General features: G+C 40.8%; 1 long non-coding RNA gene across 1 annotated transcript; it reads right to left on the bottom strand.

Moving 5' to 3' along the window:
- Window positions 1-42,786: 42,786 nt before the first annotated feature.
- On the bottom strand, window positions 42,787-46,002 carry LOC117554198. Its single transcript, XR_004570240.1, has 3 exons — window positions 45,945-46,002; window positions 44,159-44,204; window positions 42,787-42,952 (listed from the first exon to the last, which is right to left on the bottom strand). It is a non-coding gene; the product is annotated as an uncharacterized LOC117554198 (long non-coding RNA).
- Window positions 46,003-72,089: the final 26,087 nt, after the last annotated feature.

Here is a 72,089-nt window from a genome sequence, read left to right as displayed (position 1 = left end):
CTTAACATCCAAATCTGATCTTTTATAACTTAGAAGTAGTTTATTTGCTTTAATATAACCACTAGTTTTGTTGAATTATGTTGTTTCAATGTACTATGCTAAGATTGTGGCTAAAACTGCAACAATTATCTGGTAGAAAATAAGCTTCTATGGAGCTATTTCAGAGTCATAAATTGTGATCATTCAAAAAATTACAATTTATTTGAAAGTTCAAGTTTTTATCCTGAACTTTGAAAAATACAATGATGTATTCAAAATAAAAATAAGTATTTTAAATAATTTTTCAGGTTGAATATTATTTTTTATTCAGTTCAGCAATTTTTTTTAATAAAATATTTATTTTCAGATTTCACTTTTATACATTTGAATCCGTATTTTTTTCAGTTGCAGATTTTTCGTTTTCAGATTCAAAACAATTATTTGTTCAGTTTCAAATCTTGTTTTTTCAGGTTTCACGTTGCTTTTCATCTTCAGATCGTTTTTCACTTTCAGATCGTTTTTCACTTTCAGATCGTTTTTTTTCGCTTTCAGACTTTTGGCCCTGGTGTTGCTTGGGGGGGCGGGGCTTAGCAACGAGTAGTGTGGACAGGCCGTCCGTGACAGGCCTCCCTCTTACCTCATTCACACCAACGCAACTCCGGTTTAAGCTCCGTGCAAGAGCTTTTCAGGTTCAGAACCGGTTCTTCGGTTTAGCTCCGGCTCTTTTTACACCGCCCAGAGTCCGACTGGTGCTGCGTCATCGTTTGCGTCATGACATAACCGTTTGCGTGCCTGCTTCATAAAGCCAAACCGCGCGGAAACCCCTCACAGCTCACACCAACAACAACAACAACAACAATGGCCGATTGTGCTACAGCTTCCTCTTTAACTCTTCGGAAGCCCAGATTCCCAGTAGGTAGCTGGTCTCTTCAGTGGACCACTGCTGCTTGTTAAGTTTCTCCATCGTTGTGTACAAACTGGATAAAATGCGGGCTTTTTGTTGTTGTTCAGGAGTGTATCTGTCTCTGCCCCCGCCTCGACGTATGCGGTGCTTTTGCTCCAGCTGGACAATTTGTTGGTGCTTGAAACGAACCGGATTCCGGAGCTAAGAGGCTGCTCCGCTGCGGTGTGAACAGGAAAACCCGGTGCTTTTCAAGCTCCAGCTCCGAACCGGCCCTGAAACACCATTGGTGTGAATGAGGTATTAGTCATGTTGCCTTCATGGATGTTAGGTAGCGCGAGAAATATAACTCAATACTTTCTATACACAATACTCCCGTGATTGGTGGTAAACAAAACTGATACCAGCGTCAAAGTTCCGTTAAGCGAGCTGTTGAGCATCGTAGTTGACAACAATCAAGGTATAGGAGCAATAAACTGTGCTAGAATGTGAAATTACGTATCCGCAACGAGCCAGCAGGTGGGTCATTCCTAGCATTCGGTGCCATTTCAGCTAGGTTAATACAAATAAAAAAATTAAAAAAATTCCATGTTTTTTTTTAATTTAATCTGAATGATGGCTTGTTAAAGTATAAGACACATGTTTTGGTTAAGCTCAGGATATTATGTTTAAATAATTGTGACCTAATAATCGGATGCAAACGAGGCAAAACGTCCACCCTGTTACAGACATTCTCATGTCTATTAAAAAGTGTTTTGACTACACAATCATTATAAATGTTAATTATCTAACAGATGAAATGTTCCTTACTTAACCTCTCAAAAATTATTGAACAAAACATTTAAAAAAAGCATTATTTAGAAAAATACTTGTTCTATTTTGAGGCACAATGTAAGTTTAACCCATTTTTTTTAGAATAAAAAAGAATTTAAATGGAATGTGGTCACATGTTTTAGTAAATTCATTTTGTCAAATCATTCCCTGCAAAGGACTACAAAGACATGGGTAATATTTGTTCATTTCATTTAATTATTATAAAAAGACACACAGGTAACAGGGTGGACACAAGAGAAACAGGACGTAACAGGGGGGACTTCACATCAGTGAATACAATAACATATTTAATTAAGAACATAAATCCTTAAACATTACATTTCATTAATGGTGTTAAAATGTTATATTATGTTATTTAATTACATTTCATTTTACCAAGATTACTAACAAGAATTATTATAATGAACAATAACAGCCCACCCGCCCCGCATCCCCCAGGCCCTGACAAATACACACATACTCCAAACATAAAAGTCCACCCAATACAATATTCATGAACATATTCAACAGTTAATACATTATATAGTACCAACATTCTGTCAGCAGATCTTTTAAGGGTACCCCCAACACCATCTGGAGCACCCTTTCCATGGCTGGCCTCAAAAAAGTTCCAGCTGACGTCTTGAAAGCCTTTTTTGAACGGCTCTTGAGATAGTAGGTAAAAGTTACCCTTCTGTTTGTACTGAGTTGCTGGGCCGTCACTGAAAACATGCAGGCGATTGATATCAGGGTGTCTCTCCCTCACCATGTCAAAAACAGGGTCAAGATGGGCCCAGATGGCTGGGGGATCGTGGCGTCTGGAAGGTGAAATGGTGGTGAAAGTCACTGGAGACAGTTCAGCTGCTGTGTAAAGCACTCCAGTGTGCAGGGTTGCTTGCTGGTGTGAACCTCCAAAATGGACAGATTTAATTTCCTTAGAGTACTTACAGGAGTAATTTTCACTGAAATCTACATGAATTAGACATTCATTGCTCCTCAAGTTTTCCCCAAGTTGTCTATAGGCTCCATACTGCCACAGAATGTTAAATATGTGCCTTCTAAATCTGAACAGTCGGTCATGAAAGTCACATGCAAGGCAAGGCAAGGCAAGGCAAGTTTATTTATATAGCACTTTTCAACACAAGGCAATTCAAAGTGCTTTACAAAAAATGAAAGAGATTAAGAAAATGGCATTTAAAATCAGTCATTAAAAAGAAAAGCTAATAAAATAAACATTAAAAGAAAAAATACATGGATACAAGTTACAGTATTGTCAATTAAACATTAAAAGAAAAAAGTACATGGATAAAAGTTACAGTGCAGTCTAAGATATGAATAGTTCAATTAAAAGCAGCGACAAAAAGAAAAGTCTTCAGCCTGGATTTAAAAGTAGTCAGAGCAAGTCCATCCTCTGTTGTCATCACCTTTTTCTTAACAGTGATTGTTGACCTTTTCCCTGGCTCCTCTCCATTATTGATGTTGGCTTCCAAAGACCACTGGGTAATACCTACCTCTATGTTTTCAGGAGCTCTCAGCATTTTATGTGTTGTGTAAACACAGTCGTTACACTCGCCGTATGCACAGAGTTTGGATTGCACATGGTTGCATCTACCATATCCTCAATATTTTTTGTAGCTGACATGCCTTGGCTGTTTAGAGTGTTGGCCATGAACTGTAAGTTCTCATGAGTTTTACACTGACAGGTTTCTCGATCAGCTGCTGTTGGCACCACAACCCAAAATGGTCTCAAGGTGCAGAAACACGAGTAAGAGACCCGATGTTGATGTTCAGAAAGGAACTTCTGGTGCAGACTTCTCATCGTGTCAGTTAGCAAACGTTTTTGACTTTTCGTCTTCTTTTGAGTGACAGTTTGTTTTCGTCCCGTTGTCATCCGGCTGACGTCATCTCTCAAATAGAAAGCTTTTACTTTTGCTTTGCATTCAGCAGGTAATCTGTTGCTCACTTTTCTTTCAAATGTCAACAGCGCTCCATCTGGTCTTTGACCTCGCTTTTTTGAAAAGCCAAGAATTTTCTGTGCATCCCTCTGCAGTCTGTATTTCTTTATAATCTTTCCTATTGTTGATTTAGCAATTATTTGTTTCTCTCGTTCCTTTCGGGTGTTTTTGTATTTATTTCTGATGTCTTCAATTATGGCTTCCTGCAATAACTATCTTTTTCTAATTGTGTCCTTAACTATTTGATTGTGAAGCAGGTAATTCACCCTAGACCGAGGGGATTTTTTCTCCCCAGCCAAACGCTGGTCTCTCTTTTTGTATTTGTAATTCTTTCTAATTTCTCTCTTCAATGTGGCCTCTAGTTTTTCAATCTTGTTCTGGAGCCTCCTTCTCCCCCTTCTGACATTGCTCCGTCCAACAACGTATTGCCTATAACACAGGACGTTTTTAAAAAAAAGTTTATTGTCACAATTTACAATCACTGAAACACAAAATTGTTTCTGAATACAACATTAATGGACCATTACTCATATCAAAGGTAGTTTTGCTTTATCATGTAAAATCATTCAAATCCAGATACACACAATCTGCAAAGCATTTAACCCTCAACTTTATTCTAACCTTGAGGGCCCTTGTTGTGCTGCATTGTCTTGACTTCGAGGTGGAGTGGTCATTACGCTGGCTCTTGCTTTATCCCTAAGCTTTTTCTTCCTTCAACGATTTTTTAATGAAAAAAATAAGGATTAAAATATCAAAATATGTATAAAAGTGAAATATGAAAATAAATATTTTATTCAAAAAAATTGCTGAACTGAATCAAAATAATATGCAACCTGAAAAATGATTTCAAATACTTATTTTTATTTTATTTATTTTGTACGGAGCCCTGGAGGGTTCATAGAGAGAAAAATAAATAAAACGTGGCCACGTTTTACTTTCTCGTGCGCACGCTTTAGTAACTCGTGCGCACGAGTTACTAAAGCGTGCGCACGAGTTACTAAAGCGTGCGCACGAGTTACTAAAGCGTGCGCACGAGTTAATAAAGCGTGCGCACGAGTTACTAAAGCGTGCGCACGAGTTAATAAAGCATGGCCTCGTTTTGTGTGTGTGTGTGTGTGGGGGCATTTGTTTATGATAGTATCGTTCGTTCCGGTACACTCCGGCAGGACTATAGCACATCGAGATTAAGATTAAACACATTTCTTTCACTTGGGAATACACTTAACTATGGGGAACCAGATTTGTTTAAAGTACTGTTCGTGGTCATTTGAAAACAAATGCCGGTGGTGTCGGATACACACGAACACGCACACAGAGCGGAGCTGAGCACACACACACACATCATGCGCCCCGTTGACAGGACATCTCCTTCATAAAACAAGGGAGAATACTCTGGTAGTTCGATGTGTGTATAGGTGTGTGTGGTTAAACGTAGCAGCCTCGATCTCTATTCAGCGGTTCTAATGAAGGGAAACGCAGTGAAGTAAACAGTAAAAGGCACAGCTCTTTGTAGCTGGTGCTGCTCTTCTCAGATTCTGCTGAGTTACACGTTACTGCCTCCAGTGCCCTGTACGACGAAGCCAGTTCAACAGACCCTGGACCTGAATATGTTCGATTTACCCGGCTTAACTGACCCTAACAAACGCGATGTCGATAAGCGGTCCTACGAAGCTGGTTATCAACTCAGTAAATCAACCAGGGTTTCTCTGTCCGGCTGAGAGCGCGCTCAGGTGAAAGGGACGGGGTTAGCAACATTTGACCAATCACAAACATGGAGACGCGTGCTGACAGCGCAGCATCATACTTCATGAATGAATAGTGTAAATAGCCAATCCTGCTTCGTAGTACAGGCCACTGGTGCCGCTGAGATTTCATAAAGTGAAGGAGGTTTTCCTTCGATAAAACAGCTGTGGGCAGCAGATACTGTGAGTCAAGGACAGGAATCCCTCAATTTAAATAAAACGAGGCCACGCTTTACGAGTTACTAAAGCGTGCGCACGAGAAAGTAAAACGTGGCCACGTTTTATTTATTTTTCTCTCTATGAACCCTCCAGGGCTCCGTAATTTTGAATACATCATTGTATTTTTCAAAGTTCAGGATAAAAACTTGAACTTTCAAATAAATTGAGTTTAGTTTCCTGGAACAGTATATTTTTCTTGGAGATAGGGTTGGTGTGGCACAGCAAATCAAATATATTCCGTGTGGGCTTGTTTCTAGCTTCAAGCCTCTAGATGGCTAAACACATAATAAATAAAGATTTGTTGTGCTGCAGATGTGTTTTTTCACACATAAATAATAACTCATAAATGAATCGGATGGCAATTCAAGTTTCAGTTGAAATGAATTTATATCCACACCTGGTCTGTGTTGTTGCCGTAGCAACAGGTCATTCTGCCAGAAGGAAGGAGGCATGAAAAGGGGTTACACATCTGACAAACTTCACATTCTCATATTTCCCTTTTCTCATTGTGAACAACAGCCTCTCTCCTTTTTTATTCTGGAATAACACACACACACACACACACATCTGTGCAGATCTGTCTTCTGATGATTTCAAACCTCTCATTGTAAGCCCTTTCCGCCTTCAGATACAATTCTTTGTTGCTTTTAATTCGCTCTTTTCCCCGCTGACAGGATAATCAAAACTCTTTTGGTCTTTCCTGGCTTTAAAGGCCCTGTCACACTGTCCCGAAATTGACACCCGATGGACACACGAATATGGAATTGTGAATTTCGCACGAAGATGGCCCCGAACCACACACGAAGGCAACATTTACATTACATTTAAGACATACAACTGCAATGAAAGTACCAAAAACAATTATGTTACAGTACTATGATACTGTACTGATATCTTCAGACTTTGTTCTTTACTTTATCCGTCGTTATATGTAGAAAATATTACGTTTTCTCCGTAATGTTGTTTCCATAACAACAACAACTTCCTGTCAACTGTCCTTCAAAATAATATATTATATCCTTTTTAGTTTCACAGAACACAAATTGGGTTATTTACATAATATATTTACATGATTTTGTTGTGCAATAAAACAACCCGATGGACACACGATAAAGGAAATGTTCAAATTCGGCTGTGATCGTAGCAACATCGGGCCATTCGTGAGGGCATCTTAAGCCATCGTATGACCGCCGGTGGAGTTTCTCAGGCTCCGGCAGCAACTTCGTGAGCGGTGGCAAAATCTTTGGCATGCCAAAAAATTGCCGAAGGACCTTGCGAAGGTTCATTTTCGTGTTGAATTCGTGTGTAAATGTTGCCCTTCGTAAGGCCATCGTGAGGGCATCCTGTTATCATCGGTGCCATCGGGCATTCGCCACGATCAGAGTGAGGGTGAATGCACCGATGATAACACGAAGATGACACGATTTGACAAGATGCCCTCACGAGTGCCTTACGAAGTTGCCGCTCACGAAGTTGCTGCCGGAGCCTGATAAACTCCACCGGCGGTCATACGATGGCTTAAGATGCCGTCACGAATGGCCCGATGTTGCTACGATCACAGCCGAATTTGAACATTTCCTTTATCGTGTGTCCATCGGGTGTCAATTTCGGGACAGTGTGACAGGGCCTTTAGGGACAACCGTCAGAAGAAAATTTTGCTTTTCAACAACAGACATAGTAATGAGGACCTTGTTTTTTGTGTCCCCTTCTTTAAAGTAAAGCAGTCAAGGATCACCTCTTCTGACTATGTCTGTCCTTTTAATACTAGTTGAACATTACATTTTTACATTTGTATGTTTATTTTTTATATGTTTCTAGTTATTGTGCTTTTTATCATGTTTTTAATTATTGTTTTATTATTGTACTCCCATTGTGTTATTTAATATTGTAGTTATTGCCTGTACAGCACTTTGGTCAACTGAAGGTTGTTTTAAACGTGCTATACAAATAAATAAAGATTGATTGAGATTGAATGAGCAGAATGGACACCGACTCTCCTCTGCCGATTGCTATCAAATATTCCAACCAATTATTTATGTTGCTTTAACTTTTGAGGACCATGATATGGAGAAATACTATACATCAAATGTCTCCTTATTCTGCATGTTAGACGTGCTGTTACAGGTGCCTACTGTAAAGGTTGCCAGGCTCAGGCAAGCACATTTTATGTCAAAACAAAGACATTGCAGAGATTGATAAAGACAGTCCATGACACCAGTTTGTGTCCAACTGAGGGTTTCCTGGTGGATGAGTGTTGAGACAACAAATCACCCTTTCCCTTTGTCACCCGTTGTACTGTCAGATTATCAAAAAAGGACTAAAATAAAAAAATAAAAAGGACTGTCCCACCAGGGGACACAAAAATAGACAATAAGGCATGAATTGACTTGACTCAGAGAGGCCTGTGAATGTATGAATTGAATTGCACTGTACTCATTTAGAGTTAAATATACAATGACTTGTGGTATGCTAGTGCATAGCTACAATGTCATTGAAAGGTTGCTACCGCATTGTTGTCCAGTTTGGGTGTTGTCCATTTTCTCACCTTAGAACATAAACAATTGACCAGTGTGTTTTCAGTTAAGGAATGTTTTTTGGGTAACACTTTACGGTAAGGGTACACAATTCATGCATGACTTAATGCAGGAACAATACCTTAATTAATGCATCAACTAAGGTATCTCAATCATCATGACTTCTGAGTTATTAATGATGTTCATGTCTTCTTCATATAGATCTGCAATTAAAGTGTCAGGCCAAAAAACTGACCAGTCACAGCAATTCCAAGTGTTGTAATCATGATTAACTTAGCATGACTTTGTCATTACTTCATGTTTGTGCCCCTTCAAATAAAGTGGTGACCCGGTCGGTCGGTCATAGCAGTGCATGTATTCTGTTGAATTCAAAGTGTTGACCCCAACCCTGTTCAGTGTGTTGACCATTAATCATATGTTAGTTATCAGTGTAAACGATGGAACAGGTCACCACTGTATTTGAAGGGGCACAAACATGATGAAGTAATGACAAAGTCATGCTTAGTTCATCATGATTACAACACTTTGAATTCATGATGAAGTAATGACAAAGTCATGCTTAGTTCATCATGATTACAACACTTTGAATTCAACAGACTACATGCACTGCTATGACCGACCGACCGGGTCACCACTTTATTTGAAGGGGCACAAACATGATGAAGTAATGACAAAGTCATGCTTAGTAACTTAATCATGATTACAACACTTGGAATTGCTGTGACTGGTCAGTTTTTTGGCCTGACACTTTAATTGCAGATATATATGAAGAAGACATGAACATCATTAATAACTCAGAAGTCATGATGATTGAGATACCTTAGTTGATGCATTAATTAAATTATTGTTCCTGCATTAAGTCATGCATGAGATACCATTAATACCTGTACATTACTGATAGTTCATGAGTACTACATGAATGAATTCATGCTTTTTCATGCATTAAGTCATGCATGAATTCATGATGATTCATGTACCATTACCATAAAGTGTTACCCCCAAAGATGTAGGATAGTAGCGTACACACTAATGTTTGACGTCACAGAGATTAAGTCAATTTCTTGTATACGGCCTTGTTAGAGTCTTTGTGAAGACAGTAGAGGATTAAGAAGAATAAGACTTTACTGTGGGGAGTCATGGGATGTGTGACTCAGCTGGGAGGTTATGACCCTTTTCAAAAGTCAAGACATTGTTCTAGTCATCCGTCAGTGCCAGGATTTTCTTTTTTACAGTGGGGATCAAAATCAACTTCACCTCTTGTTTTTTGCAGATTGTATAAACATTACAAAGCCTATATTCCAAAAGGATTTACATTTTGAAAAAATACTCACTTTCACAACAACAGTCAGCACTGTGACAGTGCCAGAAGCTAACTGAATATGTTTACTGTGCTTGTGTACTGGCATGGAGGGAGGCTCAGAGTTTGTTTTTCCCCATCTAAATTGGTTTGTTTATCTGTATATAACCTAAAGTTTCACATCTAGACCAATACGAAGGCAGATTTTACCATCAGGAAACAAATATTCATTCAAAACCGTCTTACCTTGTGGTCCTTTTGTCATCTGTCTGTTTATATTCTAGGCTGTTTCCCGGCATCAAGTGTTTAACATTCACAGAGGAGGATTAAGAGCAAAGCTCACTATATTTTCATATTTCCTTACTATATTTGTCTGTGTTATTAAAGCTTTGCAAGCCTGATGTTTCAATAAACCTTCTCTAAAAGCTATGCAATAATGCAAAGAAAGAAATAAAAAATGAAAAGCATATCAAGTCAATTTTAGGAGAAGTATAGAATAGAAAAATATCAAAAGTTAAACAACATTTAAAGAAATGTAATAAGCAGGCTTTACAATGCAAATATAGATATTACTAAGCTATGTTCTCTTTGCAAAAATATATGTCTCTCCAAGGGGGTTTGAATGTGAATAAAGAGGGGAAAGTTTATTGAATATTTTATTGCTAATAATGGAAACATATTAATTTAATAAATTAAGAAAAATACAGAATTTGGCCACAGGGCTGTGCATTTTTGCTCAGTTCTGGATAATAAATGTTGCATGTTTCATTTACCAATAAAGAACACTGCAAACAAAGAAGTAGCTGCTGCAATGTGTCTGTGAAATCTGCACACATATAAAAAATGTCTACTTTGATCTTGGAATACTAAAGCTCCTTTGATTATGTGGTTTGTTTCTGAAAAATTGACACACTTGTTTTTTATCTCAGACCCAATATGTGGATCCTAAAAATTACGTTCATAAAAAAGTTTAAAGACGCAATTACTAACCCACTTCAAAGCGCTCAAGTCCACTGTCGACTGTCAAAATAAAAAGGCTAATGAAGCTGGAGGAAGCATAGTTTGGTTGAAGGCAAGGCAAGTTTATTTATATAGCACCTTTCAACATAAGGCAATTCAAAGTGCTTTCCAAAAAACGAAAGACATTAAGAGAATGGCATTTAAAATCAGTCATTAAAAAGAAAAGATAATAAAAGAAACATTAAAAGAAAAAATACATGGATAAAAGTTACAGTGCAGTTTAAGATGTAAATAGTTCAATTAAAAGCAGCGGCAAAAAAAAAAGTCTTTAGTCTGGATTTAAAAGTAATCAGAGTTGCAGCGGATCTGCAGTTTTCTGGGAGTTTGTTCCAGATATTTGGAGCATAATAACTGAACGCTGCTTTTCCATGTTTAGTTCTGACTCTGGGGACAGAAAGCTGACCAGTCCCTGAAGACCTGAGAGATCTGGATGGTTCATAATTTAGCAGGAGGTCAGAAATGTATTTTGGGCCTAAACCATTCAGTGCTTTATAAACCAGCAGCAGTATTTTGAAATATATTCGTTGACACAAAGGAAGCCAGTGTAAAGACTTCAGAACAGGAGTGATGTGATCCACTTTCTTAGTGTTAGTGAGGACTCGAGCAGCAGCGTTCTGAATTAGCTGCAGCTTTCTAATATATTTTTTAGTGAGACCTGTAAAGACACCATTACAGTAGTCCAGTCTACTGAAGATAAAAGCATGGACAAGTTTTTCCAAATCCTGCTGTGACATTAGTCTTTTAATCCTAGATATATTCTTTAGGTGATAGTAGCCTGATTTAGTAACTGTTTTAATGTGACTGTTGAAACTCAGGTCAGAGTCCATGACTACACCTAGATTTCTGGCTTTATCTGTTGTTTTGAACATTGCAGACTGAAGCTCAGTGCTAACTTTTATACGTTCTGCCTTGGCTCCAAAAACTATTACCTCAGTTTTATCTTTGTTTAATTGGAGAAAGTTCTGACACATCCAGTCATTGATTTGTTCAATGCACTTACTCAGTGTTTGAATTGGAGTATAGTCTCCTGGTGAAATTGTTATGTAAATTTGTGTGTCATCCACATAGCTATGGTAACTTATTTTGTTGTTTTTCATTATCTGAGCCAGTGGTAGCATGTAGATGTTAAAGAGAAGAGGCCCCAAGATGGAGCCTTGAGGTACCCCACATGTCATATTTGTCAACTCAGATGTGTATTTACCTATAGAAACAAAGTTGTTTCTGTCCTTTAAGTAGGATTCAAACCAATTTAGAACTGTTTCCGAAAGTCCCACCCAGTTTTCTAGTCGGTCGAGTAATATGTTGTGGTCAACAGTGTCAAACGCAGCACTGAGATCTAATAATACTAACACTGAAGTTCTGCCACTGTCTGTGTTTAAGTGGATGTCATTGAAGACCTTTACAAGAGCAGTCTCAGTGCTGTGGTTTGGACGAAAGCCTGACTGGAACACATCGAAAAAACTATTCAAATGCAAGAAATTACTCAACTGTTGAAAAACAACTTTTTCAATGATTTTACCTAGAAATGGCAGGTTTGATATGGGCCTGTAATTGTTCATTACTGAAGCATCTAGATTATTCTTTTTTAAGAGCGGTTTAATGACTGCAGTTTTCAGGGCCTGTGGAAAAATACCTGAGTGAAGAGATTTGTTTACTATATGAAGTAGATCTGAGGCCATGCAACGAAAAACATCTTTGAAAAATTATGTTGGAATGATATCAAGGCAGCAGGAGGAGGATTTCAGAAGTTGAATAATGTCCTCTAGGTTTTTATCATTAATCTGATGGAATTGTGTCATGGTGTTTGAATTGATATTAGGTGGACATAGGGACAACACATTTGCTGTTCCTGATGCAGAGGCACTGACTGCTTGACTGATTTTCTGAATTTTGTCAGTGAAAAAAGAGGCAAAATCATTGCACGCCCTTGTGGATAGAAATTCAGAGGCTACTGACACTGGGGGGTTAGTTAGTCTGTCGACAGTAGCAAACAAGGCACGTGCATTGTTTTTGTTTTTGGTAATGATGTCAGAGAAGAAAGACTGTCGTGCATTTTTCAATTCCAAATTATAAAGGCCAAGTCTCTCTTTATAGATTTCAAAGTGAACCTGGAGATTTGTTTTTCGCCACCTACGTTCAGATTTTCGACACTCTCTTTTTTCTGCTCTCACGGTCATGGCCTTTCTCCATGGAGATATTTTCTTCCCAGTCACTTCCTTTACCTTAGTTGGAGCAATGGCATCTATAACATTTTGAATTTTTGAATTAAAATGATCTACTAGCTCATTTACTGAGATGTTAGCAGGGGTAAGTGTGGTAGAAAAATTCTGAGTAAACATTTCCCTAGTATTTTCAGTTAAATATCGCTTTGTGGTTATCTCTTTTTGAACATTTTTGTGAACAGAAATAGAGCTCTCAAAGAAAACACAGGAATGATCAGAGAGTGCAACATCAGTCACCACAACCTTAGAGATATTCAGACCCTTTGAGATAATTAAGTCCAGAGTGTTACCCTTATTGTGCGTGGGCTCCGTCACATGCTGAGTAAGTACATAGTTATCAAGAACACAAAACAGTTATTTAGCCCCTCTGTCCTGGGGGTTGTCAACATGGATGTTAAAATCACCAACAATGACTAGACGGTCAAAGTCAATACACACTATAGACAGCAGTTCAGTAAAGTCATCAAAAAAGCTTGCACAGTATTTGGGTGGTCTATAGATATTTAGGAACAGAGCTCGAGAGGAGCATTTCAGCTGAAGGGCCACATATTCAAAAGAAGCAAAGTTCCCATAAGATGTCTTCCTGCATTGAAGGGAATCATTGAACAGAATAGCAACTCCACCCCCTTTCTTATGCATTCTTTCCTGACTCATAAAACTAAAGTTGGGAGGGGTTGATTCGATAAGAACAGCTGCACTGTTATTTTGTTCAATCCAAGTTTCCGTTAAAAACTTAAAGGGATAGTGGAAATCCGCGAATTTTAGGTTTAACTTGTGTATTTTTATTAAAAATAAGCATAATAAACAATTTTTTTTAATTTCATGCGCCTAGTTTCATTTTATTTTCAATTTTACTGCGCCCTCTCAATGAAACGAAATACTTCGGGAATCGTCGGGAATCTTCAGGTGATGACGAGAGCATAGGAAGACGGGCACAAACAATGGCGGACATTCAATAGCATTTGCATGTGAATAGCCGACCTTTATTATGGTGAATAGATGTGTTTTGTATGGCTGTAGTGCGACAGCAAATGCAGAGAATGGCGTATCGACGCATGCGTTTCCAAGAAACCCAGCCATTCGTCGTCAGTGGGTGAAATTTGTTCAGATAACACGGGCAAACTTCACGGAGCCGAAGCTGACGAGTAATTCGGCAGTCGTGTGCTCCCGTCATTTTACTGACGATTGTTTCGAGATTCCTCGGTCTCTAGCTCAAATTGAAAGTGGAATACATAAGAAGTGAGTATTTTATTATGTTTTCTTGTTGATTTAATGCATCATTAGCCTGTACCATTTTGTACAACGCCATTTATCCGGTACACAGTGTTGAATGTGTACACTACAGTCATCATATAGACATGATAGACTAACAGTACTGTGAGTACAGCCTACACTTGACAGGCAGCCTGGCTATCCTAGGATGTTGTTTACTTTCTCTTTTCTGGCTGATAGCTCCAGGAATTCGAGGTCTTACAGTGATGAAATTACATGTGTGGAATCTGTGGAGTCTCAGCTTTAAATCGTATATCTTGTTTGTGCAGTTAAGATACGGGCATTTCTACCGTGTGTTGTGTGTAAAAAAAGCGTTAGCATTAGTTAGCATTGTTTCGCTCAATGCTAATTCAAAGGCTTGGTATTACTCTTGTGTTTTTTCTAGCTAACAATTGTTCTTATTGTCAGTTAGCGGAGTTTCTTACCTTTAAAAGGGTATGAAACATTAATAGTTTCATAAATGTTAAGAAGCCCTGAGACATGTGAGAGAAAAAAAACGGTGGGAGGGGTCCACTGGGGGGACCTTCGGCCTTAACTGGTTAACAATGATTAATATTTGTAAAGGCTACAGGTGATCTTAAGATGCGTGAGCTATGCTTAGGGACCTACCAGTCAAGATTATTTGTGCGTAGGGGTGCATCATCTGGCGCCTGCTCCTGGTCATCCTCGCCATTGCCCATGCCGTGAACCATCACCTCGGGCTCGGGCTCGAACAAATAAGGACGTAATGGTCCATCGTCTGGCTCAATATTGTCACCATCGTCGCTTACTGAACCGGATTCAGATTCAGTTCCTAAAACGACATTTTCGTAGGAAAGCCGAGAGGATGTTTCTGACTCGCTATCATCACTGGATACCTCGTACAATCCTTCTTCTTTGTCTGGTATATTTGCCCTTCCACGTTCATTCTGCATAGACGCCATGGTTTGTTATCGTATCGTCTTCCTGAGTTTTCGTCACTTCCGGTTTGGCTGAGTCGAACATTTCGTTTCTAAAAAACTTCGGGGAAGCTGGAATAAAGTGCTTCTAACATGTGTAAGGCAATTATTATATTTTTTTAATCAGGTGTGATTGTTTTGGTACGTAATTATGCTTGTATATAAGTTAAAACGAAACTATTTGAGGTTCCATTTCCACTATCCCTTTAAAATCAAGATTGTGCCCAGTGATAAAATCATTGATTAAAAATGTTTTTCCTGCCAGAGACCTGACATTTAATAAAGCTAGCTTAAGTTTGTTAGATACACTATCAATAAGATTTTTTGTGACAAGCTGTGGCTGACATGGAATCACTGCTAAATTTGATAAACTCACACAAACGTTTGAACACTTCCTGTTTCTAAGCTGATTCACTGCTCTTAATCTATTACCTATCAACACAGATATTGGCAAAGCTACTGGCAGGCAGGGCCCCTGCATGTCCTGGAAAGAGTTGAGAGTGCCATACGCCCTTGAGCCTGGACCCAGCACATATCAGTAAGAGTTTGTTGCGTTTTGTACACACACATCCTTATCAGGCTTCGGAGACTGCAGATGCTTTCTTGAAGGGAGGGGAGGTGGTTGACGTAGGCACGGTGATGGAGACGGGGAGATGGTGCGGGGGTAGAGGACATGCTGCCAAGGGGGGGAGGTGGTTGACGTAGGCACGGTGATGAAGACGGAGGAGATGGTGCGCGTCTCTGCGGTGATTTTGGTGGGCGTCGTTGAGGAGCGGGGGTAAAGGACATGCTGCCAACCCTGCGTATCGCCTTAGTTTGGTCTTTGAACTCCAGGAAGGAATCGGTGCCAACCCTCTTGAAGATATTTTTTCTTTTCATTCTTCATTGTTTTTCCTATTTTCCAAATGTAACATGCATTTGTACTGAGGTAAACCCCATAGATAAACAGTCTAGGGAAAAGAGAACATAAAAAACATGTTTTCATTTTGGTGTATGTGTGTGTGTGTATGTATGTGTATGTGTATGTGTATGTGTATGTGTGTATGTGTATGTGTATGTGTATGTGTATGTGTGTGTGTGTGTGTGTTTGCGTACGGAAAATATTGAATAGTCCAAGTCTTCTCGCTTAAATAGGTAAATACTGTGGGAAGCTAAGTGGTACCGAGTGGAAAATGGAAGACAAATAACTATAATTGATATGCCCCATAAAAGCATCTTAGGCTGAATAGATTATGCTCTTAAGAGCTTTTGTCTTTTATCTGTTGTAGAATAAAATTTCCCAAAGTGGGCTTTAATCTTGAATTGCAACATTTTTGTCAGAATCAAATCTCTGCTGGCAGCAAAACAGCTATAAACAAAAAACGTTGTTTGAAAAAGGCCCCACTGTATCTGCTATAATGAGGCTGCAAGAAATCCAGACTCCCACCCCCATTTGTATTTACTTTACACTTGAGGATTCTGAGCTGCTGCTTGCATTGTAAAGAAAAGCCATTCAAAAAAGGCTCTCAGGTGGAGGTGCTGGGTTTAAATTAGGCTTTTTATTATTTACATTTGTATTCAATACAGTACAGGCAGTAGATGAATTTGCAAATGTTTTTCTCACTCTCAATTCTCACTTTCTGTCACCTTTCCCCTCTACCTCAACCCACACAAATGATGGAAATAAGAAAGGAGGGCATGAACATTTGAGAAACATTTCCGAAGTGGGATTTGGTATCATCGGTTGTGAAGGAATATTACAGTACAGGCTTCTGCATTGTGTGCAGTGAGAATAACCCCATTCTCAAAACTGAGAGGTGTGGGCGCCTGTATGGTTGTATATGTGTGTTTCAAACTAATGAGTACAGATCCAGACGGACAAGCTGCCAGAAGGGTTAAAGAGCACTTTAATTCTACTTAATCCGCTGTTTGCTTCAGCAGTATGCTTGACTAAATTGATTATTAAAAAAACTGGAGAAACACTGCAGATATTCCCTTCGTCTCTCAGCAGCTCAGTCCTGCTGGGAACCTCTCCGAGACCTGGCTTCTCCTCACAGATAGTGCTGTTCTGAATTATAATTGTCTGCAAGGAAGCTTTTTGTAATCCATAGACCTCACACCCTCTGTGTCTGTTTACAATTTACCAAGTCACAGTGGAGGAAGAGAATAGGACTGGGATGAGCGATAATGTACTGGTGTCATGTGAATAATGTGTTGAATAATGTGTAGAAGGGTGCACTTTAACTTTAACCCTGGAATAAAAATCCATGATCATGCAAACTTTGTAATCCTGCTATAGTTATCATAGGTGATTTATGTTTCCCAGGGAACTTAAACAACCCTTTAACAACCTCTACAGGTCTCGATTTGAGAGGCTGTGGAGGTACAGAAGGATCAGGAGCCCTGCCCTCTTGTTTTAAACAGGGCAGATTTGTGTAAATCCTTTAAAAGGGTTAACCCACACAAGGCTCCTGGACCTGATGGCATCCCTGGCCGTGTTCTCAGGTTGTGTGCAGTTCAGCTGGCAGAGGTGTTCACAGACATCTTCAACAGGTCCCTGCTGCAGTCTGTAGTCCCCACATGTTTTAAACACTCCACCATCGTTCCTGTCCCCAAAAAGACAAAAATCACCAGCCTCAACGACTACCGCCCAGTAGCACTCACCTCCATAATCATGAAGTGCTTTGAGCGGTTAGTCAAAACCTTCATCACCTCCTCCCTCCCTGACTCTCTGGACCCCCAGCAGTTTGCCTCCAGAGCAAACAGGTCCACAGACGACGCCATAGCCCTCACCCTCCACAGCACCCTCTGTGACTGGATCTTGAACTTCCTGACAGGCAGACCCCAGGCAGTGCGGGTGGGAAACATCACATCCTCCACCCTGATCCTCAACACCGGAGCCCCTCAAGGCTGCATGCTCAGCCCTCTCCTCTACTCCCTGTTCACACACGACTGCATGGCCACACACCAACACCATCGTGAAGTTTGATGACGACACGACCGTCATCGGCCAGATCACAGACGGCGACGAGACGACGTACAGAGAGGAGATCGAAAACCTGACATGTTGGTGCCTCCATCTCAATGTCAGCAAAACCAAGGAGCTGATTGTGGATTACAGGAAGCAGCAGAGAGAGGGACACGCCCCCATCGCCATCAATGGGACTACGGTGGAGAGAGTCAGCAGCTTCAGGTTCCTCGGTGTCACATCACTGAGGACCTGACATGGACTCTTCACACCACCACCATCACCAAAAAAGCTCGACAGCGGCTCTTCTAACTCTGCGGGCTGAGGAGGTTCAACATGGACTCCAGGATACTCTGCAAGTTCTACAAGTGCACCATAGAGAGTATCCTGACTGGCTGCATCACAGTACGGCAGCTGCACCGCCCTCAATCGTAAGGCTTTAAGGCCCTGTCACACTGTCCCGAAATTGACACCCGATGGACACACGAATATGGAATTGTGAATTTCGCACGAAGATGGCCCCGAACCACACACGAAGGCAACATTTACATTACATTTAAGACATACAACTGCAATGAAAGTACCAAAAACAATTATGTTACAGTACTATGATACTGTACTGATATCTTCAGACTTTGTTCTTTACTTTATTCGTCGTTATATGTAGAAAATATTACGTTTTCTCCGTAATGTTGTTTCCATAACAACAACAACTTCCTGTCAACTGTCCTTCAAAATAATATATTATATCCTTTTTAGTTTCACAGAACACAAATTGGGTTATTTACATAATATATTTACATGATTTTGTTGTGCAATAAAACAACCCGATGGACACACGATAAAGGAAATGTTCAAATTCGGCTGTGATCGTAGCAACATCGGGCCATTCGTGAGGGCATCTTAAGCCTTCGTATGACCGCCGGTGGAGTTTCTCAGGCTCCGGCAGCAACTTTGTGAGCGGTGGCAAAATCTTTGGCATGCCAAAAAATTGCCGAAGGACCTTGCGAAGGTTCATTTTCGTGTTGAATTCGTGTGTCAATTGTGCCCTTCGTAAGGCCATCGTGAGGGCATCTTGTTATCATCGGTGTCATCGGGCATTCGCCCCGATCAGAGTGAGGGTGAATGCACCGATGATAACACGAAGATGACACGATTTGACAAGATGCCCTCACGAGTGCCTTACGAAGTTGCCGCTCACGAAGTTGCTGCCGGAGCCTGAGAAACTCCACCGGCGGTCATACGATGGCTTAAGATGCCCTCACGAATGGCCCGATGTTGCTACGATCACAGCCGAATTTGAACATTTCCTTTATCGTGTGTCCATCGGGTGTCAATTTCGGGACAGTGTGACAGGGCCTTTACAGAGGGTGGTGAAAACTGCACAGAACATCACCAGGACGGAGCTGCCATCCATGGAGGACCTTTACTCCCAGCGGTTCAGGAAGAAAGCCCTCAGGATTATCAAAAGACCCCCATAACCAGACTCGGGGACAGTTTCATCCCACAGGCCATATGACTATTAAACACCTGAACTTTGAAACAACATCCATAACATTAATCTGGCTGCTACTTAGAAATTATTTATCTAATACATCATATTCCAATAACTTGTATAGACTTATTGCAGTAATTCACTATTTAACTTTTTTTTACAATTTTCTTTTTCTTTTTGTATTTACTATTTACTATTTACTTGCACTATATATTTCTGTTTATCTGTTTTATTGTGTTGCACTGTTGTAGGAGCCTGTGACCTAAGATGTTCATCGTCATAACTACACTGTAGCTATGTTCGTATGAGAAATAAAAGACTTGAACCATGAACCCCTTAATCGCCTGTCAGATGGTTTTGCTCATAAAACAAGGGTTATAGGACATAGCTAAACCGAAAAGTGGCACTGCTGAGTTCATCCTTGCATCTTGACGAAATATTAATAATCATATACGTATGTGGCTCTAGAAGTTTGATGACCCATGGATACTTGCAGTGTGAGTCAGTGAACAACTGTAAGTGTCCATTACATTACATTGCATTTAGCTGACGCTTTTATCCAAAGCGACTTACAATAAGTGCATTCGACCAAGAAGATACAAACTTGAAGAAAACAGAATCATATAAGTACATCAGGTTTCATAGAGCTAACACATTTCAAGTGCTACTCAACTGGCTTTAGATAAGCCAGTCCTTTGTTAGTATATAAGTGCTTTGTTAGTAATTATATTGCTCGAAGTGGAGTCGAAAGAGATGAGTTTTCAGTCTGGGCCAGAAGATGTGTAAGCTATCTGCTGTCCTGATTTCAATGGGGAGCTCATTCCACCATTTTGGAGCCAGGATAGCAAACCGACGTGTTTTTGCTGATGGGACCTTGGGTCCCCCTCGCAGTGAGGGTGCAGCGAGCCGTTTGGCTGATGCAGAGCGGAGTGCACGGGCTGGGGTGTATGGTTTAACCATGTCCTGGATGTAGGAAGGGCCAGATCCATTCACAGCATGGTACGCAAGTACCATTGTCTTGAAGTGGATTCTAGCAATTACCGGAAGCCAGTGAAGGGAGCGGAGGAGCGGTGTGGGAGAATTTAGGAAGGTTGAAGACCAGACGAGCTGCTGCATTCTGGATGAGCTGCAGGAGGGAGTTGCAGTAGTCTAGGCGTGAGATGACGAGAGCCTGGACCAGAAGTTGTGCCGCTTTCTGGGTCAGGAGGGGACGTATCCTCCTGATGTTGTAAAGAGTGTATCTGCAGCAGCGGGTTGTAGCAGCGATGTTTGCAGTGAAGGACAGGTTGTTATCTAGGGTCACACCCAGATTCCTTGCAGTCTGAGTCGGGAAACAATAGAGGTGCCAATGTTGATTGTTAGGTCAAGAGTGGGACAATATTTTCCTGGAAGGAAAATCAGTTCAGTTTTGTCAAGGTTGAGCTTGAGGTGGTGAGCAGACATCCACTGAGAGATGTCTGCTAGACAAGCAGAGATGCGTGCGACGACCTGGGAAAGGACAGAATTAATTGGGTGTCGTCAGCGTAGCAGTGGTATGAAAAACCAGCTAACCGATGCTAGAAGAACAGAAAACATGCTTCACAGTCACAATACATGTAGCGCTCTGAGCTGCTTCCCCTTTCTCTCTACCAAGCTGCTTACTTCTTACAGCATTCTGTTTACATGAATGTACATTGAATGCAACAAATTGTTACAAAGGAAACTCTCACCAGGCTAGCAAACTTGCTTACAGACTGGTTTATTCTTTTCTAAAGATGTATTTGCACCAGCAATGACTGAAAATCATACTTTATTGTAAAGCAAAATTATACTTTCTTAAGTCAATGTTGCCACCTAGCTGATAAGCTACAATATATTTTATGTTTGACTATTTCTAAAGAGTTTGCAGGTTGGCTTTGCACCGCCTTCGAGGGAATCCCAGGATTGAGGACATTTCATTGATATTAACTGATACAACTATAAGATTAAATGTAATGCTGTTGTAACTTTGCCTTATAATATCCTTTCAATGGCCAGTTTATGTTTAATGTTACAGCAATTTACTGAGATGTAGCCTAGATATTAACAACGTTACTAGAATATGACATGTCTGTTTATCAAAATTAGACATTAATGGCAAATATAGGCTACAGGCTATGTTTATGGTACCATGTTTATTTGAAAACCAAACAAATTCAATTGGAACTGTATTTTTTTTTTTAAAAGGCTTAAACATCCATTCATTGGTATATCACCCCAACCTGAGAAATGACTGCCTCTAGTATCCTGCACCACAACCCCCTAAAACAGAAACAGTTATTCTCCTTCTGTCTGGCTGCAGTGCTGCGGGCTGAATGGCTGATGTTTCTGCGTTCCACCTCTCATGACAGTGAGGCAGCAGAGCCCAAGGTGAAGGCAGGAGTGCTCCCACACAAAGAATGATTTTTCTCAGGGGGGTGCAACAAATGTTTGCCTCACAAATTAAAAATGCATTTAAAAGTGCTGGTGCAAAAACCCTCACAACCAATTACCATTTCTGTCTGAGATACAGTCTCTGAAGGATTGTAGGCACGACGATTTTTTATTTTTAGATACTAAAATGGTCCCCTCAGACAGGTATTATGAAGAGCCTTGGATAGATCAAGAGGAACTAGTGAAATCCTTTGCTTCATCCAACATTTTGATTTCCCTCCATTTTGTCCTCTCAGTTGCTCATCAGTCTCACTTCAGCTTTTCTATTGAAATATCCTCTCAATTCGACTATCCCTACGTCTACCATCGACCAAGGTGCTTTACATTACATCACATTTTAGGCATTTAGCTGATGCCTGTGGTAACCAATGTAAAACCTCTGTAGAGTTTGACTTTTGAAAGTTTCCAAACATTGAGCCACCCTACGAGGTTAACATTAGTTATCCGCAAAATGACTGTATATATCTCTACTATTTTGCCTTGAAGAAATACATTTGATATGATAAATTCAGTTTGGATTAGAAGTTTTATTTACTTGAACCCTGCCTTATCAAAACACAATTAAATGATAAGGACATCAGTGAGATGATCTACGTTTATTTAAAACAGCTGTTAATTATATTAAATATTACATTTTAGAGTTTAAAAGCACCAAACGTATAATTGCCTAATTATTCTTTTAAAGTTTGATAATCAGATTAGTGATCACACCTTCTTAAATAATAATGAGATTACAGAAAAAATGATGTTGTGGCAGTCAGAAAAAAAAACTGAAAATAAAAACAGGTCAGGGGGGCAAACAAATGTTGGGAATCATATAGGAAAACATGTATAATTTGTTTGTATTAACCTCCATTACAAGTGAAAATACATTTAAAGTGTTCTCTGCTGGAAATAGCAGTGCAGAGTCAGTTACCTCCTCCCATGTGACAGCCCATAATAGTGCCCATTGTAGTAACTCCTTCTTCAGTACTGTCTCAGCAGCTGAAAGACTAAACTGCTAACACCTCCCCTCAATGTACCCACAGAGCTGTTGGCAGCAGCCACCCCGGGGGGGAATAAGAGATGAAAATGATTCATCTGATGTTATGTTGTGCTCCTCTGTAAATCAGCAGGAACAAGTAAACAAATGTATGTTCCTTACACGACACAGAATGCGACAAGCGAGGGAAAGAAGCATGAGTGAAAGGTTTTATTTTACCCCTTTGTCCTTCAGGAGTGCGAAAGGGGCTGTGTGTGTGTGTGTGTGTGTGTGTGTGTGTGTGTGTGTGTGTGTGTGTGTGTGTGTGTGTGTGTGTGTGTGTGTGTGTGTGTGTGTGTGTGTGTGTGTGTGTGTGTGTGTGTGTGTGTGTGTGTGTGTGTGTGTGTGTGTGTTTCAGCTATCGTAGCAGGCAGCTGGGCTAGAACTGCTCTGTTATGGCCATTCAACCCAAACTGGCAGGCTCAACTGTGATTGATGGAGGTCAGAGTTCTATGCAAATCAAAACAGACATGAGACAACACACACACACAGACACACCCACACACACTCAAACACCTGGATTATCCGGTCTGCACATCGTCCATCCAGTCACATTCTCCTGCACTCGACAGGAGTCTCAGCTGCCAGATTCTTCCAATTCGCTCCTCTGCTATTTCATTACGCTGTCTTTTTGCAATACTGAAGGCCCCCAGGGTCCGGACTTGTCACCATCAAACGGGCCGTCAAATTTAAATCTACTGTAAATGACCTGCCATCACCATTCAACTCCAGAGCTGGAGGAAAGGAAACACCATTCCCTCCTATATTGCAACTTAATGCTTTCACATTCTCGTACTTACAGGAGAGCAGCAGAGACATCCTGATACTCACTGCCCCCCACTGACTCTGCAGAGAACTACATCCTGCTGTTAAGCTCTGCAATAGAATATATACCCTTCACTCTTAGACATGTAATAAGAAACACTTCATTATGTGATAAAGGGATGTTGTAGAGTAGTGACATCATGAATGACGTGCAATGAAAAATGCAAAAAGCAATACAGATAACTATTAATAATTAACTTGTTTGGGGGGTTCCTGCAAGACCCCAAGCAGCTGCTATGTTTATGTACGTTTATTACATTACATTACATTACATTACATTACATTACATTGCATTTAGCTGACGCTTTTATCCAAAGCGACTTACAATAAGTACATTCGACCAGGAAGACACAACCTTGAAGAAAACAGAATCATATAAGTACATCAGGTTTCATAGAGCCAAACATTTCAAGTGCTACTCAACTGGCTTTAGGTAAGCCAGTCCTTTATTAGTATAAAAGTGCTTCGTTAATAGTTCTAACGCTCGAAGTGGAGTCGAAAGAGATTAGTTTTCAGTTTGCGCCGGAAGATGTGCAAGCTATCTGCCGTCCTGATGTCAATGGGGAGCTCATTCCACCATCTTGGAGCCAGGACAGCAAACCCACGTGTTTTCGCCGATGGGAACTTGGGTCCCCCTCGCATCGAGGGCGCAACGAGTCGTTTGGCTGATGCAGAGCGTAGTGCACGCGCTGGGGTGTACGGTTTAACCATGTCCTGGATGTAGGAAGGGCCAGATCCATTCGCAGCATGGTAAGCAAGTACCAGTGTCTTGAAGTGGATTCTAGCAGTTACCGGAAGCCAGTGAAGGGAGCGGAGGAGCGGAGTGGTGTGGGAGAATTTAGGAAGGTTGAAGACCAGACGAGCCGCTGCATTCTGGATGAGCTGCAGAGGTCGGATGGCACATGCAGGTAGACCAGCCAGGAGGGAGTTGCAGTAGTCTAGGCGTGAGATGACGAGAGCCTGGACCAGAACCTGAGTCGCTTTCTGAGTCAGCTGGGGACGTATCTTCCTGATGTTGTAAAGCGTGTATCTGCAGCAACGGGTTGTAGCAGCGATGTTTGCAGTGAACATATGGAAATACGCTCACAGAAATGTTTCCCAAGAGACAAATAACATGATTTCAAAATTTGAAATGGAAATTATGAATTATATAACTGTTAAGAAATTCATAAAATATGTTTGTGAAGGGACATTGGTCTCTGTAATTTCATAACAGACTTGTTTGTATCTATAGAATGGTGAAGTCACGCCCATCTACTTCCGGTCCATGGGACCTTATTTCGGAAAAATAATGTATTGAAGTCAAAGGAGAGAGAAAACGTATCTTTCGATCCCGTTTGAATTGTGCCATGAATTACACATATGATGTTTGTCAATCTTAACAAATAATTTCCATGTCAAAAAAGTCTCAGTTTGTCGTAAAACTGTTGAAATATAAGACTATGAAAAATACGCAACTAGAAAGACAACAAATTCCAGAGTCTCGTAAGTGATGTCACAATTGTTTTCCTCCACTAAGAGATAGATTATATCTATATGGTAAAGATTTTAGCTATATAGCGCTGGCTAAGATAAAATAACTTTAACAAGATGCCTGTGTGCTTAGTACCAGGTTGTTATCATACCAGCAATGGGTCTTGCTCGTTCTTTCGCTTCCCGTCTGATGAAAGGACCAGGTAGGGTTGCCAACCGTCCCGTATTAGCCGGGAATCGGGATGCCCAGTATTTGAGCCAAAAGGGGCGTGTCCCGTACGGGACTTTGTTTGTCCCGGACTCCCGTGTAAAGGGAAACATAAAAACATATGTGTCTGTTTGCGCGCAATGCAGTATGTCTGGCTGCGTGCCTGTGTGTTTGTGTGCTGTATGTGAAGGCCACTAGGACCGCTCAGTTGACAGAGCAGGCACAATGCTCGCACGTGTGTGTGTGTGTGTGTGTGTGTGTGTGTGTGTGTGTGTGTGTGTGTGTGTGTGTGTGTGTGTGTGTGTGTGTGTGTGTGTGTGTGTGTGTGTGTGTGTGTGTGTGTGTGTGTGTGTGTGTGTGTGTGTGTGTGAGATTTTCTCCGGTGGGCCGCGGGCACGGCATCATTGTTTGTGCCGGGGGCCGGAGGTTCCCCACCCCTGCTATAGTGGATTAAAAGGTGTTGTGCTATGACAAATAGATGTACATGTGTTCTAACCAGTGCTGGAATTGGGCCGGTACTCACCGGTACGCAGTACCGGCACTTCTGGTTCTGACCCATGGAGTACCGGCACTTCTTGCTCAGTACCGGCATGCTGGCGGTACTCCGGTACTCATGCACCGTGCCAGTACTCAACACTCTCCCGCCGTTCTTATTATACATCCATATATATATATACAGCCGCCCGGTACTCAGTAGATGCGTCATGAGGTGTCGAACGGACATTCTCATCGCTCTAACCGCTGGAGTTTCACAGCGGCTGTCAGCTGTTTACTCCTGTCATTCAAACAGAACGTGCTGGAGAGGGGGCGGGGCTTATCTTCTCCATGTAAATACTGTGGTGGAAACGACTATGTCAAAATTAACCTATTTGACCGTGATTTAATAGTAATACACGTTTCAAAATAATAATAATAATAATAATAATGCCGAAGTAACAACATACTGAAAACTGTTAGTAAAACCATGTTTTAATGCTTTACAATTTACATACCTAGATGCACGTGTGTTGTGTTTATGCAGTGCAACTCCCACCCAGTGGGTGGCTATGTAGAGTGATAGAACAGAGCAGGCACGCCCCCGAGAGAAGGAAAGCAAGTCACGTCACAAATTAGCATTTCTAAAATGTTAGCTTGGATTAATAAAAGTGCAAAAAGACAGCGGTTGTCGCCGGAAGAAACTTCAAATACAGAGAATGCTGTGCCTGTGTTGGAAATTGTGTCTGATGGGGAGCTTTCTTTGGTTGATCCTCCTGCTCCAAGTTCTAATGCATTAGCATTAGCACTAGCTCCGCCGCCTCCTCCAGAGCCTCTAACGTTAGATGCTGCTGGCGCAACTGCCACCACCAACACCGGGCAAAGCGATGCACCTGACTGCTGGACAACGGACCAGGTGCAATATTTTTGCAAGACCAATGCATGGCTCCTTCTTAAAGATAAGAAGCTAGGATGTCGGATATGCAGAGATGTCAAATCTTTGGGAATACACACTGGACAAGGACTGAAACTGTCAACTGAATGGGGTGAGTGTGCAGTGTCTCATTTCGGTGTTGACAAGGGCAAACAACAAGCTAGCCTGAGAAAAAAAAAATCAAAGAACATAAAGAATCATAAGCCCATGTAAAAGCTGCTGACATCCTTACATCTGCTTCACGTGAAACTATTCAACATCAAGTGCAGTCTATGCATAAATCTGAATTAGACACCACTATCAGAGTTTTTCGAACGGCATATACAATTGGCAAACATAGCCGGCCATTCACAGACATGCCAATTGATTTGAATGTACAGAAACTGAATGGGCTGAACGTGGGCAGGGTTTTGCACTCCAATAAAACCTGTGGCGAAATCATCGACCACATAGCTCATGAGCTGAAGAAAAAAAGGGCAAAAGACATTACAGAAAACCAAAGAAAACTCTGTGTTTTGGTCGATGAATCTACCACTATTAGTGGTAAAACGGTGCTTGTTGTGTGTCTACGCTCAGCATTAGCTGATGCTGAGCCCGAAACGTTTTTTTTGGGAGCTGATCGAGTTGGATGGAACAACGGCTGATGACATCACAAAGGCGTTAATGGAGTGTCTTGGAAGAGATTTTAACGAGGACTTTTTAGGTCAGTGTTTCGTTTCTTTTGCATGTGATGGGGCTTCAGTCATGCTAGGGAAGAGAACAGGCGTTGCTACCCAGTTGTGTAGTAAATTCCCAAGCCTGTTTGTGTGGCACTGCTCCAATCATCGTCTAGAGCTGGCAGTTGGGGATGTGGTCAAGGAGGTCTCAGGGCTCAATCATTTCCAGATCTTTTTTGACAAACTCTATTCCTTGTTCCATGCCTCCCCCAAAAATCAGAGGCAGTTAGCGCAGTGTGCGCAAGCAGTCGGACAGCGTCTCCTGGTGATAGGGCGTGTTTTGTCCATCCGCTGGGTGGCTTCAAGTGAAAGGAGCGTCAGAGCAGTCTGGGAAAACTACCGAGTGCTTCATGATCACTTCACAAATGCTGCAAACGACACGAGCAGGGATTCCAGAGACAGAGCAAAGTACAAGGGCCTGGATGATGTGCTCACATCTGCAACGTTTGTCAGCAATCTGGGACTGATGTACGATGCGCTCACAGAGCTCAGCGACCTCTCTCGGCAACTCCAAAAAAGAGAGATGACACTGCCTACAGCAGATAGGCTCTTAACTCGAGAAATACGAGTTTTTGAATCCATGGGCACCATGCCTGGCCCACACATGACTACAGTTCATACAGCTCTAGCTGAGAAGTCCTTCAAGGGTGTTGCCCTGCGTGAGAATGGCAGGCTTGTACAGATTCATGCAGGTCAGTTTTTCCGCAGTATGGTAGAGAATCTGAGACACAGAATGACTTCCACAACCTCCTCTCATGTCAGCACAAGAGAAATCCCATTACATGGCCGGGAGGCCCGGGACAATCAGCTAATCCAGGACATGAAAGTTATCCATCCTGGAAGTTGGCCTGAAGAGGAGTTAGACGTACAGTATGGGGACGTAGAGGTGCTACGTTTGTGCGAAGTGCTGAAAGTGGACAGAAGAGAGACTGTTCAGGGCTTTCGCGAATACAAGGAAACCAGGGCATCCCGTACACCTGCTGCCATGGAGCCTCTACTGAAAGCAGTCCGAACCATCGCTGTCTCCACTAATGAGTGTGAGCGGGCATTCAGCTGCATGAACGATATCCTTACTGCAAAAAGGAATGCTCTCTCTGTCAGCCGACTGTCCAGCCTGGTTTTCATTAAATGTAATGGACCATCACTAGGACAGTTCAATCCGGAACAGTATGTGAGGTCCTGGCTGGCAAAGGGAAGGAGAAGTGCTGATGAAAGAGCCTGTCCAGCTCCAGCCCCTGATACTGATGTCCCCAAGGCCTTCTGGAGCCTTTTCTAACAATGTGAAGTATATTGCAAAGCAGCTCACCCAGTGAGAAGACTTTTGGCATAATGTGCCGATTTGTACAGATCCTGGAGATAGAAGGACTTCAGACCAACCAGGGAGTTATCTGATCAGCTTGGTGTTCAATGTAACTCTTTACCATGGCTCAGACTTTGTTACTTGCAGTTACAGTTTCTCATTTTAGATTGTGCAAATTTTGCATTTGTTTTTACATGTTCTTTGTTCATGCTCTTTATCATTTTTCTGAGTTGGAAAGTTAGATTGCATCATAGTTTACTTTATACATATTTGTATTCTTCAGTGGTGAAGTATATTGCAAAGCAGCTCAGCCATGTGAGAAGACTTTTGGCACTTTTTTGTTTTTTGTTTTCTGAGTTGGAAAGTTAGATTGCATTCAAAATGTACAGAAATACTTAATTTTGTTAAAGCTTTTTATAAAAAATGCTTCTGACCAGAGCTTTGTTTCCTTGTCATTAATGTTGAACACCACCAGAGGGGCTCTCACCTGAAAGGTCTCTGCTTCATGTGTCTTCAGCAGAAGATCTAGACTTTGAATGCTATATTTTCAGTTAATATTGACCTTACTGAGCTTTAGCCATATCCGCTGCCTATCATAAAAAATGTTAAGTACAGTGAACCTTTCTAAAATATACAGTAGTAAAGAGACAAACCCACCAGCATTATAGTAGCCAAATTCTTGTTTGTGGGCTGTATATATAAATTGACTTGAAAAAGTTGCTGATTTTAGAGTACTGGCACCTTTTTCATTCCAATTCAAGCACTGGTTCTAACCATAGGTTCTAACACATGTAGTGTTGGCAAATGTACAGCTCCTCATTAACTGAGGCCCTGGAGGACATGCATTACTTTACACCCTGTGGCAAGAGTGTGTGTGTGTGTGTGTGTGTGTGTGTGTGTGGTGTGTGTGTGTGTGTGTGTGTGTGTGTGTGTGTGTGTGTGTGTGTGTGTGTGTGTGTGTGTGTGTGTGTGTGTGTGTGTGTGTGTGTGTGTGTGTGTGTGTGTGTGTGTGTGCGGGACAGAGAGGGAGGTCGTAATTAGCAGTTATAGTAATTAGACTAAAGGTCGATGTTAACAAGACAGAGTATCCAATTCCTCACTAGATATGAATCTGCACACATCCTGCAGTCTGTGAGGACACACACACACACACACACACACACACACACCCTCAGACACATTACTCATGTGTACACAAAATAGGGATCCGACATTTCCATTCTGGAGGTTAGATGAACTTGCTCGTGACATTTTGTACCCAACGCTTAAACTCCCCACTACTTATATTCAGCCAATGCATCTCATTAATGCTGATAGCCAATTAACACAGGCAAGAATTACTAACCTTTTCAATTTCTCCTCCATACCACTAATGACCTCAGTGTGCTGCTACTTATCTTTGCTATCCAAAAGACACAAGTGAGTTTATTTCTACGCTTGGAGCCGGAGTTAATGCAGCAGCACTCATGAGGAGGAAGATGAATATCGTTGTGTTTCTGTTTATCGTCATAAAGGGCACCGTCCTCTACCAGGGGCTCTCATGAAGATTATATCTGGAGGTGAACTACTCAACCATGAGCACTTACTGCCAGCCTGTCTGATCATTTTTTTATGTCTCCCATTTTTTCACATAGATGGTGTCAACCCTTATGCGCTAACCCCTGCATCTTGTGCCTCACAATAGGTTAAGCACAGTGGGCTACCCGGCTATGCTCTGCAGTGTGAATGGAGGTGCAAATGAAAAGAATTGTTGCATGTTTTCTGTGCTGGTGTGATGTCTTTAGAGAGGTTTAGAAACAGGATTTTGAGAAGTTTTCAAGGACGGACATGAATGATTAACACTCCGCCTTTGACGTAGCTTGTGAGAAATGCATGGGAGTGTTAGACAAAGTATTAAAGGCTCATCAACACACTCTCTACATGCTTTGACACATCTTTTTTTATTTTAGTCTCCTATACAAGAGCAGGGAAGGCCGGAAAGACACAGGAGATAGGGAGAGGAAGATATATATGGACCTAACCTTGCAGGCGCAATCCATCACGTCCTCAATTAACATTTGATTAGAGTAGATGGTGGTCTGTATCGACATTTCATTAGTAGCAGAGTCAGTAGCACCATGTCAGTTATGTTAATAGTTTGGCTTGGCAGGAGCCTTGGAGTCACAAACTGGAAATTATGCCCCTTTCGCACCAACGCGTTTTCAGCTCCGGCTCGGAGCTGGAGCTGAAAATTACGGGTTTTTCCTGTTCACACCGCAGAGGCTTAGCTCAGGAATCCGGTTCACTTCCAGCTCCAAAAAATTGTCGGTCTAGAGCAGAGATGAGCAACTTTGATGGTGGTGGGGGCCACATCATTGATGTACTGGCCACCAGGGGGCCGCAGATTCACTTGGAACACACACACACAAAAATTCCATGTGTTGTATGTAATTATTAACAAATATACTAAGTCTGACATCTTCATTGACATTTTACAATCAAAGGGAACATCCTCTAATAAGCTCACTAAACAAATATCAGTTCACAGAAATTGTATTTCATTTTTACAAGTGGCATGTTTGTATTGAACAGGTTATTAAACAGTGGAATAAAACTATTTTAAACCATTGGAAAGCACGGAAAATGTGTGTGTATTGAGATTAACCATTAGATGACATACACAACTTGAACCTAAAACACTTGTAGCCAGTCTCTGCATTCCCCTTATTCCACAATAAGGGGAATGTCAACACAGACACCTGTCAGCCCGCACTCTGCTGTTCCTCAGCACCACTCCCCCTCCCTCCCGCTGAAATTATAAATGAAAAGCGTAGTAATCATAGATAACACGGCAGGGTCCGTGACAGTTTGTTTTCATCTGATTTCAAATAAACAAAGTCTTGGTTTTAAGAATATTAAACTTGTTTCGCCAAATTCAGATGACGGTCTATATGCTGTAACATGTATTATCTCTTTGATTTACACACGCCATCTATTGCACGTCTGTCCGTCCTGTGAGAGGGATCCCTCCTCTGTTGCTCTCCCTGAGCTTTCTCCCATGTTCCCCTTTAAACTGTGGGGTTTTCTCTGGAAGTTTTTCCTTGTACGATGTGAGGGTCTAAGGATAGAGGGTGTCGTTTTTCTCATACTGATATTCTGAACAATCTGTGCTGTTGTATTTGCTGTAAAGTGTCTCTACTGTAGGCTATTTTTATTTTATGTACATCACTTTGGCTCGACCAAAAATCGTTTATAAATGTGCTATATAAATAAAACTTGATTTGATGATAAAAACAACTTTTAAGCTTGTAAAGGCATAATTACAAGAGGCAACTTAACGTCACAGCCGGTGTTTCTTGTGAGGGTTTCCCCGGGAAACAAACACAATACACACAAATGTGTCACAGATTATTTTGCGGTATTTGAAATCATCTACGCAGCTCGCGACGTAACTGGGAGTCTAGTGGACGGTATCAGTACTACAAGTTAAAAAAAAAATGTAAATTTTTTTTTTTAGTATTAATTACGTTGTTTAGAAATTAATCTGAGGGCCGCAAAAAGAGGAGGTGGGGGCCGCATTTGCCCATCCCTGGTCTAGAGGCAAGAGCTTCGGAGCTAAGAGGCGGCGTCGCTTACGTCTCTCTTACGTCGAGGCGGGGCAGGGGCAGGGTCATGTGATGTTTGTAAAGTTCCAAGTAAAGTCGTCCCTTGTAAAGCCGTCCGATGCTTTCCATTTCGTTTCGTAAGAGGATAACCAAAGCGAACAGTGCTTCAATACTATGGGCATAGATATGTCTCATAATTATTTGTGTGAACATAAAATAATTTGTGTGTAAATATGTGATTTGTAAATGTAAAACACCATCCACAAATGCATTTAAAAGATTTGCAAACTCACAAATAAATGTGCAAGTGTAAAACGGATCTGCAAATACGCTAAATATTTTCACAAATAAAAAAAAGATCTGTGATTATCTCTTTAACATTGACAACTTTCGATCAGGCATTTGTGAATCCATTTTGTATTTGCCGACCAAAACTGCGCTTGCGGATCTCAAATCTCTGCTCGTGGATCTCACATTGCTGCTTGTGGATCGTCTTTTTACACACACGGAATTTTGAGACATATTTTCCGCCGCTCTCGGCTAAAATCTACTCGTGTCACTCGGTGATTTTCGGAAACCACGTGATGGCCTGCTGATGACGACATTTCCGCATGATTTCAAAGTAAGAGCATGATGGTTTGTTTAATGCTCTGTTTTTTTATTATAATGAACAGCGGAACGTTAGATGCATTCTTTATCACCATCACCATCATCCTGTTATAGTGATAGTTAGTTTGTGTTAGTTTATTGGATCAATACAGCAATATATCGAGCACTTTCGTTGATGTTGAAGTAGGCTATACGCCACTTTCGGGTCCCGGGGGAGGGGAGCAGCTGGCAGCGAAGCAGCCCAGATAAAACTCTTCATTGTTTGTTGTGTATTCAGTCAAGCGGGTCAAAGTTACAAAGCACTTCCCATCCATGGTGATGGTGATCACGTGGTTTCCGAAAATAACCGAGTGACACGAGTAGATTTTACATTTGCACATTTATTTGTGAGTTTGCAAATCTTTTAAATGCATTTGTGGATGGTGTTTTACATTTACAAATCACATATTTACACACAAATTATTTTTATGTTCACACAAATAATTATGAGACATATCTATGCCCATACAATACAATCGGCCATTGTTGTTGTTGTCAATAGAGAGGTGAAGTCACGCCCATCTACTTCCGGTCCATGGGACCCCAGAAGCGAAAAATTATACATTGAATTCAATGGAGAGAGAAAACGTATCTTTTGATCCCGTTTGAATTGTGCCACGAACTACACATATGATGTTTGTCAATCTTAAACAATCATTTCCATGTCAAAAAAGTCACATTTTGTCGTAAAACTGTTGAAATATAAGACTATGAAAAATACGCGACTACAAAGACTACAAATCCCATTCCGGGTCGCGTAAGTGATGTCACCAGCGATAATGCTCCAAGTGGTTGGTTCACTTTTACAAGATGCCTGTGTGCTTTGTACCAGGTTGTAATCACAAAAGTGATCATACCACTTGCTCGTTCTATCGCTTCCCGTCTGATGAAAGGACCAGGAGTCGCTGGATCAGACATATCAGGTAATATCATAGGTAATATACATGTTGTGCATGGAACATAGTCAAGTTAGCTACCTAGCTAGTAGCGACGAGTAGCGAGCACGTTAGTTAGCATTACATTACTTAGCCTTGTCATTTTTAGTAGCCTTACCATGAAGTTATTATTTTATTACATGAAGTAAACCAAAAATGTTAAACAGTAAGAGTAGTCATGATGGTAAGTATTTCGTGAAACATTTGAAGAGTAGCATACTGCGCCCTCCACCGGGTGCTAAGGAAGCAGTTCAGGGAGAGTCGAAGGCAGGCAGGGAGCTTTGCATGACATTCTTTTGGACGTGTTTCATTGTGATGACGGTGAGGGTGAGTCAATCTGTTTGTTGGAAAGACAGTTGTTGTGTGCTTACTGAGAGAAAATTGTTAGAAGAGATAATTATTCAAAGTGTTGTTACTTTAAACTAAGTGTTGTTACTGACCTTTTTCTCTTTTATTTTCTTTACCTCACCTGTAACTGCTGAGACGTTGAGGAACATGCACACTGACCTGCTCTGGCAACCTGATTTCCACTGTACGTAATAGTATTTGGTTATGGTATATTATTTATATACATCAAAGGCACAATGCACCCCCCAGAGACACACATGTATTGAGTGTGATATTTTGCATAGGTCATGTGAAATCATCTTTACATACTAGAAAACTGTAGGAGCGGCAACTTGTTTTGAAATTGAATTTTTAATATCCGATAATAAAGTTGATCTGTTTTCATTATTCTTCTCTCTTCCCAGCTCCATCCATCACCATTCTCTGTTCCTGCAGGTCCTGCTTGCTAACCAATGCTCATATTTTTTTACACAATTACAAATAAAGTCATTGTATTGTATGACATGAAGTTGTGCTTCATTCGGAGTCAATAATACATTCATTCTGCCTTCAACTGCGCAATGATTGTGGACTGCACCGACATCCATGTAGCTGCCCCCCAGTAAGATGAAGCAAGCAAAGAGGGTCACCATCATGCCCAAGGACATCCAGCTGGCCCGCCGCATCCGCGGAGAGAGGGCTTAGACTGACCTGAGACCAGCACACCCAAACACAACGGCTCTTTTAAGAGCCACCTACAGTTTCAAAGAGTTGCAATCCTACGTTATTATAATGATTAAACTGGTTCATGTATCACTTAGTTTACTGAACCGTGATGAATGAAAGAAATTAGTGAGGTAGTGGTTTACTGAAGTTACAAAGACATTAATATATGAGTAACAGGTCAGTGTAAACACAAGCTTCTGTCAATTATGGATCATTCAAACTATTTATATAAAAATATGTAATAAAGTTCTAAAACAAGTATTCGGTATATTCCTCGATAGCTTTTGGAGAAGGTTGTTTTTAAGTTTACTAAAATCTATTGTTTCAACTGTTTCACTTTATAAAAAGGGAACAGGTGAGTGGAGCATCATTGAGTTTCTTATTCTGTCAGTAAATTATCCAAATGAATGTTTTTCATTATTTTAGTCAACCCTAAACAAATTGATTGTACCTTTTAATAATGACCTTACATGGTTGGCAAAGTTAAATTAACTTCAGAAAATCAAATCTGTTCTGAGAAAAAACTAATAAATGTTTAAAGATAGGAACTTGCCATCCCACTGAAAAACAGTCCGTAGAGATTTAAAGGCGTAGTTGTAGTTCAGTCCAACGTTTCATTTGGATTCATTTGACAACAGTCAACTATTTTCATAAAGAATATATATATTTTTCAAAGTCAACTTTATTGTCAATCTTACTCAGTTTGTGTTTATAGACAGAGAGATCAAAAAGACGTTTAAATAAAATTATACAATTTACAGATATGTATACAAATATATATATCCTATATACACCATCATGTATAATGATGGTGTATGATGTAGAAGGAAGTGTGGTAGATAACAAGTAAATATAGAGTTACATACAGATCCATGTTACAGCAAAAGATGGAATAACTAAGAAGCATGCAGTATAATAATAATTACATGCAACAATTAAATAACTGCTCAGCATCTCCACCACAATCCCAATCTGCTGTGTCCTGTTTTCCTCCCCTCTGCATAACACCCCATCACACATACGAAACACAACGCAGAGTCCGAGGGTGTTAAGAGTATGTTTATTTAAATGTCCTCCTCTCTACTGGCCAACACAGGAGGAGGAGATTTCCATGCCATGCAGGGTCTTTGGGGATGGGGGTGATGATCGCCTCCTTCGTGGTCCACACAACAAAGTAGCAGAGACTCCGGTCTGTGATATGCAGCTGCCCTTGGACCTGGTGCCAGTATGGGTGATTCTCCTTGAGAATATATGACCCACCCTCCTCACGAAGACAGAAGGATGGTAACTGGACTGCCTCCGCGATGGTCATGTTCCTCTGGCTGTGTGGACACTTCACCTCCAGCAGAGCAGATGGCTGCACAAGTCCATCGGGTGATGCTCCCAAAACACCCGACTCACTCACAAAGAGACCAGACTAGATTCTAACACTGTCACTTGATAGGCCTCCACAAAAGCCTTCACCCCTTCGGCCTCGTTTACAACCCCCCAGTTGACAGTTGGCGATGTCTCTGGCCAGTGGGTTGTATGTCTCCTCTCGCTGTTGGTAAAGTTGAGACACCGGCTGGACTACTTTTTAAGTGCCAGGCTTCCTCCACTGGCACTCAACATCTGTGGAGCTGATCTGCCACATGGCAAATATTGCCAATGCTGCAGCGTGGCTGCATTTGTACATCTCCTGTGCACAATCACAGACAGCGCTCTGCATCGCGCCATCGTCTCCCATGCAGATCTGTAAAAATAAAGTAAGTACCATTTGTTAGCATGCTATAATAGATTGAATGAGCAATAATACAAGGATGGTCCGGATCTGGGGGTGGGAGGGTTTATTTTTCCATAGTTTTGTCCTCTTGTCTGTTGTTATTGTTTGTTTTTTCTGTATTTTTTGTAATTTGTGTTGTATTGGTTGTGATTGTACATTGTATTTTTCTAAATGTGTATGAATACATTTTTGAAAAACATTTAATTAACAATAAAAAAGGATTTGGTCAGGATCTAGACTCAGTGTGTAGTTTATTAATTAATCAATGCTCTCTACATTAGGAAAACACATACCAGTGTACCAGAGGGAGTCACACACAGCTGTGCCTAGATAACCAAAATCCTTGAATCTACACACAGCAAATAAACTCAAATGACACAACGAGAAAAAGGAGATCACACATACAGTATAGTCAATATAAAACTGGCCGCTTCAATCTGAAGTGCAACTAAAACAAAACACGGGAGTGTACCTTGTTCTTGTGAACACTAATGTTATCCACAGCATACACAGAGACCACACATTTCTTAAGGAGAAAACTAGTTACTAAAACAAAACACGTTAGTGTACCTTGTTAGCTAATGTTAGCTAGCTGACATTAACGTTACACATTGCACTCATATTACTCACCGAAACCTTGTAAAGCCGGTCCCGCTACTCTTACAGAACCGACTAACTCCCCTTTCGTGTATGTACAGCTCTCAACGTGCCCAGACTTGTAGTGATGTTCACCTCGTTTTATACTTTTCGCCTCATTCTGAAAGAAACAGGTGAAATTTGCTAACGTGACGGCCGTCTTTGTGATGGTGACGCGTATTGTGCGAGACCAGAGACCTGTAGTTCACTGAGCGGTTTCACACAAACAAATGTGTAACTTCATAGTTTTACGACACATTTTTATGACTTGCAAAATGTTCTTTTAAATTGACAAACATCATATGTGTCATTCGTGGCACAATTCAAACGGGATCAAAAGATAACCTTTCTCTCTCCATTGACTTCAATGTATAATTTTATAATTCTCTATGTGAGGGATTTCCGCGCGGTTTGGATTTTATGAAGCAGGCACGTAAACGGTGACGTCATGACGCAGCAGCGGCAGTTCTGGGCGGTGTGAACAGAGCGGGAGCAGAAAAGAGAAACCGGAGCTGAACCAGAAAAGCTCCCGCTCGGAGCTAGAAAGGGAAAAGCGCTGGTGTGAAATCCGCATCAGAGTAAATGAGCTAGTGAAATAATGGAGATGTCTCCCTTCCTATTTCATCTTGATTTGCCTTCTAGTTGGCTAAAACTATTAGCCAAGTAGTTAATTGAGTGCTTTTTTGGTCTCCTAAAAAATGTACTTCCCATAGGCCTACAATGAACCTGCATTGTCAATTACTTTCCGAAGGAGGGCTGTTTTTATTCCAAAATATGTTGGTGGACGTATCATAAATAGGTTTTTAATCCTGGTCCATGGAAGCCCACACATCGAAGTGATGTGTGAATTAATTGTTTAAACAAAAACAGGAATAACTGAAAAAGCAAAAATCAACATGGACTTGTTTTGATTTAAGTCTGTTACTTCAATAACAAAAAAATTAACCATGTGTTAGAGGTGGGGTTTGGAGAAACCAGCTCGAGTGTGCTAGAATTTGAAATACATAACCGGAAAAAATCTGCCACTTCCTTACAGAGCCCCTCCTCCAACACACACGAACGCGCACATGACCAATGAGGGCACGAGATAAGTTTGTGCACAGATGGAAGGCTGACAGGCAGGTAGGCCAACCAGTTATTTTAGTCGGGCCGGCTAAAATGATTGGTCGTGCTTTTTACAGTACTACAGCTTCCACAGATGACATTTTTCTATGTATTTTTTGTCAAAGCACTTAAGATATTCATTGCTATCGTACGGAGCCCCCAGGGGACATGGAGAAGAAAAAAAAATGTTTGCGAGATATCGCAAAACCCCTTTGCGAGATCTCGCAATACTTTTGCGAGATTTCGCAAAACCCCGTTGCAGTTTGTAGACGGTCCCTAAGCACTCCTCTCCCTCCTCCAGCTGCGGATTGTGACCAATTATTGATGTTTAGCTCGGATGACGGCGCGTATCGAACTGTTCTGATAAAAACGACTCTGTAGCTCGTTGTCTACCTTGCTATGATTGTAAAGTCATGTTGTTTGTATTTTTACAACGTTATGTTCATGAGTTATTGATCCGCGAAATTCGAATCTGTCAATAACTCAGCTCAGAGGAACGTGCATGTCCCCTCGCTCTGAGTGTTTTCTTGAGGTGTCTTCACTTATGTGAAACCCTTTACAGTCTATGTGTGAAATCCGTGCCTATTGCCAAGCACTGATGTTATATATTTAAGGCCAAGCTCAAAGTAAAATCGATGAACCACTCCATTGTTATGGTTTCTGTGTTGCCGTAGCAGCCGAACTGACCAGGAAGTGTAAATGAAAAGTATTGCGAGATCTCGCAAAGGGGTTTTGCGAGATCTCGCAAAACCTTTGCGAGATCTCGCAAAGGTTTTGTTGGAATATAACAAAAAGTGTATCTCGAGCCGGTTTCTCAAACTTACCTACCTCACCTTTAAGAAGTGCAACCAAATATTTGGAGAAAATTTGTTTCCTCAAAATATTATTGAGGACCCAGTTCAGTTGTATGGCAAAGTAAATTTATAAGAGACAGCGATAGAATGGCGGTCCAATTTCTACTCCCCTGTTATCGCTGTTTTTGGTCACCACCATCTCCTGGGAGAAATATATTGCTCTTAGTAGTGAAAAGGACGCTATGGAAAACTGCATTGTATCCACTGTTATCATACAAACATTGATTATAGTCTCTTTAACAAACTAAATGGGCCATTTTACAAGTTTGGAAAAGAGAATAACTAGATATATCAGTGGCCCTATCACCATCAACTTACAAAGGGCTCACTATTTACCACTCCATCTTGAATCTCATCAAGTGTGAAAATACTTGTAATTGCAAAATACGAACAGCATCACAGTGTAGATTATGTGGCCAGCAAAATTAATGATAACGATGTTCCTCTCAATGGCATGGATCAGGATTACGTTCTGGGGAGGATAAGATGTGTGCTGCGAATAATAAGATGCAATCAGAATCAGACCAAAATGAAGTCATCTGGGTTGAGACAGGTAAAGATAAAAAATAGATGGATGGCAGGAGGGGGTATGACCTTTACTCTTAGCACAGGGCAGGGATATTACCCCCAGTGAACAAATCGATCCAGGTGCAGTCAGATCAATACCAACCTTAATGTAGTCCATAGTAAACATTGGCTTTTTAATCAGATACCAGTGGCAGTTTTTTTGTATCTCTATTTAAAGTACCTATCACGTTTCATTTCACTCCAATTTCAACCTCAGGCTCATCTTAACCCCGGTGGCAGCTTGAATATTTGGGTTAACATTTTAATCCATTTGCTAGAAACTAGAGGCTGTGAGATATTCTAATCTATGGTTTCTAAGGCCATTATGTCTTTATGCAGCAATTCTGAATACCAAAAGCCCCTAAAGGGCTCTTAGTGATAAGAAATCCTATGTGCTGAGCTATTTGATCAGATATTTGTGTTTATGAAGAATGAATCAATCCAAAAAAAAATCTTGTGACCTCCTCTGTAAATTGGACTATTCTTATTTACGCTTCCAAGATTATTACTCATTAATTATGAAGTGATGAGTACTGCACTTGGTTATATAAAAACGTTTTTTAAGTTCTGTTACATCTGTTGCTAGAAGCTGCAGTGTCCTCTGTTTAAGAATCAACTAACAATAGCGCCCTCATGTGGTGAGAAGCTCCTCTACAAGGATCTACATGTTTCCTAATTTGTATTCCACAAGTTGGAGTTTATATATTAGAAGTTTCCAGTTGAAAAATGAGGCAGAGTATGAGCACAGCTTACTGTCAGTCTCTGAAGTTGGATCACTTCACGAAATGTCAACATTTGTGCAGAACACTGAAGATTATTCAACCCAAAATGTCACATTTACATTCTTTTAGAGCAGGGGTGGGGAACCTTTTTCCTCTCAAGGGCCATTTAAATGTTTTCAACATCCTCCGAGGGCCGTACAAATGATTGACCTCTGCTTAAAAATACTAAAATCACAGCCCACTCATTTCACCTGTCTTTCATGCTGTGCAAAGAAAAAGCAACCTCTTAATCCAGATATCTTGCCATGACACACGCATGCACGTGCACGGTTGTGGCATGACCACCAAAACAGAAAGATATGGACACAAGATGTGTGCAAATGTATTTAGACTCCTATCCATGTGAACATGATTTAAGTGTGGGGGGACCTAACCTCCTCTAGGGGGGTCCGGGGGGCATGCTCCCCCGGGAAGATTCGTTTTTTTAAATGTTTAAGTTAAAAGCATCAATCTGGTGCACTTTGGGAGCAACATTAGGAGATCTATGGATACATCTCTCAACACCCAGATGAAACAGAACTGTAAGCAGATTTTCTTTTTCTTTATGGGTATTTTACAAATCACTCTCCTTTCAAACTGTATTCTTGTTTATTAATAACAACTTTTTTTTTACTGTCATATAGTATTTTATACCCATTTACTTTATTCTCTTATTTGTTTAATAACTATAATGATCATATACAAATGTGCCTTTACCTCACTGGTTGTGGAAAAAGCTTCTTATATTCGTTAGCATAGCTAGCTAACCAGATGCTAATAACAACAAAGTTATTGACTGTATGATCAGTATGACAGATCGCCACTGGGCTTACAACTAAGACACAGCCACGCAAAAACTGCAGCATGTGTACGCAGTGGCGGTTCTAGACCAATTTGACTGGGGGGGGCCACTGGGGGGCCAGTTATTTTCTGAGGGGGGCACAATAAATGCAGGACAAAAAAGAAAACTAGACAGTATGAAGTAATTGCGCATAAGAAAACAATGCAATACAGTTATTGGTATTTGTTTCAGTACACTTATTTATTTCAGATATATCTTATAGTTATTACTGTTAGCTTCAGCTTAAGTTATAGTACAATTTTTGCACTAACACCATATCATATTTATATAAAAATAAAGGCAATGAACAGTTACATCTCTACTTTACATCTACAATTACACGGATACAATAGTTTAACTCACCTTCAATTATCATGGTAGTCTCTCGAAACGTAGGTTTCAATCAGTCTTTCTTGGATGCAACAGCCTCTGATGATCCGAGATGAAAAGTGTTTGTTTTTCGCGCGCTTCAGCCGGACAGTGAAAGTGAGTGCACCGCTCTAATGGGTCCTGAGTGCACCGCTCTAATGGGTCCGACTAGAATGACGAATAACGTTAGTTCCGTCTATTCCGTCATTCAATAAATCGTGTAATAAATCATACATTTTTCATTTTTTTCACTTTTCATTTTTAGGGGGGCCACAGGTCAGTGTTAGGGGGGCACTGCCCCCCCCTAGAACCGCCCCTGTGTGTACGGCTCCTTATGGGTACTGCAATTTTTGGAAGTGCCGGAGCGGAGCGGCGTTCTGGTGCTCTCGTGCTCTCCGTCAGAATTACACCCCTGTCAGACGAGACATACCACGTGATGACACGTTAGGCTTGTGTTGTGTTCAAGGACCCTGACCTTGGCCAGGAAAAACAGGCACTCACTTGTTTAATTATTTTGCGGTCTAGATTTCTTTAATTTTTTTCTTTTTTGCGTGTGTTTATAAATTACCTCGAGGGCCACACCAAATGGTCTCGCGGGCCGTATGGGCCGGAGGTTCCCCACCCCTGTTTTAGAGGGTCTATTCCCCCTGCAGCTCTCTGCTGGGATACATCCATTTACCTTCGGGCTAGACTTTTAAAGTGATAAGACCTCTCGCCGCAGCAAACCTAAGTCAATAAATCCTCAGCAGGCTATGAAGTGAATTCTACACAAAAATCATTCAGCATTTATCTGCCATCAGAAGAGAGCCAAATAGAGGTAGTTGCTGGTTGAGTTTAGATTCCCTAAAACTATGCACTTCAAGACACAGAAGAAAAGTACAAGTGCACACAACAACACGTCATAAAATCCTTCCCCAACAAGGTGTTTATCAGAAATTACAGCTCACATTTTTCGTGGCAAGTCGGCTAATTCAATTCTTGGATAAACCTTTGGAGCAGGAGTCCTTGATGCTGACACAGTGTCCGGGATTTACTTCATTCTTCCTGGTACCTCCTGCCCCACTGGCATGACCTGGATAAGGTCTGATCGCACTGCCTTGCCCTGGGAAAGGGGAAGCCATTAACAGTCCCGTGAGAAGGACACATTCAAATAGGAAACCATACAGAATAAACACAGTGTGAGCTCACTGTCGCGTTCCCATGACCCAAAATGACTTGATGTGTATGATTGTGTATGTGCCGGGGTGTGTGTTCAGTGTCAGCCAGATAACCAGGAGGCTCGTGTGTTGACCCAGCCAACTCCCTGAATGAGTTTAGACTATAGCTGGCACCTCCCCGAGAAACAACCATACAGGAGGTTTGTGAGACTAAATGAAGGTAACCACACCTCATCAGTAGCACTGCCACTATGAAATATGACCAACTTTGGGAAATAAATCTATTTTTATTGACTTCACCTGTACATAAAAAGATTCTGAAGTGTTTACTGGAAACTGTGAAGCTTTCTTTCATTACTTCAAAACAATTATTCGGGAAAAAGTTATGATTAAGTTATGATTAAGATGAAAGTTATGATTAAGATGAAAGGGCAATTTTAGTCTTGTGGTGAGAAATGTATGCTCTTAAAACACAGCGTGGTCCTTCTAAAGAGACTTAAAAGAAAATCTTAGAGCTGCAACTAATTATTATTTAATTATACTAGCAACTAATTCATTGAATATATGATTAATAGTTTGATCCAAAAACAAGAAAGAAAGCTAAATATACTCATTTCACTATCACATAGCCCAAATTCAACTTCACATAGCATTTTTTGTCTAACAGTCATAAAAGAAAAATATATTCAGTTTCATATCAAATTAAAGAAGAACAAGCCGAAAAAGCTTACATTGGAAAAGTTGGAACCAGAGAATTGGGGGTATCAAAATCAACCTAAAGAATCAATCAATTGATTATCTAAATAATTGTCATTTCTGTTTCTCTTTCTGTTGGTCCACTTGTTTAGTGATGTAATTGTGTAGACTGTAAAAATGCTTTTTCTGCCCATAATCCACCAATTCTTCTCATTCATTTTTTTCTGTCCATTTTTAGTAGGCTTGTATGTCATCAAGTCTGTTCTCAGTTCCAGATGTGAGATCATAAGTCTCTCTGACTCAGCCACTGCCCACTGAGAGGCAGTAGAGTTCCAGTCTTAAGACCTGTACGCCTGGAGCTAAGCATCATAAACACTTTCAATATGTATTGATATACTGCAGGCAAAACCACATTTAATCAAGCCCCAAATTCACCTTAATAAAACACATCATACCGAAGGCTGCAGGACGGCGCTGATATATCACCACCATTTCCAAAGCCTACACAACACATAAAAGGAACATTTCTATCAAAATAAAAACACACTTTGTCCAAATCTTTAGCACTCCTGGTTTGATTTACAGACACACCTTGGAACAATAACAGGTTGCTGTTCATTATTTCATGAAGATTTACTATGTGAAAAAATGTTCGGCTGGAGGAGCTTTAGTGGCGTCATTTTTTCTCTTGGTGATGAGCCAGGGCACTTCCCCTCTGTTGTTGAATGGGCAATCAGAGCGAGCCGTGCACTACACACAGGTCACATCCTCAGCCCGGTGAAAAACCTGAGAGTTGTATATATTATGTATACATAAGTGAATGTGTGGCTTGACTAAAGTGTGTGTGTGGGGGGTTGGGGGTTGTTCAAGGAGGCTTTGATTATGCTGCGATGAAGGCTAAGGTTGAGAGCAAGAGAGACATGGGTGGGTTCACCTCTTAAGATACAAAACTGTAAAGACATACCGCTAAATAAAGACAAATAAAGAAGAATGCAAATACATGAATAGATAAGGGTACTATTCAAAATCAGAACAGATCCAAAGCTGGGTTCTGTATTGTATGACTGTTAGAATAAGGAAGAGGAATACTATTTTACAATGGCTCTTTTGAATCTCTGCTATCCAAATAGAGTGCAGATTGATGCAGGGTTTACGGCTCAGTGACGGATAAACCAGCATGTTTATCTTTATAGGCCTGATGTTCATGCATGTGTGTGTGCACGTATGAACACATATTTCTGCCTGCTTACTTGAGCTTCTTTATATGTGAGTGTGTGCATGCATGTATTGTGTGTATATATCAAGGGGGATGGGGGTTGTCACTGAAAGCATGGTGCAGATTAAAAAGGGGGAGTGTGCAAAGGAGTAATGACAAGAAAGAGGGAGCCGAGGGTTCCCAAGGCAACCTGCTGCTCCCTGGCCCTTGCGAGCTGGCGTGGGGGGCCCTGTCTCATCTTGTGTTGTGCCTGAGCACCTGCACACTGTTTGCACAGGCAACAGTGATTATTTTGATGATCTCTTGGCGTGCTAAAAGCCCACATCGCGGGCCATATCCACTGATCTAACATCTCCCTCTCGAAGTCATCCATTTATTCAGCTGGAAATGTGTTGAGTAAATGCTATATACGAGGTAAGAAAAAAGACCCAACCCAGGAGAAGAGAAACAATCAGAGCAGACCCCGAATCCACCCAGAGCCTGGCGGTTGCGACATGCTTGGCGTAGCCTTAAGCGATGGATCCCCAGTGATGTGTTGCAGCCTAATTCTTTGCATTTCCAATCAAAGTGGGGGACCTCAGTGGGAACTCTGCTGGATGGATCCTAGGCGATGACATGTTTGATATGAAAGCATCGACAGCATTTGATAGGTCTCAGGATAAAAGTGGGGCAAATGCTCCAACTCTTTGGCTGTGTGTTTCTGTGTTGGTCTGAAATGGCAATGACGGCACCATCTTCCCTGGAGTATCATATTAAACATTAATAGCACATAAATAATAATTACACGGCATGACTTAAGAGAAAAATGGCTGCACTGGGGTTTAGAAGATGAAGTGTGGACAAATGCTGTTTGGATGGTTAGTATATAGGAAACAGCTGAGTCAGAGTCAAATTCAGTGGCGAGCCGTGACTTTTATACCTAGGCCCTCTGACCCCTTCGAAAATAATAAAAGTAGGGTAGACATGTGGATATTATCCGGCTGAACAAAACGTGCATTTATCTAACAGGTTCGTTTTCCACAGACCTTATTTCGGGCTATTTTCCAAAATCCTCTGGAGAAATCCCACTGCTTTCTGTCGAGGGAATCCGAGCGAAGTTTACTTCCGGGTTTTAGGATGCGTTACTGCACCACTTGCATAGACCTCACAGCGGAGGGAACTTGTCATAAAGTCCGCAAAAATAAAGCCCGCCCATTTAGAGGGAAGATATGATTGGTCAATTGTACTGTCATTTGACATTACTCTCGAGAGAGAGGCGAAGTACCTCCCCTTCTGTGATTGTACAGAGGGACCAACAAGCCCTCCCGTCTTCACATAACTCGCAGAGACGGCATTTAACCCTTCACATTTCAACAGAAACTGAACAGGCAGATTCGAAGGATTTATTTATTTGAAATATTATTTTAAATACAATTAAATCAAGTTATTTTGGTAAAACTAATGAAAAATGTAACAACAAAAAAATATTTAAAATAAAAATTTATTTTTTTAATGTTTTCAAATATTATTTTTTAGAATATCTTAGGCCCTCACAGAGGACCTAGAGGGCCCTGACTGCTCGCCACTGGTCAAATTCCATTCAACATACTTTAATAGACTTGGGCCATTTTGGTGAAAATGATGTGTGATGTCTGCATCTGTAGGTGATAGCGTTGGTATGGGAGAATGATGAGAATATTCACTACCGCTCAGCTTCGGTTAGCTTTCCACCAAATTATGAGGGAACGTTTCTGGCTATTCAGCTGCTAAATGCTTCACTGTGTTCACCAGTTAGTTGCTACTGTAACTGAGACGGTTTGTGCTGGGCAGGTAGCAAACAATGTGGTACCTGCCCAGCACCATTTATCCACAGTTGGAAGCGACCCTGATTAGAGTAGAGAGAGAACATTGAAAGTTCTGCCTAGAAAACCAAAACAATAACAGGCCAAAACGCTCCGTAGAGAAGAAGGGAACAGCAGAGTTTGCAACAAATTATTTAACAAACACATTTTATTTGTTCACTTTGTAAAGCAATTTGTTATAATAAAAAGATTGCCAATAAATAAGCCAGTTTAAAAAAGGTGAAACAACAAGCTACCCTACACACACACACACACACACCCACACACACACACACACACACACACACACACACACACACACACCACACACACACACACAACACACACACACACACACACACACACACACACACACACACACACACACACACACACACACACACACACACACACACACACACACAAACACACACACACACACACACACACACACACACACACACACACACACACACACACACACACAACACACACACACACACACACACACACACACACACACACACACACACACACCCTCCTGAAGACCTTTGCATTTCCTGTTAGTCTCAATAATGCAAGAACAAGCAGCACTACTTCCTGGTTCTCAGGCTGGCGAGGAAGGAACCGCAGTCTGGTCACACGGTGCTCACCGTTTCCACCTTACCTCCACCCAACCCACCCTCTCTCCATTCTTCACACTTTTCTCTCTCCCTCTCTTTCTACCGCTTAGTTTTTCTCTCTCATTCTCTGTTTCTCTTATGTCATTGACTTTTTTCTTGCTCCTCTCTCCTTTGTCTCCCTTCACCTCCCACACAGGCCCATACAGATTCTCACTGAAGAAATAAAAGACGGCTGACTGCAGGAGAAGGCACACACACACACACACAAAACAAACAGGCTACATGTTCTCACTGGAGGCAGGATGTTCCCCAGATCGAAGGATATTTTTACATGTCACTGGCGTGGCATGACAGTAAAAAACACAGCTTCTATATTTATAGGCTGTGTTTATCTCCTGGTGTGGAAAAAGGATGTGGAAGTTGTACTTAAAAAGACAGCGGTGGAGGATTTGGAATAGGAAAGGGCAACAGTCATCGGTGGAGAGGGAAATAATAAGAGGGAATAGAGACACAGAGAGAAAGAAAAGGACACAAGCAGTATATGTTCAATGTGCTGTTGCAGTAAAGTGCAGGGAAAGTGATCTACTGAACACTCTCCTCCTAAAAATGGCCACTCACCACCCCAAAACGGTGTTATAAATCATTCATTCAGGCCTCCAGAGCACCATATGGAGACTTGCTGATGCAGTTCCAGAACAAGTGCCGACAAAGTAGTGTGCTGCGCAGTTATGCGTCCCCATAGACGTGTTATCATCATTGTCTGGCTGTGAGCGCCGTGCTCTTTGCTCGTGTTCCCCGTGGCGTATCCCATTAGAGGGCTCTCGTAGGCCATAGTCATTCCCGGCACGAGCTAAAATACTGCATTATTAATCGGCCATGCTTGTTTACCCCGTGTGATCACCCTTCAAAGCAACCAGTATGATATGACCACACGCGTACACACGGACATCCACCGTATTCACTCCCCATACACACTTTATTTACTCTCCACTATAATTCCCCCAGGCCCGAAGCCCTGTGGGAAAAAAAATGGGCGCTCTGGTTACGGGCAACAATGCTGGCATTTAATATGGGTCATGGTTACTAGGCAACCACAAGCCGAGTGGACTGGTATTGGATTACTGATCGTTTCATAATTAATTACGGATTATGAATAATTGATTGAGAAGTGTTGGGTAATTTACAGTCGTGTGTAAATGGGAGCCACGCCACTGCCTTGCCCTCATGTGTGTGCATGCTAATTATATGCATTTATGCACACATCGTTCAATTCCAGTGATGTGAATAGGGATATTTGTAAGGGAAAATGCTACTTTGTTGAGTTTTCTATGCAATATATCTTGATGTTAAGTCTCTTTTGATTTGATTGTTTTTTGTGATAATAAAAACTGAACTGATAAAGTTAACTAAAGTTTGTGGTTTTTATTATATTCTAAATGACATGGGTAAGTTGGGTTTTTCAGTTTTCTCTTTCTGTATATGATATAAAGTTACAATTATTTTGGACGTTGGCAATGAAGCATCATTGATTGGCTGCCGAGAGGTTTAGAGAAGTGTGCATTTTAACAGATAGAGAGGGAGAGTGAGAGTCAAAAGAAGAGAGGAGGATGTAGGTGAGAGGTATTTAAGCGCTGCGTAGGAGTTTGAGTGGGCCGAATAGAGAGGGTGGGATGGAGCTGAAAGCAGATCTGGACAAAGGACCAGCCAGGAGAGAAAGCTTTACTCCTTATTGCAAGCTGAATGTAAAAATCAATAGACATAGTGTTATATCTGTGACCATGGTTTGAGGTAGTTATCTTAGTATGTCATACCCTAGAATAGTTTTTTACCCACATGCATGACATGGCAATTTGAGTACTTTCTATCATTGCATCAGAGATTCACCTTGCATTATTTTACAGTTTGATGTTGTTCTAGAGGTGACCAGTAGGGGTCAATGACCGTCACAAAGTTCTCTTTTAAAAAGCAAAAGCAACAAGGGACAGAGGGTGAAGGATCATGGCCTCGAGAAAAGCGAAGATGGAAAGATGGATAGATAAAGTCAGTGGTGAGAAAGCACACTAATGTTGAACCATTTCTATCCACTAGCACTACATTTAGTTGCTATGGAAACACAAAGATATGTCAAAATATGTTTTGACATTGGCATCGTGGGTAAGAAGAATGGGATGACACAAAGAAGCTGAAAAGAAAATATGTCTAAATAAATGTATTTAAGTTGCATATTCATGTTATTTACAAACCATACCACTCTACTTTCTATGCAGGGCTGTTCGTAATTTCTTCTAAAAAGACAATATACGCGGTTTAAATATGACAGGTGTGATATTAAAGCATTCAAAGCTGTGGAACAGTATACGTGATAATGCTGTTTATATAATTTTATTATGATTTCCCTATTTTAAAACAGAAAGAAATTAGAACCAGAAATAGTTTTAAAATAGAGTCCTAAAGATTGAAGAGATTAACAGAAATTGAGAGAAGGCAAAGAAAGAAAGACATAAATGGGGGAAGGAGGAGGAAGCAACGGAAAGAAATGGACACCATATGTGTGGCATGAGCGGGAGATGCATAAAAAGAGGGAGGGAAAAGAAGAGTGCCGGCTGTCAATAGAAAATAAAGGAGGGAGGTGAAAGGAGAGGTAGATTACTGCAGTATCATTTTCCTCCTTCGACCCCCTCCATCACTCCTTATTTCAAACATACGCACACATGTCATATTATGCTGGTTTCAGTGCTTATGAGCATTTGGTTATGGTTAAGGTCGTAAACACCTCGTTGATCTATAAGGGGCCTGGGATGAAAGACTCAGACATGCAAATCCCTATCAGATGTTATCATTAAAGTGTACAAGTGTGTATTCATGGAGGAGGAACACAAGGCTGGAAAAACATCTGCAGATGAGGCAACCAAAGACGCAGGAAAGTTTGAGAAATTCAGGACAATTCCAAGCACAATGGTTGAAACTATGAATGTTGGTTTGATTTGGTAAAAGAAGACTGGCCTCCTGTGTTAAAGTCTGATGTTTAGTTGACCCATAGTCCACCCTGACATCCTCCCTACAGAGACTATATGACACTATCACCTTACTTCCTCCTTCATAATTACCTTTGCTCATAATAACTTCAGCCAATGGAGGGGTTTGGTTACTTTAACATTACACGTGTCGTTCTTTCCATTTAAATGAAGAATAAGAAAGGTCCTAGGTTTGACCCTTGAGGAACTTCATAGCAGTGCACAGACAGTTTCAGGGATGGAAACAATTAACTGGCAATTGAAGAATAAATACAGGAATACAATTATTCTAAGGGACAATGATTTGAAATATATCCCCTAGCAGCTGTCATAACTGACCCTCCCCTGCTATGACTGATTGCTAGTAAAACTCTTACATTTACATAGAATGAGTAATCCGCGAAGGAGGACATTTCTGCAAAACATTCAGAATAATAAATTAAGCTTTAGAAATAAAACAGTAAACATTAAAGGGAGATAGTTGACTCTAGTCAGGTCCAGTGAGGGGTCATTTGTGGTGAGGTAAAATAACTTAGTAGCAACGTGCAACACTACATGTATATATTTACCAGACAGTAGTAAAGCTGCCAACAAGGGTCAAAGTACAGACGTAAAATAGCCTGACAGACTCACGGATGAACTGCAGGCCGGCTGCCCCAGCTGTACGTGTTTGTTTATTAGCAAGGATTTCAATCTGCGCTAATGGGCTAACAGAGTATACAGCCAATCCATCATCATGATAGTTGTTCCAAATACAAAGATAAGGTAACACGTCTGTTAGGTAATACTCAGGAAGGGACTCTTAAGTGTCACTGAGGTGTGAGTTTTACACGTTTCAACATTCACACTGGTTCCTGTTTTTTTAAGCACCACAGAGATGTTGTGTAATGTGTTGTTGGAGCATCTTGAGTAAGTCACATAGAAAAAATAGGTCTGCATTTCCATTATCTATAATGGGCAGGCTTGCTAAGTGCATGTGTGTGAGTGTGTACAATGAAACTGACATGCTCCATGTTCATCTGCTTTTACAACCTATTAATTAGAGCGCTGCTATCTCTATCTGTTGCTCTCGCTCCCTATCTCGCTTAGGACAACTAATCTTTCTCTTTCAATGTGTTTACCATTGAACCACTGATGATGTCTTTCTCTTTCATTTACGTGACCTGACACTCTTTCATTTTCATTCTCTCCGACAGTCATATTCCAAAGGGTCTTGCAAAACCATGCAGGGGAACAATCATAATGGAAAGTGTGATCCTAGCAGTTTAGTTTCTTTTTCTTTTTTCTTCTTTCTTTCTCACAAAGGTTGAGACACGACTACTACAGGTTAAATGGCAAAGTCAGGAAGGATATACCTGAATAAACATGCACTGTGTGTGTGTGTGTGTGTGTGTGTGTGTGTGTGTGTGTGTGTGTGTGTGTGTGTGTGTGTGTGTGTGTGTGTGTGTGTGTGTGTGTGTGTGTGTGTGTGTGTGTGTGTGTGTGTGTGTGTGTGTGTGTGTGTGTGTGTGTGTGTGTGTGTGTGTGTGTGTGTAGGCTCCTGCAATTGGTTATTGTCCTATTTTATATGTGAGCAAATGTATGTTTGTGTGCATATCTATGGATACAGCGTGAGGGTCTGTTGCTATTCCCATGCATACTGTGTGTACTACATGTTGAGGTGTGTGTGTTTATGTCTACACGTGTTTGCGTGTGCATGGGACAGGTTGTAATTTAGCAAGGGGAACATAAAGGCTCACGAAGGGGCAGGACTCAGGGGAGCCATCCGCTTGAACTCTCTGTTCCCGGGACGTGCCCTGGGAAGAGACCCGATGTCACTCGGACCAAAACAACACACACGCCCTGTCAACCAGCAGGGGAGGATGGATGGATGGGGAGAGGACAGGGGAGCGATAAAAAAAGACGGAAAACAGAAAAACGGCCGCCAGAGTTTAATAGACAAAGACCCAAGACAAAGAGAGAGATGAATAGGTAGAGAAAAAAGAAGGAAACGAGACATGGAATGATACTGTAGGAAGAGATGGAGAAAGACACATACAAAGAAAGGGAAGAGTGTGCAACCTATGCTCCCCTGGAAATAACACGTCATAACTTGGCAGAGTATAGCAGATATTATGATCTCTGCCATACTTCCCCAGTGGATAGCTAATGGTTAACAGATAATGGTTTGATGGACGAAGGTGTGAGTAAGCATAAATCAGTGCTTCTCTTTTAAAGCATATTGTAAACAAGTCAAAAGACAAGCATCCTTTTTTATATTTATTGAGAATCTTTTTTCCTCACAAATGCAGCCATCCCTTCCCGTCCTCATAATTCCTCACAGTGTAAAGTACCAGCACACCGGCAGCGTTTCAACATGTACAACAAGCAGACTTAAGTGACAGCTGTGTTGGATAATGTGAACGCTCAAGACGAGATTATTTGCTGCTGTCATCTCACGCATCTCTCTCTTTATCACCGATGAGCCCCATAAATATTAAAAGGCTACATCTGGGAAACATCTGCCCTGAATGCTGGGCTGCAAAAGATTGATGAGACATATTGGGAGGGTTAGTGTTAGGGTTAGGGTTGGACAGATTAATATCATTGTTAGAAGCTGGGCATGGAAGAGTTAGATATATATTTTGTCTGGCTGTTATAGATGTGTGAAGAGAAGGGCGACCATTTAGGTTTTAAAACCAATGTGTTGTGCTTTGCTGCTCAGCATGAGCATTGCCCCCCCACTGCATGCCAATTACAGAGACTTCCTAATGGATATCCTCTTGTCTCTGCTCTCTAATCCTTTACTGCTCCTGTGGGATGAGGTAGTGTTTGTCAGCAAGTGTGTAGACCACGTGTGTTTGCTGCATCACTATACTATACTGTATGTATGTGCTGTAATCCGATAGGACTCTTTTATAAGCAGGCGGTTAGTTGCAGGTTGTACCGTATATGACCTGGCGACTTCATCTGATATTTGACTCCTTGCAGGGGTCTGTCGAGTTAACCAGCTCATGAAGCGGCTAGTCAGCCAAAACATACATCTAGGCATTTATTATTTAAATGGCAAATATCAAATTGTTATTTTTTCCTCTTTCGTTTTCATTTTTAAAAAGCATATAAACTGGGATCAAATACCTTATTAAAGGATTTATTATAACTATATTATATGTTACTGAACTGTATAATATTATGCTAAACAACATACTTTACTACCTTAACATGTTGTAATTTACTATACTTTATTATAATATACTACAATATTCTATACTATAATATATAAGCAAAATGAAGTTTCAGCATTCTATTAGATACCTTTATCACGCGATACCACACAATATATTATATACTTTTCTATAATGTTACATACTATATAAATGTAGACTATATTATACCTTAATTTATTGTACTATGCTATTTATTATTATATACTATACGTGTTCATTATACTATTCTATACAGTACTAAACTTAACTGTACTGTGCTGTACTTAAAGGTGGGGTAGGTAAGTTTCAGAAACCGGCTCGAGTGCACTAACATTTGAAAGTACACAGCCGAAAAGAATCCGCCCCTTCCTTCAGACTTCCTTACAGAGCACCTCCTCCAACACACATGAACGCGCACATGACGTCAGCAGACTGGTGAAAGTGGCCGCCTGTTGCTGGCGAGTCATTGAAGTACTGCTGCAATGCACGCCCAATGACGGCACAAGATACATTTGTGCGTGCACGAGATGGAAGGCTGACAGACAGGGCGGCAATCCAATCCGTTTAGCCGGGCCAGCTAAACGGATTGGTTGTACTTTTTACAGTATTACGGCTTCCACAGATGACATTTTTTTATGGATTTTTTGTCAAAGCACTTAAGATATTCATTGCTACCGGGATGTTAAGAGCATTCCATGGAATATAACAAAAAGTGTATCTCGAGCCGGTTTCTCAAACTTACCTACCCCACCTTTAACTATAGCTTAATGTACTACAAGTGATGTCCGCCCTAATGACATTCTCCCTTTTTTATATTGATCTTTAATACATATACTGTATATGTATAAAAAAGGTTTCTGGAATATGGATTTCTAAATGTCAACTAAAAATAAAATAGTTATTTATTGTAGAAAGTGAGTCTCAGAGCATAGTCTGACTTTCTGACTTGCCCCCCTAAATTAAATTAAATGAACATGCAAACTTATTTCATTTGTGTATCATATCATTTGATATATGTGATCGGCTGTCCTATCCACATTCATTCATTAGATGGACTCTACTTAATCTCAGTCAGTGAGGAAAAAACACCCTGTTTCTGTGCCACTAGGTGTGCTGGGAGTTCCAGGAACAGTGTTCAAAGCCTCTTCCTTTTCTCAGAGATCAAACAACGGAGGGATATTTACTGCTTTGTTTGGTACTGGGACAGAGGACTGTGATCATCAGATGCAGAAAGAAAACAAGAAACGCTTTCCTCACAGTCATACACAAGATAAGAGACAACAACATGGAACATGGCCTTTAGTAGGACTAGTGTTTGATCCGGAGAAGAACTCATACTAAGGGCAAAGCAGTAGGGGATTAGAAGACTCAGTCATGGTTTTACAAACTACTCTACATTTGTACTGACTTTTGAGCCAATAACAAGTTGAGAAATAGTCAATCAGATTTGTGAAACATACTATATTTACATCATATTACTGGGGCATCTTTGTTTTTACCTGATACATTTTAATTAGACTTTTGCCTGACCTCGTTGTAAGATGGCCGACTAAACACTCAACATAAGGTACACTTTTGAGTAGTTGCAATAAAAAAGGAGCATATGGCCAGTAATTGTTTGATGGATGACTATCAGTACAAAACACTAATAAAACATCTATAAAGTCCATTATGAGCAGCAACTCATATAAAGAACCTTGAATAAAGAACCTTGACCCAAAGACCAGCAGCAACAGTTGTTTTATGGCTTGAGTGTTTACAGTCAAAACACCTGTGTGTCTTTACAGGCAGCAATTAAAGCCCAGAGTGATCACTGCAGTTGGTTCAGCCGATCCATGTAATAGTATTATGTGAGAGAGGTGACAGGTGTTTCATTATCTCTGCCTCATTAATCATTATTTGACGGAAAAAGTGATAGTCACAAACAATAAAAGCGTGTAAGCGAAAAGTATTTTATGAATCCTGTATGAAATTAAGTGTTTTCTATGCCCTATTGTAGTTCATATTTACTGAGTTTTATTCACTTTTAATATCAACAGATACACCATATTTTAGGCTTTCAGAACTTTGAAAAGATTCGAAAAAACATTGAAATGTACTATGAGACAAAAAGATGTTGGAATGAATTTCAGAGAAACTTTTGAAAGGTCATTTTTAAGGACCCTTTACATTTTATATTTCATATAATAATATGTAATGGTCATTAAAAAAAACATAAAACACCTTAGCTAGCTATTATATTGCAGACATATTTGGATTATGTAATTAGGGAGTAAATAGTGTACTTTGTCTATTTCAGTGGGTGTTCATTACATTTCAATTTCATCATCAGTTTCATTGACGTGGGTGGCAATTTAGGTTTCTAGTAGGGAATATCTAAGCTGTACTTACTGTAGTAAGGTAAGGTAAGGTAAGGTGTAGTAACCTGTTCATCTTCCTGTTTTATGAGTTCACCCAACATTTCCATGTATCTCTGTCCACTCCTCCCTCTGAGGTCCTGTTCTGGCATCAGTTTGGGAGCTTGGCTGTAGCGGACATCTCCCCATCCAGATTAATTGTGTCCGTTCCAACAAGCAGTTGCAGGGCGTTGGGCCCCTAGGCCCCGGGCCCCAGCTGCTATCTCAGCTTCACAGTTAGCTTGCTGAGTGTGAATATTCATTTATCTGGCCAGATAATCATAGGCTCACCAATGTTTGTGTTGCTGCCTCAGGGCTTTCTATGGGGGCTGAGGGGTTCATTCAAACACATGAGGTTCAGTTTATTGCCAGCAAATAATGTAACACGTTTTTAGTATGTGTCTCTTATGAGCACTACATAATAGTATCAAACACGCTGTTTCTATGATATCATTGAATAATAGAACATCATACCGTAGGATGTTGGCTTATAATAACTGTACATTTTCTCCATTCCCCTCGGATGTGGTCAAAAGGAGAATGAGAAAGGTAAATATGAATTCACAGGCATGGCATATTATGATTAAGCACTCACTATTCAGAATATTGGAAAGTTAACCACAGAATTTCACCAACACCATGGTGGTGAGAGCTGTCTGGCCTGACAGGAGCCATAATAAGTAGCTCTGGGCTTTCGTTGGCCCACATGAGGTTTCATAATCCTGAAGGCCTGGATGGCACAGGGATGTTGAACAGCGTCAGCACCCTGCTCTACTGAACCAAGTAATTCCCTGCCAGTTGGATGCCTATAGAGAGAGCATGCTCCCTGGGAAGAGGCCTTTCACAGCTACATCACAGACAAATCACTACTTTCATGGGTTGACTTCCCCTCCAGAGCCGGGGCTCTTGCCCCCACGGTATATTTAGGGAGAGAGTTAATTCCCTGGTGTCTTTTGCCCAATGCTGTTAATAAAATTGGGACCTCTGACTGGGTGGGAAAATACTCTATTTTTGGGAATAGGCGTAGGACCAGATGGTCAAATGCCCACAATTTGCTTTCCTCTGCTAATTATGTTGGATGAAATCAAGGCAGCTGCTGGAGAACCATTGTTGATTAGGAGGATACTGGAAGTTGACATGTTCTGATTCAAACCAGAGACCAATTTTAGGAAAAACTCTGGTTTAAGAAAATGTAAAGCAAATTAAGCAGGGCTAAGGTTACAATATGTAATCCCCCAGAAATCTCTAACTGTGTCAAATAATTCCTCTACACGACAGTAACGGCTTTGCAGATTTGCAGACAGCTCCTTAAATCTTATACACCATCTCTGGATAATTCATCCTGCCTGTTTAGGTGAACATACCACAGAGAGCAAGTGTTGTATCCTCTTTCCTTTCCAGTGGTCTCCTTTTCGGTCCCTCCTCCCCTCGCTTACGGGGCCGCTCGTGGCTAGAACGAATCCTCCAGGTGATCGAGTTTTCAGCAGAAGCACCTTGAATAATTAAACATGTGGTGGGCGAGCCTGCTCAAGTTTCGTGGTCGAATCAGATTACCATGTGTATACAAACAGATGAACGTGTGTACGTAAGCACACGTAAACTCACATGTACCCTCTTCCGACTAAGGTACACACACAAATACAAACACACTTCCCAGTAAAGCCTTGTATATGCAGCTTTGTGGGAGGCTATCTCTCACCATTATCTGGCTGTATGGGCTCACTATCTGCCGTACGATCAACTGTGGCTTCAAAACAACTTAATCCCTCCGACTGGCACACTGTGTTGTTGCTATGCCGGCTAGATGTCCTGCACCAGGGTACAATTTCACACCATTGTATCCCACTCAGTCCGGTTGTAATCTTTATCCTTAAGGGTATTATGTAAATGCATTATTTGTTTCCCCTATGAATGACCAACAGCACTTCACTGATGATTTAAACATACTTCCTTCATGCTGTGGTCACTCAAGATTTGTGGTGCCAAGCACAGGAACTGGGAGTCTTTTGTTTATCATGTTAATCATGGCTCCGAAGGCTTGAGCAAAGCCTTTGTATGCCTTGAACATGAATGCATGACCAGGGTGTGGAAATGTTTTATGGAGTTTAAGTGTAAAAGGAAAAGGTTTTTTACTGTAGTTGTAATGCCACTACAACTGATACACCAATTCCATTTTAGTGTGTGACCCTTTACAGCCTAGAAATTAGAAATGACAATCACACGTCAAGCAGCTGCAAGCAATTTAAGTTCCCCTCCTCATTTTGTTTCTCAAAAGTAATTTTCAGAATGGCCCATTAAATGAATACTTCGATTATGTATCTATATGTATAACAATTGATCATTGTATTTCTTTGAATTCTTGAAGAAAACTTCTCAAAAACGCCAGGTACATTTTGGATGAATTGAAGTAAAAACAAGCCAGGTTTAACAACAACATTACAATACCAAAACATCTGTTAACAAGCTCTGAGCCAACAAGTGCACATAATCAAAGTTTTATTTACCCAGGTGTATAGGTTTATAATTTCAGATGGGTTTTCCCAAAATTCGTACTATTTAAAACACTTCTGTTACTATCTCATGGGTGCACATGTGCGCTGTGAGTCCATGAATGCATTAGTAGTGGCAGAAGTGTTTTAAATAGTCAGATTTGGGAGAAAATGTATGTTTTTGGGCAGCAGTATATGACTGGATAAATGATTAACCCTCCTGTTATCCTCAGATTTACTTTACACCCTTTATCATGGGGTCAATTTGACCCCAGTAGTTTAAAACTCAAGAAAATGTTCATATTCCAAATGTTAGCCAAAATGTATGTCTCTGGTGCTTTAGGTATATTGACTACCTAAATAACCATTTAAATAAAACATTACCCCAACCTTCCCCCCTACAGACCCCTTTATACATCCAGAATTCCTATTATGTGACTGTCGAAAAATTTATAAATCACCATACAATCTCACTGATTGAAATAAAATGTTAAAGTAAGATCTTTTTGATGTTGTTAAAGCACCAATAACTAAATCAGAGGGTAGTTTTGTTTTACAATGATACATGTGCGTGTAATAGTCACCTCAATATCATCCTACACAATCAACACAAATATGTGTAAAATGTTGAAATTTGTATATGTTTTATACTACTAAAACAGCCTGGTGTCAAATTGACCCTAAGGAACACCGATGCGTACAAAGTGCATACAGGACATTTAAAAAAAAAAAGATCTTCATGTTATTTCACTAAATTAGGAAAAGTCATGAAATACTAAGCAAAAAAAATTATGTGAACCATTTTTTTAGATACGTTAAACATTGAATGGGGTCAAATCGACCCCAAGGATAACAGGAGGGTTAAATGGATAATACTACACAGGTAAGGTGCGATAGTTTTGCTGTTGTCAAAACCTGGTCTCCATTTAGATTTCCATTATTGACACTTACTTGATAACAGCATTTTAATGATTTTTTCGGTTAATGTTACCTACGTTAATACTTTTAGATTGATTAATCAATAATGTTGCATCATATTTTAGAAGATGATTATATGCTTTGTATAAAAAAAAGAATAAAGTTTGATAAAATGGAATGGCCGAACCAATGGAATTGGAAGTGTCGAGGTGAATTTCTACCATGCATATTTTAGATGATGTCCCTTCTGCTGGCATCACCCCTCTGAGCTGTGATAGCGGCTGATGTCACGCACCTGGCCGGGCTCTGCTGCCACTGTGACACCCGATCGTGTTTGGCGTGGCCTTGGCGCTGTTCATGGATGTTGGTACAAGTGTAATGTGACAACTCGTTCCTTTCACATGGCATCCATCTGATGTCGTCTCTACACACACCGATAGGCTTATGCTACTCAATTACAACCCTCTTCACTTGCCAGGGCACGGAAAACTCAGATCCATTTGGATCCACTCTGTCAATTGAGTTGGATCATGTGTGCATTTTGGGGATACCGGCGGATGTTTGAGGTATACTTTGCTTTGAAGATGCTGCGAGTGACTCGATCAACACTTAGAAATAAAACATTTGCAACATGTCAATGACCAACAATACAGCCAGCTCGGAGCTCTAAGTTAAGTCTACAATGTGCGAGCACTGTGTTTTCAAGTTTCAAGTCAAACATGGACAAGAAATTCCAGAAGTGCTCAAAAAATCAGGTTGTTAACATTTTCAGGCTGCAGTGTAAACCTCTGACAACCCACAGTGTTATAATAACAATGCATCCTCCAGCATTTTTATTGCCTGTCAAAAAAAAAAATCTTTACTTCTCTGGAGTCATAACTGGTCAGAATAACATCATATTGCAATGTCCAGTTAGCCAGAGTATACTGTCACACCTTTATCCAGCACTTGGAATGGAGTGGTTTACACCTGGTAAGAAATCTACCATTGAGTGTTGTGGTGGGTATGGGAGAGCCTCTGGACTTCCACCACCTGCTCCATTTCTCACATTGTGTCACACCTAAGGGGACATATCTCATCCGATCCACAACCCAATTACTCCACGACACATTTAACTGCCATCAAACGCTGCACAGCGGGGGTGAAAGAGAGCCGTGCAGAGCCCGAGTTGTTGCCATGGCCACTGTCACTCAGCAGATTTCCAAAGGATGGAAAGAGATCGGGAGAGCTCTCTGATTGGTTGTTGTATTATTTTGACCAACAGAGACAGGGCCAATACTCACAACAATCACAGACACTGTTGTTATGCAACTGAACCACTAGAATATGCACATTTGTAAAAGCTGGCTGGTCTGACTTGTTCAATTGGAGGCATGTCAGGCAAATTGTAGTATCTCTCCTTCGTTTGCATACTAGATAAACCATGAAGTAACGCCATGTGCTCCCTCATATGATCTGTGAAAGTAATCTAACCAAAAGAGATAATTTATATTTAAAGTACAAATGAATCTACAGTACTGAAAGAATTGCTTTTATCTGCGAGTTAGAGAGACTGATGTTTTGCAATAGTGTGTTGTTTCGAATTGAGACCAGGTAAGAGGTCTACTAAGAAGCTCAGCTAGAGATACAGGGGAAACAGAGACACAGAGGAAGGGCTTAATACCACACACAGTGAGGTTTCCAGACCAACAATCACACATGTACAGTATATCAGAGACAGCTGATAAGAATCTATCTTTTTTTCACGCAGCGGTCAACCAGAGAAAACAATTTAAGTGGATTAAGTGTTAAAGGTTTCATAATTGTATTTTTTGCTTCTACTGTGACATGTTTACATGCATTAATGTGTGCTGCAGCACCTCTTCACCCTCTATCTGAACCCAGAGCCCATCTGCTCTGATTGGTTAGCTGGCTGGCTCTGCTGTGATTGATCAACCGCTTAGAGATGTCCCGCCCCTAAGCCTATCACTTACAATGTGTTGGAGTGCTAGCTATTAGAAGCGTAATTGTTACATAGTGATGTCACTATGTTAGGGAAGTAAACAAAGTACTACAATCAAGGCGTTTTAGGCAGGGGGGAGTGTGTGAGAGGAACAACTATTTAAAATGAACATGTAAGAGGCGGTCATTGCATAGTGTCATAAAATCCCCAAATAAATGAATGTCTGACATTGCCTTCGCCTGGTTACAATCATCGTTGCCATAATCAGTGGAAAGTCCGGGTGTGACACAATGTGATAACCTTGCAGTAAATCTCTGAAGAGGCTAATAATTTCAATGGCTATTAGCTTTGATCAATGTAAAATTGACTGGAAGCTTGTATGCAAAGAAAGTGGATAGTCTTGAGCCACATGTATTAAATAAGCTAAATATGTGCAATAGCCCTGGGCCTATATACTGTATGCAATTCAATCTTTGCGACTGCTTAGAAAATGACACTGTTTCTTTTATTGTATTTGTCCAGGTTAACGGGTCATAAGAGCCTCATAATCCTTTGGTGACTTACTTTACACTTCATATTACTTTTCTTTATTTCCTTAACAAAGGGAACATGGGTAATGTTATTAAAAGTTTGTGAGGCGCCTGTGTGTGTGATTTAACGGTCTATTATTGCAATCTCGCCTACTTCAATTTGGGCTCTACTTTTAAGTGTTATGTGCAGAATGCCTCATGAGATCATTTAAAAGTATATATTTTAAATATGTCTCTTGGGTGGCTGTTCAATGTTACAATTATATGTGGCAAGTGGATGGTAACGAGAAAATGAATGATCATGTATAGAGCTAGGATGTTATATTGATCCTGTCAAGGTGTGGATGTGGTTCCTGTGCAATAGTGATGAAGTCGTGTCTTATTTTTGGCTTCTTTTTTAGTCGTGGTGACAACATAGACAACAGGAACCGGACCTGACTGTCTCATTTCCCCCGAGCTGTTTCCTCTGACTCAATGCCTTTGAAAATAGAGGGGTACACCTTCCTTGTCAATACATAACAGGAATACACAAGCTAACTTCTCGAAGCAACTTGTATCGACCACGTGAGGCTGAAGGAAACAACAAAAAGTGGTCACAAGTAAATGACACAGTCTTCACTATCTTGGGATTTCTTGGGCATCAAAGCAGGGGAAACTCAGCGCCGCCACTCAGTCATCATGGAGAGCTAATGTGGAACGGAACCCGCCTGGGACTTTTAACCAGCGGACTCAGAGATACTGTACAAGAGGAGGAGGGGGGGGGGGTACTAATGGGGACCAGAGGTCTGCGGTCTACGTGATGCTGGCCAGAGAGACCAGACGGCCGATGACTGATCTGGAAGAAAGGGGGAGTGAGAGAGGGGGGAGGTCATTAAGGAGCTGCATTAGGGCTCTAATCATAGAATAACACTCCTTCTTTTATCTACCTTCAGCTCCATAGAAGCATGAGAAAAAAGCAAAAAGTGTAATCCAAACCCTGGTACAGAAGTTCACTGATGAGTCTGGACGGGGAAACATCTGCAAACCATTCGCTTGGAATGGGTTTTAAAATAAGTGCAGCTTGCCCAAAAAGAGCAGGATTAATTGGATTATATTGAGGAGTTGCTTGCTGTGGTCATTAATTTAGTCATTATTTATATTGTGCAAGATGGCTGTAATGCATCATCTCATAAAGTAAATCCTACTCTTGCTTGCCAGGAGTATCTACAAAGTGTAATGTCACTTTGATTCAGAGTAAAAGTTTGGATCTTAGTGTATCACCTAGATATAAATCCACACAAAGATATCTGTGGTTGAAGAAAAACTAACAAATAACGTTGTGTCAGGTTTGGCTGATAGCAAATAAAGTGTCAGCATTAGGACCAAGAAAGCTACGATAAATATACAACGAAACCCAACACGCCGATGTCGTCTGAAAACCAGCATTGGACGTGTGAATAAGGCTCATTTGGTTAATTTGCTTTGACATTTCCATTCCTGAATGGTGAGTAGATCCAAGGCAGATCCTAAACTGATTAAAATAGACCCGGGGAGGGAGCGCGGAGAGCATTAGTTAAGAAAACAGAGGCGAGGACTGAGAGCGACAGGGGTCTGGCTTATCGGTGCTGTGAGCCGGGCACTCTTAATTCATTCTGAATCAGCCGAGGCGTGTGTGCTGAAATAATCATCCCCTTGTTTATTTGCTCAGGCCTTGGCACAAGCCTTTATCTAACTAGCTAACTAGCACCTCCCTTTCTGCTTTCCTCCGCTCTGCCCGTCTCTTAAAGTGCACGTGATTTACAGCAAACACAGGTTAGAGGGTCACTGGAACCTGTCTGTCTCTCAAAAGCACTGCTTGTTTAGTGCTAGCTTTGGCGCTCCATCAGCAGCTGGAGAACATGACCGGGCAGCGTAACTGACAAGCCCTACAGGGACAACCTGCCTGTCAGACCAGTGTTTTTAATAGCACTAAAACAGAGGAACTCCCCACAGAGAGCCACACCTCAGACTGCATTACTTGGCCTTGGAATGACAGGCAAATAAGAGTGTGATTGAAATGTAGTTATTGCTCTGTGCGAAACTGACAGTGCCTTAACTACAATGAAAAGCTATTGGCACAGCAGCAGTTAAAGTGTTATACTCAATAATACAATAACATGTCCCAAGTTTGACAACCTGCCTCGCACTTTGTCGCAATTATATCGATACGTCACTTCAAGGCAAAACCCTCAATCCTCATCCCTGACACATTTTCTTTTGAAAGCACTCCAGATCATCTGCATCCGTGGGGAAACTATGAAATTGTGGGCAGCATGTCTCATTAATTTGCAGATGTGCTGACTGATTCACTTACATGACCGTGTAAATATCCTGAGACTGAGCAGAGCGGATTACATGGACAATCCAGACAGCAGTGCTCTGGCTAATTACAGTCATTACTCAATGGAAAATAATCTCTCTCATATTTATTAAAATAAAGCAGTGGAAAAATATTTTATGATTTTTGAATAAATCCAACTGGGTGTACAGCTCAGGAAGTGAATTTCATTCCATAATATTTATTCAGCATGTCATGCCAAATACTTCTGAATCCACTCAAATCTGAATCGCTTTTTTGACTCCTCATCGAAGGCCCATTCCTCACCCCGTGAACTTTAAGTTTGCATGCATATCACATTGTCACACAGTCTCCATTTTGATGTCCATTGTGGTTGGGTCTGTCATTAAGAGTGCTGAAACAATGGCTTGAATGAGTGGTGCCACAGTAAACAGCTCCCCTGTGAATCCAAGCACAACATTTCCACATTGTGGGAATGGCAGTGACTATACAGCATGCCCGCTCTCAAGCTGCAAATCATATATTATTCTAACCAGTAAAAACTCCCACACAATAGCTTTGAATCAAACATAGCGGTAAATGGTTGGTGTATTGCAAAAAAAGGACGAGTGAGAGCAGTGTGTGTCTCTTTGGCCCTCTGTGACCTCACCATGACCTCTCTATCGTTTACTGGGTAGGGCAGATGGTGCTATTGAGGGCCTGGAGTGCCAAATGTTGCTCAATAATGAAAAACAACAAATGTGGGACACTCCTTAGTATATGTTCAGCAAGAGTCAAAAATAAGTTTATTGGCATGTTTTTGTTTGTTTGTTTAACTGTGGCACAAAGTGGGATGAAAGACATCTGAACACTTCAGCATGACAGATGTTTTAGAGTTTTTCAGTCTCCATGATTCATCAGCTCCAAAGCCTATTCCTTTTTGTGCCAAAAGTTAGAACAAAAGTTCAACAATGCTCTCATATTTGTACATTAAAAACGAAGCCATTAACAGCAGACAGTTAGCTAACCTTAGCCAAGTGAATTTTTGCCAAGTCTATGTTATTTTGGTCACTTTTTAGATTTGATTGCATGAGGCTGATATTTTTTTGTGTGTTAACTTTTTACCCTGCATTAGAGGAGTCTCCTCCCATCGGCAGCTCCCAGCTGGGCCCTTAAGGACAAGCTCAGCAGTCAACAGGCAAAGGTCTGTTTCTGCCCTCCAAGCAGCAAGTTCATGGAGACATATTCCTACAATGAGTTTTGAATGAGGTACACCATGTCTTTTAGACAGACCGATAGAGGTTTGACATTTTGGGAGTTACACATATTGCTTTCTTGTTGACAGTTAGACATCGATACCTCTTTACTAAATACTCAATATGAAGCTATAGCCAGTTAGCTGAGCTTAGCATACAGACTGGAACCAGGAGAAAACAGCTGGCCTGGCTCTGTTCAAAGGTGATTTCGTTTTTGCGAGAATTTAATTGTAAAGGACACATTGTGGTCACACTGTGAAGCATATCATCTACTCCCATGAAGAAAAACATACATAGCCCACATTAGTTCTGCAATATATATTTTTTTCATGAAACGTTTTCACACACAGAACAATTTTTTGTTTAGTAGGCCTACGCACGGTTCCAACACTGTTGCTCATCTGTGTTACTTGTGACCTATCTTTTTTAACAGCATTTTGCTCAAAGTTTAGTTAGGAATTCACATGAGGGTATAGCCTAATGGAAAGTATTGGATAGGATTGTTATCTCTCTGCTATCTGATCCAGTAAGATAAGTCGGATTCTGGGTCATTATTGTGGGCTTTATTTAAGGTAACTAAGGTAACTGTCTGCTAGCTGTAGTTGAATGTTTATTGTACAGACGTGAGAGTTGTATCAATTTCATCATCTAATGCTCAGCAAGAAACTGAATAAGCTCCAAGTATATAAATGCTGCACATTTCCTTAAAAAAACTATCTTTGCCTCGATAAACATGCATCTAAACAGCAGAGAGGATTAGCTGCACCACAAACAGAAGAGTGTGTGAGTCAGTATTTTGCAAACACTTTGTTGTAGTTGCTTACCACTGCAGGAACAAGTGCAGGAGTAGCAGAGGGGCACTAATACCATTTAAAGAGTCAATCCCGAGTGAGAGCTAAACTCCTGCTGTTCTCACCTGTCAGCACACCACAAACACACTGCTGCTCCAACCAGCTTTTCCACTCAATTAAACTCAGTGGCCCTGTAGTGGCTGCCCCTGTCAGCAACCAATTTAATGAGCCACTACTCTGCATATTGGCAAACACTCAACCCGACCCTCATCCTTATGTTGTGTTCCAGCCATCATCCTTTCTAGCCAAACACAGTAAACATTTAAGTAACAATCATGTCGGACATGAATTTCTAAATGTATCACTTCCCTAGGGTGCTTGGAGCCAAACCACAAGGGCATCCTTTGCAGGGAGTCAGAGGAGAGACAGTATGCCAGCTGTCTCCAGACCACACCACTGTCACTGTTACTTTAGACCAACAACTCTCTCACATCTACACATATTCGTAATCACAGAAGGATTACGCTGCTCGTTTGTAATCGAAGCCTCTGAGAATGATATGTGAATAAATAGATTATCCACAATCTAGAATACCAGGCTGACAAATAATGGGCTGTTTTATAGTAATGTATACAGACATGAGGACAAGGGGGTACACCACGAGTTTCCTTGTAAACACAACTTTTAGTGTTTACAAGCTTTTCTTACTCAAATACACTGTGTATCCTTCAACAAATGTGTTCAATGTATTTAATTCATCATAAGACAACACCATTTTTGAATTGTTTATAACCATGTTTATTTGCTTAAATGACTATGTGGCGTCGCCTGCGTGCAATGATACAAATAAAATGGGGCCCCACTTATACAAACACTGCCCCAAAACTCCACAGGTTACCTTGAAATGACAACTTGCTTCCTTATTTTCATTGCTTGTGTTTTCATGCTCCAAACAGTAAGTACAAACATTTAATAAAGAACATGAATTAGGAGAGAATAATAGAGCCGGAAGAAAATTACAGAATTACAGGGACACTGCCAATTTTACATATAACAAAACAGTTAGCTCGTCACATGATGTGCTAGTAATATCGTGGAAGGAGCCTGATGAAATGTGATGATGGCATCAGGGTCATTTTAGATTGAGTTTAAGACTTCAAATCCACTAACTTAACAAAAAGGCCCTATTTTTATTTTATTATATTTTTGTACATTATGTTGTATGTCATCCTTATTGTTGTTCTGTTGTTTTTATGTTACGTGTAACTAATGTCCTGCAGGTCACCCTTGAAAAAGAGATCTTTTGATCTCAAGGGGCTTTCACCTGGTTAAATAAAGGCTACAAACAAACAAACAATATTACCCAGGAATGTACATGTTCATAATATAACCATTTTCCCCATGCAGCAGTACTAAGGTACAAAATAAAAGTTTATGGTACACATGCTACTGTGAGCCATAGTCAATGCCAAAAGAACAAAAATGTGTTCCTTTTGGATAGCTCTCTGACTGACTTTGGATCCCTAAACTCGCAGGAAGAACCACTAAAAATCCACTTTAACTCTCTGCCAATCACTCTTAGTCTTAGGTTTCGCTATCTCCAAAAATCGCTGTCACAGGTGGCTGAAAACACTGGCAGCTTCACAGCATCTATGCTTTAACATGTTCATTGACACCCTGGATTTTTATCTTGGCTTTTCTACTAGTGGGGATGTTGCAACTACAGGGTACGCAGTCTTGAACTCCTTTTGCGGCTGATAGCTTCCGTTTTAGCCAAGAATATAAATGACTTGTATACTGTGATTTATGGACAAATGTCAGACAAATGTTCATTAAAGCAATCTCTCTCACTCTCTAAAAGAAAAATGTGAATCTGGAAGAAGTCATCATGAGGCTGCTGTCATTGATTATGAGATGAAGAAACTTTCTGAAGGACACATGTTTTCAGTCATCTGTGAGTCCAACACTGATTGACTAATACTGAGAAGTAATTGTCTTTGGGATAAGATCAAGAGTTAATCTAATTTGTCTGTTTGACTATTTATTATGCCGACTATAGCAACATGTACAAATTTGACCCAAAAAATGAGTTGAACAATAACGTCACAATTATTATTTAACTCATCACTTACTTACACTGATAAGTCTTTTGTGAAATGTTTCCAGTAAAACGTCGCTTTTAATATATCAAGTGGCCTTTTGCGTCAATAGAAGGGGCCTCGCTGCTGTCTGCCAAGTATTTACTCTCTCTGCAAAGCTAAATGAGAACAATGTGTATCTCTGTTTGATGATAGCACGGGTCTCTGTGGACAGAAGAACACCCAACATTTAATCTGACCTTCTCGCCCCATAAAAGCTCAGTTAAATACACACATTTGCAGTGACAAACACACACAGACCCAAAAACATCACAGACTCTCACCAGACACACATTAACTGTATCCCACCCAAAAAGGAAATGCCAGGACTATCGACAAAGACCTCAGCCCCAGAGATTTACATTAATATACTTTGTGTGCGTTTTTTAATAACTTGCACTATACTAAGGGAATAATCCCTCCCTCCAGCAAAAAACAATAATTTTAAGCTTGTTCGGCAGCCTGGTTTGGGCCACGGCTTGTTTGCAACAGGATGCTCTAATCTTAAACTTCATTCTAATATTGAACCCAGGTGAAGATATACACAATGTCACAGGCTACGCCCCTAACCAGACACAAGTACAGCTGGCTTGGCCGCCCGGCCACATCGATACAGTTTGTCGAAAACAGTTAGATCTAAACCTTTCAAATGTTTCCTGTGTGTAAGCCGGCATCTGTTTTCTATCCACTCGCCTCTAACAACGCCCGACAATGGGTAAGGGAAGTACCTGAGAAAAAACGAGATCATACAGAAAGAAGGAGTGTGTGCTAATCGCACTCATTACAGAGAATGCTTTTAGTGTTGCTGGTTCACATGGGTCATGACCAAAGGAAAACACTTGAGAGCGTGTTTTCTGCTCCAACAAAAAACCTGGGGAAAAGGAGAATCCGTTCCAACTTCCTTTTTATGTTAAGTAACTTCTCAGCTAAAGACTAAACCGACTACAGTTCCCAGATTTAATATGTCTGAGGGATTTCTTTCATTTCAATATTTGTTCTCCTTCTACAGCCATGCTAGCTGCTTTACAAGGACTATGTCAAGCAGGTAAAATGTTTTGATTACCATCGTGAGTCGTAGTTTCCCGTTGTAACATACTAATATTTCCAAAACAGGAACTTACCCAAAATAAAGCTGAGGCTCATTACATTTTGCAAGTATATGTAAATATTTGACACATTTAAATGTCCCTTCCTTTTGATGGTGCTTTATGAAAAGCCAGAGGGTCTCTAAACTAAAAACAAATATCTGCAGAAAAATAGAGAAGTGTTCTGGTTTCCATTTATAGACCGAGTATAGACTCATTGTGTTTGAGCTAGCTTTGGTTGTATACAAAGTTATAAATCATCCTGAAGGGAAATGAATGTGAGTGCCACAACAATATATCCAATAACTTGTTATTGAGACATTTCAATCAAAACCACAAATCAACCTCAAATTCCATGGCAATCCATCCTATAAAGTATTTCAGTCACAGCCACACTTGTGGTTCCTTTGACTGACAATGCGTGCTACTTATTTCCAATACAGGAATGAAAAATGTATAGAAAAAGTTTGATCATCTTGGTAATAGAGCAGAAGTATCAGGTGTTTTATTTCTTTGGATTGGAGATGACAAAATCATAAAATGCTTTACAAAACACATCAACTCAAAAACAGAAAAGCTGAGCGATTCTCTTCCAACTGTTCCTCAGTCTCTCCTCTGACTGATTGACCTCTCGCGGCTTTCAGCACGCAAACCATTTTTCCTTTCCTCAGCTTGTTATTTAAGACAGCGTTTGATGCCTGAGTTGCCGCGTCTCCTATTTGGCCAGGATGCTTAACAAGCAATGAGAGCTGAACCGTGTGCTTGCGCATCATATTACAGCCGGGCAGGTCAGTCGGGTCAGGCACATGTAACACCTCAAACACAAAGGAACTTGATGCACTCAGTGTAGGGCTGTAAAAGACACTTTGTACCCGGCATATTTAATTCAGTACAGAGAATAAGCAGAAGTCTGGCCATTTAGCTTTACACAACTATAGTTTCCTACTTTCCCTTGAAACAAGTCCCTGATTTTAAAGGAAGTGGCTTCATCCAATGGAGAATACTGATCTGTACTTTACCATTAAAATGGCCATTAAAGGCTTATGGTTTCCAGACATCTTTAGTCTGTAAGATCAAACAATGCTCTGTCAAGCTCTATAAGCCACCTGCACTTTTTTACTAAGCTTTCCATGTGTGAGTTCCCCCTCTAAGAGCTTCAAGGGGCAGCTATATAAGTTCACTCCATTAATGTCTGCATATGTTGGCACCATCGTGTCCCGCCACCGCACTTATTGTACCACCATTTCTGGACTAATGGTTTAAACAGAAGGAGAGCCACCTGAAGCAGAGAAAAATGTGTTGTGCTACCAGTTTGTAGACCAAGAAAAGAGTGTGAACCCGAGAGTAAATGGGCTTCAGACATTCTGTGAAGAGAGAGGAAGTGCAAAAAAAAGGTGTTTAAGGGGACGCTTTTATGATGTGTGTATATTGTGAAGGTTATTTTCTCATAGTTTCTGAGAATGCCCAATAAGCTGAAACCCAAGCAGATGCTGAACTCTCAATTGACTTGACGAGTTGCGTCGAGGCTGTTTGATGAAGCGGAACCTTTCACGCTTCACTATCCACCGCCCCCCCCCTCCCGTTCTTTCTTCCAGGTGCCTGCCTGTGTATTCACTTTCTAAGTAAGAGCAGAGTGCATTCTTTCTGTAGCCCCGAGCTGTATTTACGATCAAATAGTGGAAAAATAAACTCCACTTTGACCTGTCATCTTGTCATCACCGTCAACAGGTTTAACTTTCCAATCCTTGCCATGAGGGGACCGGTGTACAGTACAAACGCACACAGACACATGCACACACTGTAATATATGCTCAAAAACAGCAATACCGTGCACATAAATAGGAAGCACGCACACACACAAAGGGTTTTTCAAGGGCACCCAAAGATCACATTGGTTTCCATTCTGTTTTTTTAATTCTCATTGTGCAACAGGGGCATGGTGTCAGGGAGATAAGAGCAACAATGCATGAAGGAACACAAGTGGCACAGAACAGTTTATGAGAGCGTTTGGAAAATGTGCATGCCATATTTCGATAAGAGACAATGTAAACTATTTGGACTGTTTTCAATAAACATGCATCCATACAGCAATCACAACGGATGGCAACAGTGCTTTGCCTAAAGAAACACATTGCATATTGTAAAATTAGAGTTGTAAAAGTATTTTGAGTTTTCAGCCACTGGAAACAAGTGAGTATTTACTTGAACGAGGTAATACACTGCCAGATTTCAGAGTCCTATCCAGTTAGCATGAATTTGATTTGGATATGGATTTGGAAGTGGCTCAAATGCATTTGTTGTTTTAACCTTACCAATAAAAAAAGGAGCCCCTAAAAATATGAATGAATATTTGAGCCAACCCCTATCAAATGGTCTGGAATGCTTTTTCGTCTGTGAGGAAATTCCAGATATTTTTCCCCCAAGCATGTCAAATATTAAAGACAGTGATAACAGATTAAAACTGAGAAAACTATTAAAATGTACGGTTTGTCTTTCCTAGAAGTGGTTTTTATTATCTTGGATTTAACCTCTCCGTTCCTCAAATGCTTCGACAGTATGATTTTAATTGCATGTGACTGTTTCACAGAAAACGTTTTTTTTTTTTTTTCTTTCTCCATCTAATGAGAAATCTGCATTTTGAAGGTCCCCCTCTTTGTTGCTCTTTAGGCCCGAAATGTTTTCCTCTC

This window comes from Gymnodraco acuticeps, unplaced genomic scaffold (assembly GCF_902827175.1).
Source record: "Gymnodraco acuticeps unplaced genomic scaffold, fGymAcu1.1, whole genome shotgun sequence".
Lineage (NCBI taxonomy): Eukaryota > Metazoa > Chordata > Actinopteri > Perciformes > Bathydraconidae > Gymnodraco > Gymnodraco acuticeps.
This window is presented reverse-complemented; position numbering and strand designations above follow the sequence as displayed.